Source organism: Pseudorca crassidens, chromosome X, assembly GCF_039906515.1.
Source record: "Pseudorca crassidens isolate mPseCra1 chromosome X, mPseCra1.hap1, whole genome shotgun sequence".
In the NCBI taxonomy this organism is placed as follows: domain Eukaryota; kingdom Metazoa; phylum Chordata; class Mammalia; order Artiodactyla; family Delphinidae; genus Pseudorca; species Pseudorca crassidens.
In genome coordinates this window covers 63,908,439-63,980,527 of record NC_090317.1, presented here as the reverse complement: position 1 = coordinate 63,980,527, position 72,089 = coordinate 63,908,439, and the positions used below count along the sequence as shown (strand labels likewise).

The 72,089-nt window shown below is 36.1% G+C and overlaps 1 protein-coding gene across 1 annotated transcript; it reads left to right on the top strand.

Moving 5' to 3' along the window:
* Positions 1-34,678: 34,678 nt before the first annotated feature.
* On the top strand, positions 34,679-61,086 carry LOC137217255 (sodium/hydrogen exchanger 2-like). Its single transcript, XM_067723919.1, is given in 5 exon segments — positions 34,679-34,853; positions 37,912-38,375; positions 38,896-39,150; positions 58,054-58,140; positions 61,012-61,086. Coding segments are annotated over 5 exon segments (1,056 nt in total).
* The last annotated feature ends 11,003 nt before the right edge of the window (positions 61,087-72,089 follow it).

The following is a 72,089-nucleotide window of genomic DNA, read 5'->3' as shown; positions in this document are numbered from 1 at the left end:
TTATGTAGTGTCCTTCCTTGCTTCTTGTCATAGTCTTTATTTTAAAATCTATTTTGTCTGATATGAGTATTGCTGCTCCAGCTTTATTTTGATTTCCATTTACATGGAACATCTTTTTCCATCCCCTCACTTTCAGTCCATATGTGTCACTGGGTCTGAAGTGAGTCTCTTGTAGACAGCATATATATGTGTGTTGTTTTTGTGTCCATTCAGCCAGTCTGTATCTTTTGGTTGGAGCATTTAATCCTTTTATATTTAAGGTAATTTTCAATATGTATGTTACTATTACCATTTTCTTAATTGTTTTGGGTTTGTTTTGTAAGTCGTTTTCTTTTCCTGTGTTTCCCACTTAGAGAAGTTCCTTTAACATTTGTTGTAGAGCTGATTTGGTGGTGCTGAATTCTCTTAGCTTTTGCTTGTCTGCAAAACTTTTGATTTCTCTGTTGAATCTTAATGAGATCCTTGCTGAGTAGAGTAATCTTGGTTGTAGGTTTTTCCCTTTCATGACTTTAAGTATATCATGCCACTCCCTTCTGGCCTGCAGAGTGTCTGCTGAGAAATCAGCTGATAATCTTATGAGAATCCCTTGGATGTTATTTGTTGCTTTTCCCTTGCTGAATTTAATATTTTTTCTTTGAATTTATTATTTTTCTTATTAATATGTGTTTTGGCATGTTTCTCCTTTTGTTTATCCTGTATGGGACTCTGTGCACTTCCTGGAATTGGGTGACTATTTCCTTTCCCATGTTAAGGAAGTTTTTGAATATAATCTCTTCAAATATTTTCCCAGACCCTTTCCCTTTCTCTTCTTCTTCTGGGACCCCTGTAATTCGAATGTTGGTGAGTTTAATGTTGTCCCAGAAGTTTCTGATACTGTCTTAATTTCTTTTCATTTTTTTTTTCTTTATTCTGTTCCTTGGCAGTTATTTCCACCTTTATATCTTCCATCTCACTTATTCTTTCTTCTGCCTCAGTTATTCTGCTATTATATCCTTCTACTGTATATTTCATTTGAGTTATTGTGTTGTCTATTACTCTTTATTCTTTAGTTTTTCTAGGTCCTTTTTAAACATTTCATGTATCTTCTGGATCCATGCCTCCATTCTATTTCTGAGATCTTGCATCATGTTTTTTGTTGTTGTTGTTGTTTTGTTTTGTTTTTTGCAGTATGAGGGCCTCTCACTGCTGTGGCCTCTCCCGTTGTGGAGCACAGGCTCCGGACGCGCAGGCTCAGCAGCCACAGCTCACGGGCCCAGCCACTCTGCAGCATGTGGGATCCTCCCAGACCGGGGCACGAACCCACGTCCCCTGCATCAGCAGGCAGACTCTCAACCACTGCGCCACCAGGGAAACCCTTGCATCATGTTTGCTATCATTACTGTGAAGTCTTTTTCAGGTAGATTACCTATTTTCTCTTCATTTATTTGGTCTTGTGTAAAAACCTTGCTCCTTTGTCTGCAACATACTTCTCTGTCATCTCATTTTGTTTAACTTACTCTCTTTGTGGTCTCCTTTCCACAGGTTGCAGGGTTGTAGTTCCTCTTACTTTTGGTGTCTTCCCCCTGGTTGGTGAGGTTGGTCCTGGGCCTTGTTTAGGCTTCCTGGTGGGAGAGACTCGTGCCTGTGCTCTGATGATTGGAACTTAGTCTTGTCCTTCGAATGGACAGGGCTGCATCACGGGGTGTGTTTTGGGGTGTCTGTGAGCTTAGTATGACTTTAGGGAGCCTGTCTGCTGATGGCTTCATTTGTGTTCCTGTCTTGCTTGTTGTTTGTTGTGAAGTGTCCAGCACTGGAGCCTGCAGGCAGTTGGGTGGAACCAGGTCTTGGTGTTGAGATGGAGAACTCTGGGAGAGCTCATGACGATTAATATTCCCTGAGCCCAGGAATTCTCTGGTGGTTCACTGTCCTGGACTGGAGGAGTCCCACCTGAGGCTCAGTCCCAACCTCTGGCTGGGGAACCAAGACCCCAGAAGCTGTGCAGCACAAAAAAAGAAGAAAAAAAAAGGTAAAGAAAACTGACAAAAATGTCAAGACAAATAAAAATTATAAAAACAAACAAACAAACAGCAGAGACAAAAAAAATGAAAAGAAAACAAACAGACAAACAAAACTCAAGACAAATGATAAAACACAACCAAAAACATACCAAAAAAGATAATAACAAAACAAAACATGGGGCTTCCCTGGTGGCACAGTGGTTGAGAGTCCACCTGCCAATGCAGGGGACACGGGTTCGTGCCCCAGTCCAGGAAGATCCCACATGCCGCGGAGTGGCGGGGCCCGTGAGCCATGGCCACTGAGCCTGTGTGTCCGGAGCCTGTTCTCCGCAACGGGAGTGGCCACAACAGTGAGAGGCCCGAGTACCGCAAAAACAATCAAACAAACAATACAAAACAAAACAAAACATATCAAAGAACAGAAACAAAAACAATACAAAACAGTAGAAAAGTAGAGTAAAAATAGAAAAATAAAAAATATATTAAAAATTATAAATAGAAAAAATAAATTTAAAAAAAAAATAGAAAATAAAGCCACAACACAACAAAACAAAGCAAAAATAATAGTTATTGCAACACTTCCTGGGGCCTCTGTTATCAGTGTGCTTACCCCCACAGTGAGCCACAGCCAATCCCTGTGTCCCCAGGAGGCCCTCCAATACCTCTAGGTAGGTCTCTGGACCTGCTATGGGCACTGTGGTTGCAGCTTAGACTCTTATCTGGCCCAACTCCCATGTGTACTTGCCTCCAAATTCCACAGCTGCTAAAGCTAGACCAGTCTCAGTTGTTGGAGCACTCATCCATTCAGATATTCCGCAGATACAGGGTCTACCAAGCTGATCACGGAGATTTAATTTATGTCTCATGCCGCTGCACAGAGAGATTTTCATTCCTCTTCCATAGTCATAACCCCTGTGGCTCAGCTTTTGTTTTCAACCCACCTCTACATGTGGGCCACCCACAGGCATCTGTTCCCCACCCAGGCGAGAGCGAGTCAAAGCAGCAGCTGATTGGTGTACACTTACTCGTTCAGGTTGAGGAGGTTTAAGATGGCCACAACTGGGGCATGTGCAAAGTGCCTGTGGTGGCAAGACTGGCAGGAATTTGCAACAGACTGGGGTGTGCTCACTCTGGTGGGAATCCCTCCCAGTGTCCATGGGCACAGAAGTTGGCATGTGGGGAGAGAGTCGTGATGGCAGCCCCACCCATTACATGACACTCAACAATGCTGCTTCTTTTCCAAGGCAGACCATGACTCCTCTAGGAGCATTCCTGGCCATGGAGCCCCTCACTCCCATCTCCTCAGGTTGTCTCCACACAGCCAACAGCAGTCCTCTCCCTGGATCTACTCTCCCAACCCCATGCTTTAGCACTCAGCCCTTGCCAGCATTGACAGATTCCTGTCTCGGCTGGAGCACCCAGGGTTGATTCCCAAGGAGGCTTTGGCATGGGTGGTGCACACAGGCCCACCGGGGTCTGCATGGCCAAAGGAGGCTTTGGTGGTGGTGGTCCTCATGACACTGGAGCCTGCGTGGGTTGAGGAAGGTTTGGCTTGAAGGGTGGGCAAGCTTGCTCAGATGGGTGCTCCTCCCAGGGCCTGTGGAAACAGGAGCCAGCGGATGGGGAAGGGAGTTGCAAAGGCAGCTCCACCCCTTGTGCACTACTCAACAATGACACCTTGCTTCTATGGTGTCCCAGGCTTCTTCCACAAACATTCCTGGTTGCGGAGCTCCTTACTCCTGTTCCTTCAGGCTGTCTCTTCACAGCCAATAGCTGTCCCCTCACTGGGTTGGCTCTCCAAATCCCACTTTCCAGCAGCCAGCCCCCCTTCTCACCAGGAGACACAGGACTCAGGCTGGGGTGCACAGGGCTGCGGCACAGACCATGGGTGCAGTTCTTACTTTGTCCTGCCTTCCACAGACTGGATGCTGTGTTCCCCTCCAATCCCCTGAAGGTCCCTTTCTGCCCCACCTGAGTTCCCTGCTGTGAGGGGGCATTTCTGAGTGCAGGAACCACTCCTCACTTTCAGGTCCCCACCAGGGGTGCTGGTTCCTTCCGGTTTCCTCTTTTCTTTTTTTCCTTTCTTTCATCCTACCCAGTTTCGTGGGGATTTTTCTTGTTCTTTTAGGTGTCTGAAGTCTTCCACTAGTGTTCAGCTCTGAGAATTGTTCCATTTGTAGATGTATGCTTGATGTACTTGTGAGGAGAGGCAAATTCTGCATCTTCCTATTCTGCAATCTTGACTCCTCTCCTTCAATCTCATTTTCAAGTGTTCTTTGTATGTTTCAGATAACAATCTTTCGTGAGAGATGTCTTTTGCAAATATTTTATCCCAGTCTCCCACTTGTCTTATTCTCTTGACAATGTCTTTTGCATAGCAGATGTTCTTAAATTTACTTAAGTTCAGTTTATAAATCTTTTTCTTTCATGGACTGTGTCTTTGGTGTTATATCTAAAACGTCATCACCATAACCAAAATTGTCCAGATTTTATCCTATGTTAGCCTCTAGAAGTTTTATAGCTTTTCATTTTACATTTAGGTCTATGATCAATCTTGAGTTGATTTTTGTGAAGAGTTTAAGGTCTGCATCTAGATTCTTCTCTTTTTTTTGTCATGAGTGTCCTGTTTTCCCAATACCTTTTGTTGAAAAATTTATCTTTTCCCCATTGTATTGCCTTCGCTCCTTTGTCAAAAGATCAGTTGGCTATATTTATGTGGGTCTATATCTGGGCTCTCTATTCTGTTTCAGTGATCTCTTTGTCTATCCTTTCACCAATACCACAGTGTCTTGATTGCCATAGCTTTGTATTAAGTCTAGAAGTCAAGTAGTGTCAGTCTTCCAACTTTACTCTCCTTCAATATTGTATTAACTATTCTGTATCTTTTGTCTCCATATAAACATTGGAATCAATTTCTGATATCAAAAAACTTGCTGGAATTTTGGTTGGAATTGCTTTGAATCTATCAACCAGATTGGGAAGAGCTTGCAGATTGACAACATTGAGTCTCCCCTATCTATGAACATGAACTATATCTCCATTTATTTGGTTATTCTATGATATCTTTCAACAGACTTTTGTAGTTTTCCTCATATAAAACTTATACATAATTTGTTATATTTATATGTATCTTTTTTCATTTTTTAGGAAAATGGTATTGTGTTTTTAATTTCAAATTCTACTAATTCATTGCTAGAGTAGGAAAGAGATTGTTTTTTGTATATTAATCTTGTATCCTGCAACCTTGCTATGATCACTCATAGTTCCAGGAGTTTTTTCATCAATTCTTTTAGATTTTCTACACAGACAATTATGGCATCTGTGAACTGAAACAGTTTTATTTCTTCTTTCTCAATCTGTATACCTTTTATTTCCTCTTCTTGTCATATTGCATTAGATAGAAGTTCCAATAGAGTGTTGAAGAAAAGTGATGAGAGGGATATGCTTGCTTTGCTCCTGATCTTAGTGGGAAAGAGTTGAGTTTCTCATGATTAAGTAGGATGTTAACTAGGTTTTTTGTAGATATTCTTTATTAAGTTAGGAAAGTTGCCCTCTATTCCTAGATTTCTGAGAGTTTTTATCATGAATGGGTGTTGGATTTGGCCAAATGAATTCTCCACATCTGCATTTTGTCAAATGATCATATCATTTGATTTTTCTTCTATTACCTGTTGACATGATGGATTACAGGCATACCTTGGAGATATGGTAAGTTTGGTTCCAGACCAGCACAATAAAGTAAATACTGCAATAAAGTGAGTCACATGAATTTTTTGGTTTCCTAGTGCATAAAAAATTATGATTATACTATACTGTAGTCTATTAAGTGTGCAATAGCATTATGTAGAAAAACAATGTACATCTCAATTAAAACCTACTTTATTGCTTAAAAAGCTAACCATCATATGAGCTTTTAGTGAGTCATAATCCTTTTGCTGGTGGAGGATTTGCCTTGATGTTGATGGCTACTGACTGATTAGAGTGATGGTTGCTAAAGATTGGGGTGGCTGTGGCAATTTCTTAAAATAAGACAATAAATTTTGCTTCATTGATTGACTCTTCCTTTCATGAATGATTCCTCTGTAGCATGCAATGCTGTTTGGTACAATTTCACCCACAGTAGAATTTCTTTCAAAACTGTAGTCAATCCTCTCAAAACCTGCTGCTGCTTTATTAAATAACTTTATGTAATATTCTAAATCCTTTGCTGTAATTTCAACAATCTTCACAGTATCTTCACCAGGAGTAAATTCCATCTCAAGAAGCCAACTTCTTTGCTCGTCCAAAAGAAGCACCTCCTCATCCACTAAAATTTTATCATGAGATTGCAGCAGTTCAGTCACATCTTCAAGCTCCACTTCTAATTCTAGTTCTCTTGCTATTTCCACTATATCTGCAGTTATTTCCTCCATTGAAGTCTTGAACCCTTCAAAGTCATCCATGAGGTTTGGAATCAACTTCTTCTAAACTCTGGTTAATGTTGACATTTTGACCACTTCCCATGAATTATGAATGTTCTTAATGACATCTAGAATAGTGAATCCTTTCCAGAAAGTTTTGAACTTGCTTCTCCCAGGTGCCTCAGAGGAATTACTTTATGGCAGCTATAGCCTTATGAAATGTATTTCTTAAAGAATAAGACTTAAAAGTCAAAATTATTCCTGGATCCATGGACTACGGAATGGAAGTTGTGTTTGCAGGGAGGAAAACAACATTAATCTCATTGTACATCTCCATCAGAGCTCTGGGGTGACTAGGTGCATTGTCGATGAATAGTAATATTTTGAGAGGATTTTCTTTTCTGAGCAGTAGGTCTCAATAATGGGCTTAAAATATTCAGTAAATAAACCATGTTGTAAACAGATGTGCTGCCATCCAGGCTTTGTTGTTCCATTTATAGAACACAGGCAGAGTAGATATAGCATAATTCTTAAGGGCCTCAGGGTTTTTAATAATGGTAAATGAGCATTGGCTTCAACTTAAAGTTCCCAGTTGCATTAGCCCATAGTAAGCGAGTCAGCCTGTGCTCTGAGGCTTTGAAAGCCAGACATTTCCTTCTCTCTAGCTAAGAAAGTCCTAGATGGCATCTTCTTCCAATATAAGTTTGTTTCATCTGCATTTAAAATTTATCTTTGAGAGTAGCCACTTTCAGTAATTATCTTAGCTAGATCTGCTGGATACTTGCTACAGCTTCTACATCTGCACTTGCTGCTTCACCTTGCAATTTTATGTTATGGAGATGGGTTATTTCCTTAAACCACATGAACGAACCTCTGTTATCTTCAAACTTTTTTCTGCATCTTCCTCACTTCTCTTAGCCTTCATAGAATTGAAAGAGTTAGGGCTTTTTAATTTTCTTCAAGAAATTTTTCTTGGCATTCACAACTTGGCTGTTTGTCACAAGAAGCCTAGCTTTCAGCATACCTCAGCTTTTTTTTTAAAAACATCTTTATTGCAGTATAATTGTTTCACAATGGTGTGTTAGTTTCTGCTTTATAATAAAGTGAATCAGTTATACATATACATATGTTTCCATATCTCTTCCCTCTTGTGTTTCCCTCCCTCCCGCCCTCCCTATCCCACCCCTGTAGTTGGTCACAAGCCACCGAGCTGATCTCCCTGTGCTATGTGGCTGCTTCCCACTAGCTATCTACCTTACGTTTGTTAGTGTATATATGTCCATGCCACTCTCTCACTTTGTCCCAGCTTACCATTCCCCCTCCCCATATCCTCAAGTCCGTTCTCTATTAGGTCTGTGTCTTTATTCCCATCTTGCCCATAGGTTCTTCATGACCATTTCTCCAAAGAAGATATACAGATTGCCAAAAAAACACATGAAAGAATGCTCAACATCATTAATCATTAGAGAAATGCAAATCAAAACTATGAGATAACATCTTACACCAGTCAGAATGGCCATCATCAAAAAATCTACAAACAATAAATGCTGGAGAGGGTGTGGAGAAAAGGGAACCCTCTTGCACTGTTGGTGGGAATGTAAATTGATACAGCCACTATGGAGAACAGTATGGAGGTTCCTTAAAAAACTAAAAATAGAACTACCATATGACCCAGCAATCCTACTACTGGACATATACCCTGAGAAAACCATAATTCAAAAAGAGTCATGTACCAAAACGTTCATTGCAGCTCTATTTACAGTAGCCAGGACATGGAAGCAACCTAAGTGCTCATCAACAGATGAATGGATAAAGAAGATGTGCCACTTATATACAATGGAATATTACTCAGCCATAAAAAGAAATGAAATTGAGTTATTTGTAGTGAGGTGGATGGACCTAGAGTCTGTCATACAGAGTGATGTAAGTCAGAAAGAGAAAAACAAATACCGTATGCTAACACATATATATGGAATCTGAAAAAGAAAACAAAAAAACCAGCTTTTGACATACTTTCCTCACTAAGCTTAATAATTTCTAGCTTTAGATTTAAAGTGAGAGATGTGTGACTCTTCCTTTCACTTGAACACTTAGAGGCCATGGTAGCATTATTAATTGGCTTAATTTCAATATTGTTGTGTCTCAGGGAATGGGGAGGCCTGAGGATAGGAAAAGAGATGGGGGAAAGACTGATCGGTGGAGCAGTCAGAACGCACACCCCATTTATTATGTTTGTCAGCTTATATGGGCATGGTTCATGACACCCCCAAATAACTAAAGTAGTAACTTCAAAGATTACTGATCACAAATCACCATAACAAATATAAAAATAATGCAAAACTTTGAAATATTTTAAAATTTACCAAAACGTGACATAGAGATACAAAGTGAGCAAATATGTTGGAAAAATGGTATCAATAGACTTGCTTGAAATAGGGCTGCCACATATCTGCAAACACAGTAAAGTGAACACAATAAAAAGTGGTATGCCTGTACATTAACTGATTTTCCAGTGCTGAACAAGGCTTGAGTATCTGGAAAAAATCTTGATATTTTGTGCTGTATATTTTTTAATACATTTTTGATTCAATTTGCAAATATTTTATGGAAGATTTTTGCACCTGTGTTTATGATATGTTGATCACCAGTTTTGTTTTATTACAATGTCTTTTTCTGGTTTTGACATTAAGGTAATACTGGCTTCACAGCATGAATTAGGAGATATTCCCTCTGCTTCTATCCTCTAGAAGAGATTATAGAGAACTGGATATAGTTCCTTCTTTAAATATTTGGTAAAATTTACCTGTGAAGACAATTGGGCCTGGTGGTCTCTGTTTTGAAATCTTATTAATTATTGATTAAATTTATTTATAAATATAGACTTATTCAGATTGTCTCTCTCTTCTTGCATAAATTTTGGCATATTGTGTCTTTCAAGGAACTGGTCCATTTCAACTAGCTTATCAAATCTGTGGTCATAGAGTTGTTCATGTTATTCCATTATTATCCTATCCATAGGATCTGTAATGATGTATTGGCTTTCATTTCTATTATTAGTAAGTTGTGTCTTTATTTTTTTTCTTAGTCTTTCTGGAGGCTTTTTCAATTTAATAATATTTTCAAAGTACCAGGTTTTTTTAAATTTACTATATTGATTTAGTTTTTTCCAATTTCATTGGCTTCTACTCCAACATTTAAAATTTATATATATATATATATATATATATATATATATATATATATAACTTTGAATTTAATTTGCTCTTTTATTTCTAGTTTTCTAAGGTAGAAGCTTAGGTTATTGATTTTAGAGCTTTCTAATTTTCTAATATATGCATTTGATGATATGATTTTTTCTCTAAGCACTGCCTTCACTGCATCCCACAAATTTTGGTAAGCTTATTTTCATAGTTATTTATTTCAAAAAATTTTAAAAAATTGCTCTTCAGAGTTCTTCTTTGACTCACATGTCCTTTCTTTCTTCCTTCCTTCCTTCCTTCCTTCCTTCCTTCCTTCCTTTCTTTCTTTCTTTCCTTCTCTTTCTTTTTATTGGGATATAGTTTCTTTACAATGTCATGTTAGTTTCTGCTGTACAGTGAAGTGAATTAGCTATATGTGTACATATATCCCCTCATTTTTGGATTTCCTTCCAATTTAGGTCAGCACAGAGCACAGAGTAGAGTTCCCTGTGCTATACAGCAGTTTTTCATTAGTTATCTACTTTATACATACTAGTGTACATTTAGTCCCAATCTCCCAATTCATCCCAACACCTACTTCCCCACTTGGTACCCATATGTTTGTTCTCTAAATCGGTGTCTGTATTTCTGCTTTGCAAACAGGTTCATCCATACCATTTTTCTAGATTCCACATATATGTGGTAATATACAATATTTGTTTTTCTCCTTCTGACTTACTTCACTCTGTATGACAGTCTCTAGCTCTACCCATGTCTCTACAAATGACCCAATTTTGTTCCTTTTTATCGCTGAGTAATATTCCATTGCATGTATGTACCACATCTTCTTTATCCATTCATCTGTCAACAGATATTCAGATTGCTTCCATGACCTGGTTATTGTAAATAGTGCTGCAATAAACATTAGGGTTCATGTGTCTTTTTAAATTATGGTTTTCTCTGAGTGGATGCCCAGGAGTGGGATTGCAGGATCATAGGGTAACTCTAATTTTAGTTTTCTAAGGAAACTTCATGCTCTTCTACATAGTGGCTATATCAGTTTACATTCCCAGCAGCAGAGTAAGAGGTTTCCCTTTTCTCCACACCCTCTCTAGCATTTATTGTTCATAGATTTTTTGATCATGGCCACTCTGATGGGTGTGAGGTGATACCTCTTTGCAGTTTCGATTTGCATTTCTCTAATAATTAGTTATGTTCAGTATTTTTTCATGTGTTTGTGGGCCAGCTGTATGTCTTCTTTGTAGAAATATCTATTTAAGACTTCTGCCAATTTATTAATGGTATTTTTTGATAGTGAGCTGCATGAGCATTTTGTATATACTTGGAGGTTAATCCCTTGTCAGTTGCTTCATTTGAAATTATTTTCTCCCATTCTGAGGGTTGTCTTTTCATCTTGTTTATGGTTTCCTTTGCTGTGCAAAATATTTTAAGGTTAATTATGTCCCATTTGTTTATTTTGTTTACATTTCCATTACTCTAGGGGATGGGTTAAAAATGATCTTGCTGCAATTTTTGTCAAAGTGTTCTGCCTACATTTTCCTCTAAGAGTTTTATAATGTCCGACCTTACATTTAGGTCTTTAATCCATTTTGAGTTTCTTTTTGTGTATGGTATTATGGAGTCTTCTAATTTCATTCTTTTATATGTAGCTGTCCAATTTTCCCAGTACCACCTATTGAAAAGGCTGTGTTTTCTCCATTGTACTTTCCTGCCTCTTCTTTCATAGATTAGATGACTATATGTGCATGGGTTTATCTCTGGGGTTTCTCTCCTTTTCCATTGATCTATATTTCTGCTTTTGTGCCAGTACCATACTGCCTTGATGACTGTAGCTTTATAGCATAGTCTGAAGTTAGGGAGCCTGATTCCTTCTGCTCCTTTTTCTTTCTCAAGATTACTTTGGATATTCGGGGTCTTTAAATTTTTTGTTCTTATTCTGTGAAAAATTCCCTTGGTAATTTGATAGGGATTGCATTGAATCTGTACATTGCTTTGGGTGGTATAGTCATTTTCACAATATTTATTCTTCTGATCCAAGAACATGGTATATCTCTCCATCTGTTAGTGTCAACTTTGATTTCTTTTATCAGTATGTTATAGTTTTCTGAGTACAGGTCTTTGGTCTCCTTTGGTAGGTTTATTCCTAAGTATTTTATTCTTTTGGTTGCAATGGTAAATGGGATTGATTCTTTAACTTCTCTTTCTGATTTTTTATTGTTAGTATGTAGGAATGCAAGAGATTTCTGTGCATTAATTTCGTATCCTGAAACTTTACCAAATTCATTGAGGAGCTCTAGTAGTTTTCTGGTGATATCTCTAGGATTTTCTATGGATAGTATTATGTCATCTGGAAAGAGTGATGGTTTTGCTTCTTCTTTGCCATGTTGGATTACTTTTATTTCTTACTTTTTTTTTGATAGCCTTGGCTAGGGCTTCCAAAACTATGTTGAATTATAGTGGTAACAGTGGATATCCTTCTCTGGTTCCTGATCTTAGAGGAAATGCTTTCGGATTTTCACCATTCAGTATGATGTTTACTGTGGGTTTTGTCATACATGGCCTTTATTATGTTGAAGTAGATTCCCTCCATACCCATTTTCTGGAGAGTTTTTATAATAAATGCGTGTTGAAATTTGTCAAAAGCTTTCCTGCATCTATTGACATAATCATATGGTTTTATTTTTCCATTTTTTAATATGGTGTATCACATTGACTGATTTGCATATATTGAAAAATCCTTGCCTCCCTGGGATAAATCTCACTTGATAATGGTGTATGATCTTTTTAATGTGTTAATGGATTCTGTTTGCTAGTACATTTTTGAGGACTTTTGCGCCTATGTTCATCAGTGATACTGGTCTATAATTTCATTTTTTTGTGATATATTTGTCTGGTTTTGTTGTCAGGGTGATGGTGGCCTCATGATAAGCTTGGGAGTGTTCCTCCATCTGCAATTTTTTGGAAGAATTTGAGAAGGATAGGTGTTAGTGCTTCTCTAAATGTTTGATAGAATTTGCCTGTGAAGTCATCTTGTCCTGGACTTTTGTATTTTGTAAGATTTTTAAAAAGTTTTTATTGGAGCATAGTTGTATTACAATATTGTGTTAGTTTCTACTGTACAGCAAAGTGAATCAGCTATACATATACATATATCCCATTTTTTGGATTTCCTTCCCATTTAGGCCACCACAGATCATTTTGTAGAGTTCCCTGAGCTATACAGTAGGTTTCAATTAGTTATCTATTTTATACATAGTATCAATAGTGAATTGGGAGATTGGGATTGACATATACACACTAATATGTATAAAATAGGTAACTAATAAGAACCTGCTGTATAAAAAATATAATAAAATAAAATTCAAAAAAGAAATAGTGTATACATGTCAATTCCAATCTCCCAATTCATTCTACACCCCCCCTTCATCCTTGGTATCCATATGTTTGTTGTCTATGTCTGTGTCTCTATTTCTGCTTTGTAAATAACAATGTCTATACAATTTTTTTCAGATTCCACATATGTGAATTAATATATGATATTAGTTTTTCTTTTCTGACTAACTTCACTCTGTATGACAGTCTCTAGGTCCATCCATGTCTCTACAAATGACCCAATTTTGTTCAGTTTAATGGCTGAGTAATATTCCATTGTATATATATATATACCACATCTTCTTTATCCATTCATCTGTCAATGAACATTTAGGTGGCTTCCATGTGCTGGCTATTGTAAGTAGTGCTTCTATGAACATTGGAGTGTATGTATCATTTTGAGTTATGAGTATATGCCCAGCAGTGTGATCATTGGGTCATATGATAGTTCTATTTTTAGTATTTTAAGGAACCTCCATAGTTTTCCCCATAGTGGCTCTATCAATTTACATTTCCAAAAACAGTGTAAAAGTGTTCCCTTTTCTCCACACCCTCTACAGCATTTATTTTTGGTAGAAATTTCTATGATGGTCATTTTGATGGGTATGAGGTGATACCTCATTTTAGTTTTGATTTTCATTTCTTTAATAATTAGTGTTGTTGAGCAGCTTTTCAGTTTGTTGGCCAACTGTATGTCTTCTTTGGAGAAACGTCTGTTTAGGTCTTCTGCCCATTGCTTGATTGGATCACTTCTTTTTTTTTTTGATATTGAGCTGCATGAGCTGTTTGTACATTTTGGAGAGTAAACCTCAGTTAGTTGTTTCATTTGAAAATATTTTCTCCCATTCTGAGGGTTGTCTTTTCATCAGATTTATGGTCTCCATTGTTGTACAAAAGCTTTTAAGTTTAATTAGGTCCCATTTTTATTTTTTGTTTTTATTTTCATTACTCTAGGATGTGTGTCAAAAAGGATCTTGCTGTGATTTATATCAAAGTATGTTCTGCCTATGTTTTCCTCTAAGTGTTATAGTTTCTGGCCTTACATTTTGGTTTAATCCATTTTGAGTTTATTTTTGTGTACGGTACTGGGAAGTATTCTAATTTCATTCTTTTATATGTAGCTGTCCAGTTTTCCCAGCACCACTCATTGAAGAGGTTCTCTTTTATCCATTGTATATTCTTCCCTCCTTTATCAAAGATAAGGTGACCATATGTACGTGAGTTTATCTCTGGGCTTTGTATCCTGTTCCATTGATCTATATTTCTGTTTTGGTGCCAATACCTTACTGTCTTGATGACTGTAGCTTTGTAGTATAGTCTGACGTCTGAGAGCCTGATTCCTCCAGCTCCGTTTTTCTTTCTCAAGATTGCTTTGGCTATTTGGGGTCTTTTGTGTTTCCACACAAATTCTGAAAATTTTTGCTCTGGTTCTGTGAAAAATGCCATTAGTAATTTGATGGGAATTGCATTGTGTCTGTAGAATGCTTTGGGTAGTAGAGTCTTTTTCACATTACTGATTCTTCCAATCCAGGAACATGATATATCTCTCCACCTGTTGGTGTTCTCTTTGATTTCTTTCATCAGTATCTTTTAGTTTCCTGTGTGCTGATCTTTTGTCTCCTTAGGTAGGTTTATTCCTAAGTAATTTATTCTTTTTGCTGCAATGGTAAATTGGATTGTTTCCTTAATTTCTGTTTCTGATTGTTCATTGTTAGTCTATAAGAATGCAAGAGATTTCTCTGTATTAATTTCGTATCCTGTGACTTTACCAAATTCACTGATTAGCAGTAGTAGTTTTCTGTTGGCACCTTTAGGATTTTCTATGTAGAGTATCATATCATCTGCAAACAGTGACAGTTTTGAAGATTTTTAATCACAGTTTTAATTTCATTACTTGTGATTGGTCTCTTCATATTTTCTATTTCTTCCTGGTTCAGTCTTGGAAGGTTTTGACTTTCTAAGAATTTGGCCATTTCTTACAAGTTGTCCATTTTATTGACATATAATTACTTGTAGTAGTCTCTTATGATTCTTTGTATTTCTTCAGTGTCTGTTATAATTTCTCCTTTTCATTTCTAATTTTATGATTTGAGTCCTCTCCTTTTTTTTTCCTTGCTGAGTGTGGCTAAATGCTTATCAATCTTGCTTAACTTCTCAAGGAAACAAGTTTTAGTTTCATTGATTTTTTTGCTGTTTTTTTCTTTATTTCTATTTTATTTACTTCTGCTCTGAATTTCACAGTCTTATTCCTTCTACTAACTTTGGGTTTTGTTTGTTCTTCTTTCTCTTGTTGCTTTAGGTGTACTGATAGGTGATTTATTTGAGATTTTTCTTGTTTCTTGAGGTAGGATTGTATTGCTATAAACTTCCATCTTACAACTGCTTTTGCTGCATCCTGTAGGTTTTGGATCGTCGTGTTTTCATTGTCATTTGTATCCATGAACTTTTTTGATTTCTTCTTTGATTTTTCCAGTGAACTTTTGGTTATTTAGTAACATATTGTTTAACCTCCATTTGTTTGTGTTTTTTACAGTTTTTTGCCTATAAATATTTTATAATCTCATAGCTTTCTGGTCAGAAAAGATGCTTGATACAATTTCAATTTTCTTAAATTTACTGAGGCTTGATTTGTGACTCAAGATGTGTTCTATCTTGGAGAATGTTCTGAGTGCACTTGAGAAGAAAGCATAGTCTGCTGCTTTTGGCTGGAATGTCTTAGATATATCAATTAAGTCTATCTGGTCTATTGTGTCATTTAAAGCTTTTGTTTCCATATTAATTTTCTGTCTGTCTGATCTGTCCTTTGGTGTAATTGGGATGTTAAATTCCCACATTATTATTTTGTTACTGTCAATTTCCCCTTTTATGGCTGTTAGCATGTGCCTTAGGTATTCAGGTGTTCATAAATTGGGTGCATAAATATTTGCAATTGTTATCTATTTTTCTTAGATTGATCCCTTGACCATTATGTAGTGTCCTTCTTTGTCTTTTGTAACAGTTTTTATTTTAAAGTATATTTTATCTGATATGAGTATTGCTACACCAGTTTTATTCTGATTTACATTTGCATGGAAAATTTTTCCATTTCCTCACTTTCAGACTGTATGTGTCCCTGGGTCTGAAGTAGGTCTCTTGTAGACAGCTTATATATGTGTCTTGTTTTCGTATCCATTCAGCCAGTCTGTGTCTTTTGGTTGGAGAATTTAATCCATTTACATTCAAGGTAATTATCAATATTTGTGTTCTTTTTTTTAACATCTTTATTGGAGTATAATTGCTTTACAATATGTGTGTTCTTATTACCATTTTCTTAATTGTTTTGGGTTTGTTTTTGTAGGTCTTTTTCTTCTCTTGTGTTTCCTGTCTAGAGAAGTTCCTTAGCATTTGTTGTAAAGCTAGTTTGGTGGTGCTGAATTCTCTTAGCTTTTGTTTGTCTGTAAAGTTTTGATTTCTGTCGAATCTGAATGAGATACTTGTTGGGTAGAGTAATCTTGGTTGTAGGTTTTTCCCTTGCATGACTTTAAATATATCATGCCACTCCCTTCTGGCCTTCAGAGTTTCTGCTGAAAAATCAGCTGATACCCTTATGGAAATCCTCTTGTATGTTATTTGTTGCTTTTCCCTTGCTGCATTTAATTTTTATTTTATTATTAATATGTGTTTCAGCATGTTTCTCCTTGGGTTTATCCTTTACGGGACTCTCTGTGCTTCCTGGACTTGGGACATTATTTCCTTTCCCATGTTAGGGAAGTTTTCAAATATCATCCTTCACATATTTTCTCAGATCCTGTCTCTGTCTCTTCTTCTTTTGGGACCCATATAATTCGAATGTTAATGCTTTTAATGTTGTCCCAGAAGTTTCTGAGACTGTCTTCTTTTCTTTTCATTCTTTTTTCTTTGTTCAGCTCCTTGGCAGTTATTTCCACCTTTCTATCTCCCATCTCACTTAATTCTTTCTTCTGCCTAAGTTATTCTGCTATTGATTCCTTCTAGTGTATTTTTCATTAGAGGTATTGTGTTGTTTATCACTGTTTGTTCTTTAGTTTTTCTAGGTCTTTGTTAAATATTTCTTTTATCTTCTGGATCCATACCTCCATTCTATTTCTGAGATCTTGGATCATTTTTACTATCATTACTGTGAATTTTTTTCAGGTAGGTTGCCTATTTCCTCTTCATTTATTTGGTCTCATAGGTTCTTACCTTGCTCCTTTGTCTGTAACATAGTTTTTTGTTGTCTCATTTTTTTTGATGGGTGGGGCCCTGTTCTTGTCTTGCTGGGATTTTTCCCTGTGGCATCCAGCACTGCAGTTTGCAGGCAGTTGGGTGGAGCCGGGTCTTGGTGCCGAGATGAGGACCTATGGGAGAGCTCAGGCCTATTAATATTCCCTGGGGCCTGAAGTCTCTGTTAGTCCAACAGCTTGGACTCAGCGCTCCCACCACAGGAACTCAGGCCTGACCCCCCAGGGGTCAGGGGGGCTTTTAAAGAGCATAAAATTAACAAAGAATAACAAATAAAATAAATTGGAAAAATAAAAAAATATATTTGAAAAATAATGAAAATTAAATAACAACAACAAAACAAGACAGAACCACAGTAGCAAGAAAATAAAAAATAAAATTAAAAGGTAAGAATAAAAAAATAAAAATTTCCCTGGTGTCTCCAATATCAGTTTCCTTGCCTCTGTGGTGATCCAATGCCAATCCCCACCTCCCCAGTATGTCCTCCAAGAACTCTAGGTAGGTCTCTGGACCCGCTGTGTCAACCCCACCTCTGTGCTTGCTCCTCTCACCAGCGTCTGCTCCTGAAGGTGGCCTGGAGCACATGTGACTGTGCAGGCTAGCTGGGGCACATTCCTCCATAGGGATGCCTTCAGGGGCTGGTGTAGCCTGAGGAGGTCTCGGAGGGGGGAAGCACTCTACCCATCTGGCCCTGTGTGGCAGATGAGGCCCTGTCAGGGGCAGCCTTAGGCTGCCCGGACCCGTGCAGCCAGAGCAAGATTTGGCAGATGCAGGGCTCAGGCCCCAGACCTGTGTAGCCCTTGGAGGCATTGGCAGGTTTGGGTTTCATGCCCAGGACCCACGTGGCCAACAGAGGCTTTGGCAGGGCTGGGGCTTAGGTCCAGGAGCTGCAGAGCTAGAGGAGGGCTTGGGGTGGTGGCTCAGTCCCAGGACCTTCATGGCTGGAAGAGATGTTGGCAGGGCCCAGGTTCAGGCCCAGGACCTGGGCGGCCAGAGGGGGCATTGGGGGTTTGGCAGGCTTAGGACCTGTGCGGCTGGAAGAGGCCATGGTGGGGGCAGAGCTCAGGCCTGGGGTCTTAGGCCCAGGACCCTAGCAGCCTCGCCAGAGCCCAAGTGGGCAGGGGAGACCCCAGCCATATTCCCTCTGATCCCCTGAAGGCTCCTCTTCATCCCTGCTGATCCCCCCTGCCATGAGTGGGCCCTTCTGAGTGTGGGAAAACCTCTTCTGCCCCAGCCAGCCCTGAGGGTCACCAGTCCCATCCTGCTTCCACTTTTCACCCCCCACCTTCCCTCCCATGTCTTACCTGGTCACACAGGGATTCCTCTAGTCCCCTTAGGTGTCTGAGGTACCCCACAAGTGTCCAGTAGGTGTCCTGTGAGAATTGCTCTGATGCATTCTTGTTGTACTTGTGTGGAGACGTGAACTCCATGTCTTCCTACTCTGCCATCTTGACTCTGCCCCTGACTTGTGTTATTTAGAAGTGTGTTTTTGAAATTCCAATTATTTGAGGATTTTCCACCTGTCTTTCTGTTATTGATTTCTAGTTTAACTCCACTGTGATTAAAAGCAGACATTGTATTATGTATATTATTTTAAAATATTTAAGGTATGTTTTATGGCTCAGAATGTGGTTTATATTGATTAATGTCCCATATGAGTTTGAGATGAATGTGTATTTTGCTGTTGTTGGATGAAGTAGTCTATAGATGTCAATTATATTCAGTTGATTGATGGTGCTGTGGAGTTCAATTATGTCCCTACTGATTTTCAGCCTCCTGGATCAGTTCATTTCTGATAGAGGGGCGCTGAAGTCTTTAACTATAATAGTGAATTTTGCTATTTCTCCTTTCAGTTCTATCATTTTTTTTCTTGCATATTCTGATGCTCTGTTTGGTGCATATATCTGGATCTTCATTTTGGTCCACTCTCATAACCTCTATCTTTTATTTGGTGTGTTAGACCATTAACATTAAAATGATTATTGATATATCTGTATTAATATTTACCATATTTAATATTGTTGTCTATTTATTGTCTTTGTTCTTTATTCTTATTTTTGTCTTTCACTCTTTACTCTTTTTCTGCCTTTTGTGGGTTTTAATTGAAAATTTTGTATGATTCCATTTACTTTCCTTTCTTAACATATTAATTATACTTCCTTTTTCACTTAAAAACATTCCTAATTCCTCCCTCTCATTTTTTGCATCATTGCTATTATTCATTTTACTTATACATAAAATACATAGGTATATAAATATACATAAGCATACAAAATTGAATACATTGTTGTTATTATTATTTTGAACAAACTCTTACCCATTAGATCCATTAAGAATACGAAAAAAGGTTTTCTTTTATTCCTTCTCCAGTTTTCTTTCTTTCTTTATATAGATATGAGTTTCTGACATATATCATTTTATTCTCTCTGAAGAATGTCTTTTAACATTTCTTGCAAGACAGGTGTACTGGCAACAGTTTCTCTCAATTTTTATTTGTGTTAGAAATTATTTCTTCTTCAAATTTCAAGAATAATGTTGCTGGATACAGAATTTTAAGTTTGTGTGTGTGGTTGTTTTTTTATTCCTCTCAACACAATATTTTGCTCCACTCTCTTCTTGCTTGCATGTTTTCTGAGGAGAAGTAAGATGTAATACTCCTGTTATTTCTTTGCTCCTATATAGTTAAGATGTTTTATTCCTTTGGCTTCTTCCCAGATTTTTTCTTTACCTTTGATTTTATGCAGTTTGAATATTCTATGCCTAGGTTTAGGTTTTGGGCATGTATTCTCCTTTGTATTCCCTGTGCTTCATGGATCTATTGAATTAATGTGTGATATTAATTCTTCATTATTCTTATTTATTCATTATTCATTCTTCTTCTTCATTATTGTTTCAAAAATTCTTATGTTATTTTCTCTATTCTCCTTTTATTCCTGTTATGGATATGATACATTTTTTTTGTATCTGTCTTACAGTTCTTGGATATACTGTTCCATTTATTTCAGTTTTTGTACTTTTGCTTTTCAGTTTTGGAAGTTTCTATTGAGGTCATATCAGCAAGCTCGGAGATTCTTTCCTCAGCTGTGCTCATTCTACTAATTAGCCCATTAAATGCATCCTTCATTTCTGTTTTTTATCTCTATCATTTCTTTTTGATTGTTTCTTTTAATTTTTATCTCTTTGCTTATACTGTCTAACTCTTCTTGCATGTTGTCTACTTTTTTCTTTAACCCCCTTAGCAAAATAATAATAGTTGTTTTCAATTCTCAGTCTGATAATTCCAGCATCCCTGCCACATCTGAGTTAGGATCTAATGTTTGCTCTGTCTCTTCAAACTGTGTTTTTGGCCTTTTAGTATGTCTTTTAATGTTTTTGAAAGCCAGACATGATATACTATGGTTAACACATTGTGGTAAATAGGTTTTTGGTGGTACAGTGGTAAGGTATTGGGGGAGGGAAGCAGTCTATAGTTCTATGATTAGGTTTCAGTCTTTCAGTGAGTGTGTGTCTCTGGGCTATGCACCTCACAAGTACTTATCAGTTTCTTCTCCTTCTTACATGGGACAGGATAACTAGCATGGGCAGAAGTTGGGTATTTCTCTTCCCCCTTGAGGAAGACTAGAGAGGACTCGAGTTTCCCCAGGTCAGTTAGTCTCCTAATAGCTTAGGCTTTGGTAAAATAGTTTCTCCTAAGGACAGGCTTTGTTTAAAAGAACAGAATGTTCTGGTGTATTTCAAAATGATTATTTTTCCCTTTCCCCCTGCAGGTAGCACAGGGGGATTTTTCTCTTCTTCCATATTCACTGTGAGAACCTTGTAGATTTTCTGGAGTTAAATCATGGGAACCCCTTTATAACTCCCCCCCAACAAGAGTTTTAAAATTTTAAACATATCCACACTGATCCTCTAGGAATTTGTCAATTGAAGTTTAAAATTTCCTACCCTGGTATTTGCCCCAGGAAAGTTTTCTGCTTGTGAATTTTTACTCCAGAATCTTGTGATACTCTGTATTCCAAGTCTAGAATACAGAAAGTAGTTTATCAAGAGTAGAGTACAGTGTATATTGAAAGTGATGGTACAGCATAAGTCTGGAGAAGTAGGTCACTTAACTATTTAGTTCAGTAAATATTGATAAACACTCCTATGTGCCAGGCACAATGCTAAGAACAAGAGATCTATAAATTAATAAGTTATTGCCCTGAAGGTGCTCGCAGTATAGTGTAAGGGACAGTAGAGAATAAAAATAATTTCAACATAGCAAATAAAATACAGTGATAGAGGCATGGTGTCATATGGGACATTGAGGTGGGGTACTTAATACAATTTAATTTCCTGGAGAAAATGACATCTGAATTACATCTTGAAGGAGGAATAAAAAATATCCAGAGAAGAAAGGTAGGAATGGCTTTCTGGAAACAAATAACCATATGACCACAGCACAGAGGTGAGGAATACCATATTCTATGAAAGCAACCACAAATATTTTGGTGTCATTAAAGCATGAAATTAGAGAAAGAAATTGGTAGCAAATGAGAGTGGATAGTTGTGTATGAGTGAAGTAATGACCAATATTTTTCATATGTTTGAATTTTATTCTTTTCATTGTTGGGAGTCAGTGATGTGTTTTAGACAGGGATTGACATTATCAATTTGATATTTTAGAAAGATAATTTTGGCAAACAATATATTGAATGGTTTGGATGATGATGAGACCAGATATAGGAAGAGCTGTTAAGAGGCCATTACACTGGTCCTGGGAGAGATGTTGAGGTCACAAACTGATACAGTGAAAATAGAGAAGAAGATAAAGATATGAGAAACGGATAGGAAATGAAATTAACAGGATTTGTAATAGGTTAGATATATAAGGTAAGGGAGAAATAGGTTAGATATATAAGGTAAGGGAGAAATGTAAAGAATAACTCTCAGGTTTCTAGCATGTTTGACATGGTGGTACTGCTAGCTGATATAGGGAATACAGGAAGAAAATCTGGGTTAGAGTAAGAAAATATGAGGTAATATATCCAATTCTGAACAGGTTGAGTTGGAGGGTGGAGTTTATAAACATTGTAGCATGTTTTAAGAAATGAGTATTTTTTTAAGTGATATAGCTCTCTGGATATAAATGTTTCCATTTCAGTCTTGATACTTTTTAAGGGGAACATTTGAATGCATTTAGACTTCTTTTTGGTCCATGTGGAAGGTTGGGACAGATGGGGTGTGTGTGTGTGTGTACAGAAGCATGTTCACATGTTTGTAGAAACAGCATATATAAAGAAGGCCTAAGCCCTGCACTGAGCTAGGAGAGATATATAGTTGTGTGAAATTGCAAATACAGTCTTGGGCATGCCATAAATGTCACACTACTTACTTTAAAAAGTCAAACTAAAGTTGATTTTTGAGGACACATACTAATCAACTGGTGTTTCAATCTCAGTCACTGTGTTTTGCATATATGAATGTGTGTGTGTGTGTGTGTGTGTGTGTGTGTGTGTGTGTGTGTGTGTTTGAGGACCTTTCCCCTTCTTTAGAATCTCAGAAAATTCTGGAGGTTATATATGGTTCCTGGAAATCTTGTCTTTGCTGCAATGTTGATGTTATTGACTTGTTCATCATCTGAATCTACATGATACCTTGAAGACCTGTTGCATTTGTGTCAAGATTTGGCCTGACTTTATTTGACAAGTTTGGAAGCTGTCCTGTCTAGGATACAGCTTCCCTAGATTGTTCTATCACACCGCTACTCCCAAGAAGTCATGGCATCTTTCTAAGGCATCAGATTCAGGGCATAAGTCCTCTGCTGCTTATAGAACTCCAAACCATAATTTCTTTCTGGTCTTGAGAAATTTTATTCTCTTTCACTGCTTATGCTTCTCTCTCCTCAAATTTATACATTTTATTTTTTGTTTCCAAGCCTACTTACCTCAGGTTACTTAGGCTTCTGGAAAACAAAAACTATGAATGTTATAATTTCTGAAAGCAACTTCTGTGTTTAACACTGAATTCCAACACTTCCCTGAGACTAGAAGGACCAAGAAAGGGAAAAATACAGCAAGAACGAAATACATATGCCTTATCCTGGGTTACCTTGAAAGCTGAGCCTGATTCAAAAGCTTTTTCATGCAGATAGTTTGTTTGGGAAGTGATTCTGGGCAGTGATAATGAGGAACCAGAGAGAGTAAAACAGGGAAGGAGAAAAATCTAATTATGTGGAATCAAGTTGGTTACTACTGTGGATAGTTGATATTCAATCTAGATAGACCATCCTGAGGAGATATATAGAACGTACCTCAGAATGACCACCTGTCTAAGGGGTATCGTCTTTCCATTGACTCCTGGTCCTAATTTAGTTGAGGATTATGCTATTGAGATGAGGTATTGTCAGCATGAAGTGGGATCAAAGCTTGCAAAACACTTTTTGTCAGTATGTGGCTGGAATCAGACCTGAGGGTGAGATTCTGTGACATAGTGCTCAAGATGTGTCCTATAGAGTCCACCCTTTGCATTCTCTGTCTCTCCCTTAAGTTTTTAATGCAGTGGCCAACTGCATTCTCTAAAAGTGACAATACATGGGGGAGATTAATGGAACATGCTACTACTGTCCATGCCATTACAACTGGTCCCAAGTCCGTATTGATATTTATTGTCTCACTCCTCCACCTGCAGTCTATTTTCCCCTCACTCTCAGTCAGTATTTTAGTTGGGATAGGTTGCTTGTCTGGTGAGATTATCCAAACTTTCAATCTTAAGAGGTCTGAATCCTTAGTTGACTTGCCCTTGCCTGGTTATAATAACTGTAATTGTCTATTAAGCATTATTATGAGGTGTGGAAACACAAAGAGACACCCTAGTAAAATTCCCTGGGTTCTAGAAATTTCTCCCTACCTCACTCATATAAGAGTAACCTTAGCTCTTCATAGTAATATGGTCAATTTCCACCATTAATGTTAAATTCTTCCTTTGCCTGCTGGTCTACTTTTATCAGAAGTCCTAACTGACTAGGTGGGGGTTGTAGTTTCATGTTCAGTGGCACCCTACACTCTCCTCTTTTTTAGAAGCATTGTTTCCCAGTTGAAACAAGGGTTTTGAACCTGGCAGAGCCTAAGAATTTAAGAATAGAAAGTCAGCCCACAAGGGTTGGAGAGAGGAGCCAATCCCATTATTCACTGGACCAATTTATTCTAGTATTGAGGATAAGAACCATATATCAGCTATTTGTTCAAGGAATATGCTTTATACTAGAGGATTGTGCCACAACCTTGTGTGGTGTAGTTTCCAAATGGAACATTCATTGAACACCTACTAGGCTTTTTAATTAGGCTGACTGATCTCAGATGATGTGACATACGGTAGAACTAGTAGACCTCAGATGGAAGAAGAATTATGTCATTAACCAACAACAGTGGCTGGCTGGTCTCTTTGAAGGGATCATACTATATCAAGAGTTCAATATCAGTCTCTGCTGCTGGTAGATTGGTTATTCAGAAGTAGAGGTAGCTATATCAGCCTTAGTTAAGAAAAGTCTTTGCTTAGCTCTCAGTGCTACTATTGTAGCCAATTTATTCATGGTTCCATTACAAGAGCACTGGGATAGCCTAGAAGAGAGGTTGGCTGATAGCTATAGGGTGAATTATCCAATTCACTTAAATGTTGAGGACATCCTCAACATTAATGTGTGTTACAAACTTTTTCATGTTTTGCCCATTCCTATGTGTCATTCACATACCTCTACCCTAGACTTCCTTGTCTCCAATATTTTAATCTTGCTATTTCCAGGCCTCTGACCAGCTGGCCAAGCCGTTATCACTGCCCAGAAGGCCATGGATATCCACATTTCCATCTAGTTCTCCTTCCACATTGTATCAGTTAGCTATTGTTACATAATAAATCACCCCCAAATTCAACTGTTTAAAACAATAGACATATATTTTTGCTCATGAGATTTTGGTCAGCTGGATGATTCTGTTTTTCTAGATCATGCTTTGTTGATCTCAGCTGGGCTTGTTCATGCATCTGTGGTCAACTACTACATCAGCTGGGAGATGGCTGGTCTAAAAGGGCTTTTCTCACATGTATGGTAATTTGTTGCCTATTGGCTAGGATAATTGGGGGCCACATGCAACTCATCATCCAGCAAACTATCCTGGACTTGTTCATATAGTCATATAAGGGTTTTGAGAGAGAGGGGAAGCATAGAAAGCCTCTTGAGTACTAGGCCCTGAATTGTTACTTAATGCTTCATGCAACGGGCCAGACAAATCACAAGGCCAGCCCATTCTCAAGGGATGGAGAAATAGACTTTACCTCTTAATGGGAGGAGTTGAAAAGTCAGGAAGAACAGGGTAAAGAATTGCAGACATTTTTATAATTAATGTATTATACACATCAAATTGATAACCAGGTATACTATATAAAATTTTGCCAAGTTGGAGGATTTTCATTTATTTCTCCCCTTTAAGGACATCTATATATGTGGCTGATAGATGCAGTAACAGGCTACTTTTGGTTTACAACAGTATACTGAGCCTACCATATGTGAACCAGGCCCTGGAATATTCTCTCTCTCTCTCTCTGTCTTTTTTTTTTACAGCTGGTCATAGGGTACCCTAGGCAAGGGAGAGACATCAGTGCAACAGAGATAAGTGACAAGAAGTCTAGGCCTTCTGTTTGTGCAACTTATTTTGAGACCAGTCTATTGAATGATGGATTGCTATTGACTTGGTGGATCTGATAATAACCAGCTCACGATGGTCAGCTCTAGTGGTAGTCACTGATATCCCTTAGTCATGTGTTTAGTCTCTACTAGGGTTTAGTAGCACATCTAGGTCTTCTTTTCAAACATCAAGGAGTTATCTGCTGCAGAAGGCACGACCTTGTTCCATAACCCCTGGAGTCTGTGTTATAACTCTCTAATTGGGGCTATAGAGTGCACACAGCATCCCATCCACTACAGATACCTCTCACACCATCAAATCTGCTAGATCATATGACCTGAGAAAAGGGCTGCTTTCACCTGGATCTTTTTCATAGCTTCTGTGATATAAAGTCTAAAATTAAGGCCCAATATTATATGCTGCCTTGATATCTGAAACCAGAAAGCCCCCTTTGGCTTAAATGCAAAGTTCCCCTCTGTATTCTGCCTTGTGGATAAGGTCTCCTAGTTAGTCCACCCTCCTTATCAAGGGTGCCAGGCACAATTCCTGCTTATCCCTGGGTAGTGGGTTTCAGTTCTTCTCCAGCCTATAGAATTATTCAAACAAGCCAATTTCATCTTCTGACAGGAACTAGGCAGCACCTCACTCTCTTGATACTATAAAGCCTGTTTTCCACAGCCCTTTCTTGTTCACGCCATTCCAGATTGCAACACTCAGGTAGTCTTGTGTGGCATATGGTGTCCTCCTCCCCTGGGCTGTGAGTATATATGACTCTTAAACTGCTGTTGATTTCATCTGTCCAGTGTTGGTTGTTGTATTTTTGGTCATTGCCATAACTCTAAGGTGTTTATCACTAATGGGGTGAATGGGAAACAAAACACCCTCTCTTACTGCTCAGAGCCCTACTCAAAACTGCGCCTTTTAAATCTCTTGATAAATGGGTAAGGACAATATTTCTAAGTGTGATATACTACTGTATCCAACGTTCGGTGAGGACCACCAATCACTGCATTGCTTTTATATTGGAAGGGGATCCAATATAAGATTTCTGCCAAATGTTGAATATCCCAACCCAATTATTACCCAGGGACTGGAGAAATAACAACAACGTAGGTCCATAGAACATTTGGACCCGTTTTCAGATGGACTTAGGCCAGTACTCCACATATCATCCTGTTCTCCTTAAGCTCCTGTCTTATTCAGAGAACAATGACAGTATTTCATGTCTTTCAATATCAGTGTCATCTCCAACTTTATATCAAATAGTTTTTTCCTTTAATCTCTTTTGTGAGATATTAATATTGCTATATTTCATTTTTAAAGCAATTTGCTTTGTATATTTTTTCTATCTTTTTCTTTGCAACTTTTATTTGAGGTTTATCTCTTGCTAACAACATATAGCTGGATTTAGCAACTCCAATCTGAGAGCATCTGCCATTTAATAATGAGTTTATCCCACTTACATTGCCTATCATTATGATTATATTTAGACCTATTCCTATATGTTATTTTGTGTCTTCCTATTTGCAGTTTCTAGAGTTTTTTCCTATCTTTTTTGATCTTTGTTATGTTGACAATCTTCATTAGGTTGACTGAGTTTTCTTTGCTCTATTTTTCTTCCTCTATTTTATTATCCTTATTACTTTTTAACTAAGCTCTGTAGAATATCCATATTCTGCTTATGGTTTATATCTTGGGCATATCTCATTGCTTTACTGGTCACTTTCAGGGATCAACAGTCTAATTTTAAGTATGACAAACATCAATCTAGTCTATTACTATATTTTTAATCTCTCTCTCTCTCTTCCTGTATTTGGGTCTGACTCATGATTGGAAGCCTGCAGTGAGAAGTGGTGGTAGAGAGGAGGTTATGTGTGGGTGGCTTCTTTCCTATTCCTTTAAATTCCTTTTTATGCCTTTCTTCCCTGCTTGTTTGGCTGCCTCTAGCTCATGCAGGAGGGTTGGTGTTTGAAGGGGAGTTGAGGGGAAGAAAATATATCTTACTGGAATGCTCCAGTGTATTTTGGCACCAAATGCCCTCATGGTGTGTCATATGTACAAATGCAAACTTTTTCTCCATGGTTATTCCCCTTTGTGACTTCTTGGGAAAGCTCATCTGCTTTAGGGATATTCCAGTGCCTGTACATTCCTATGTCTGGGATATGCCCCTGTGGGTGACTACTTATCAATTTCCTCTTCTTTTCTATTTCTGTCAGTAATAGATGCTCCATCTTATTTTCTTAGAAAAGAGTCATTTCTCCAGGCAGGAATATCTCTTGGTATAACAAAAGGACTCTGAAAAAGTACAGGCAGGGATTTTCTGATACGGACCTCTTTAATAATGTGGATGTTATCAACAAAAAAGTGTAGTGATTCTGAGTGTGTGTGCGCGTGCACGTGTGTGTGTAAGAGCATTCATCAAAGCTGGGGAGGCACTTCAAACTACACATAACCTCTGGAATACCTAATATTTCCATCTCCACTCCCTTGTTTGCAAATCACTACTCTGCTGAGCCACACATTTTGATGGGATGTGTCATATTCTTAACTGATTGGGTGTAGAAATAAAGATTTCAGTCTATGTGTGGGTACACTCAGGCCTCTCCTATTCAAAGAAGTGAAGAGATTGAAAGCTTTCACTTCTTGTGTGTTTGCTCTTTTTTTTGATGTCTTCTCTTCTTTTGTCTCCTTCTTTTTCTCACATGCAGCTGGGATAGTATTAGTATTTGTATTTGTATTTGTATTTGTATTAGTATATAGTAATTAAAACTGTGTGCCAGTCTTGGACCTGTTTGCTCTCAGATCCATTCCTTGACATTTGCTTGCTTTGCTCTGTTTGCAGAGTGGCAGACTCCTCTAGGTTGTGTTTCTCAGGCTCCTGTGTCAGCTGGCTTCCTGGTGGACTCGTACAATTGTAGGTAGTGATGGGAATTTGGAGAGAGAGAAGAGAGAGGCCAGAGTATTTCTCTCTCTCTCTTATTTTCCTTGGGGAGGTCTCTGGCAGCAACTGTTCATGACTCTAGCTCTCGCTGAACATTACTGCTAATGTTTTAGCTTCTGCCAGGTTATTCTGGCCTCTGTGATAAGTTTCCATCTCCTCTCTTTGTCTCTTCAGCCTAGGGGTAGTAGCAGCTTCTTGTTGCTGCTAATCTTTCTAATCTGTTAACTTTATGTTTTCATTGTTGTGTCTCTATTTCAGGTTACTGTCATCTCCTAATCGGTCTCAAAGTCTTTATTCATGCCACTCAATTAAGATGCAGTCACACAATTTTTTTTTCATTCCTGGAATTTGCCATGATCTTTCTCTGGTTGTTTATGTCTCTATTTTGCTTTGCTAGTGAAACACATCCCTTTTTGTCAGACTATCTCCAACTTTTTTTCCTTTGAGTCTCAGTTCAGATTTTTTCCAGAACGTTTTCTCTGTCTTCTTTCTTCTTTTAGTCTGGGTTAAGAACCTTGATTCTGTGCTCCCATGTGTTGTGTATTCCCCCAGTATCTAGTTGTACTACATTAGGATTGGATTTTTAATTTGTATCTCCCATTAGTCTGTACCACAAAGGCCAAACCTATATTGGAAGTATTTAGCATCATATGCCAAATACCTAGCAGGAAATACAAGGTATACACTCAATAGATACCTATTGGTTATATTCTTATTGTTGAATGAATCTCACTTATTATATTCTAATGACCTTTCAGGTCGATGTGTCTATTTCTCCCACTAACTCATAAGCTCCTTGATTGCAGGGAATCAGTGTTACCCCTCATGTCTACAGCATCTAGTTCTATCCCCACATAGCATAATAGGTGCATAGAAGATACAAATGATTTAGAACACTAAACCTTATTTTTGAAGACGAGTGAATAGAAGTTCACAAAGGTTAAGTAAACTGTCTAAGGTCATAGAACTGAGGTAGGAGATAGATGGGCTCCAGGCTAGGCATTTACAACTGGCCTCCTATTTACATTGACTGGGGTGATAAAAAGATGGATTTCAGGCCAGGCACTTACAACTAACCTCCTGTTTGCATTTCCTGAGACAGGAGATAGGTGGGTTCCAGGTTAGGCATTTACAATCAGCCTCCTGTTTGCTCTCTAAAATGGAAGTATCAACAGAAACAGAGTAAATAGCCAGCCTTTGTCTCCTGTGGACACCTTAAGATAACAGTCATGGCAGGGACAGAGAGGGGCTAAACCCCGTTTGAGTAAAGATCAAGAGGTTATATATTTCCCTTCCTTGAGATAAGAGAGACACTGCACATGTGCAGAAGGGGTCCTTGGGGGTCAAAAGTCTGGGGACACTGCCAGGCCATAGTGAGTCTTGATTCTCCCAGACCCTTTCACGTCAAGATCCGTCTTGGCTGAGAGGTGCGTGCGCACCTAAGGGGAGGGTCCTGAGACAAATTAGCCAAGGGGGACAAAACAAGATGATTGGCCAGATGGGAGACAAAAACCCAGCAAACCACCCCTTTATAAAGAATTTAAACTTCCCAAAGGGGCGACTCTCTCTCTCTGAGTTTGCCCGTGTGTCTTTCCACATGTACTCTACTTTTCCAATAAACTTTTAACTTTTCTCTTTACCTTCTGTCTCCTCGCCCAAATTCTTTCCTGACAAGGCAGGCAAGAACTGGGGGATCCAGGAGCTAGCCACTGGCCTCTGTGGTCTAGCCGTTAGGACTCCTGGCCCGGGAACTAGGATCTTGCTTCCAGCTACTACTCACTGCTGCTTGCTGCAAGCTGCTGCTTCCTGCTGCGTGCGTCCGAAATCAGAACTAGCACCTAATGGTGGCACTAGAATCGAGGTCTTCTAATTCATAGTTTATTGCACTTTTATATTTACCAAGTCCTCTGAGATCAGTCATCTATCTCATACTATGAATTTTTTTAATTAATTAATTAATTAATTAGTTTTTGGCTGCATTGGATCTTCATTGCTGTGCACCGGCTTTCCCTAGTTGTGGCAAGCAGAGGCTATTCTTCATTGTGGTGTTGGGGCTTCTCATTGTGGTGGCGTCTCTGGTTGCAGAGCATGGGTTCAACCATGTGGACTTCAGTAGTTGTGGCTCACGGGCTCTAGAGTTCAGGCTCAGTAGTTGTGGTGCATGGGTTTATATGCTCCACGGCATGTGGGATCTTCCTGGACCAGGGCTTGAACCCATGTCCCCTGCATTGGCAGACAGATTCTTAACCACTGCGCAACCAGGAAAGTCCACATATTATGAATTTAAGTTAATAATTATGTTCTTTACAGATTTACATTATATGTCTTAATAACAATGGGTTATAGAATTAAATATTTGTCTTGTATTTTTTAAAAGGAGGGAAATACCTATCAATTACATGCATAAACAATTACCCAAAATATATAAAAACATGTGTTTACACAAAGCTTGTTCAATAATATTCATAGCAGCCTTTTTCACAGTCGCCAAAACTAGTAACAACACAAATGTCCATCAACATAAGAATGGATAAACAAATTGTGGGATATTTGTACAATGGAACAGCACTTGACAGTAAAAAGGATTGAACAACTGATACATATAACAATGTGGATAATTACCACAGATACTATGATGATCAAAAGAAGCCAGACACAAGAGAGTAGATATTTTATGATTCAATTCATATGGAGTTCAATAATAGGTAAAAACTAATCTATTGAAAAAAAATCAGAACAGTGGTTGTCTGTGTGTTAAGGTGGGGATAAGCTGAAAAGGAGCATGAGACAAAGGTTCAATATCTTTCTTTGGGTAGTAGTTATGCAGGTGTATATAAATTGCCAAAACATCAAGTTGAACACTTAAGAACTGTGCATTTTATTAAATATAAATTATAATCAATAAAAAGAGAAAAGAATGGAGAGGTGTTTTTCTTTTCATGGAATAACCTTCCATAGATCCTAAAATCACATTATATGCCTCTTATATAAAAATCTAGACCTAGATAATGATGGACACCAATGTTGAATATTCCACACCTGATATGATTACTCTAGAACTTGGTCTAACATAAACCTGGAAAATAATTACTGAGAATAGTGGTTAGTGTCAAATTTGCAGTCTCTGATCTAAAAACAAAGTAAATAGCTAAATGCTGTGTACAGGATCATGGTAAATGAAATTGCAAATGGAGAAATTTACAGGGAAATTAAATTTTAAGTTGTCAGATTTTTAACTTATACCCCACTTTAAAAAATTAGATTTATTTTCAAGAAGACTGCTTGTTGACATATCAAAGGCTTATGCATTGGTGAGTTTGTGTCTCCAAATTATTCCTTTTTGTTGAAAAATGGGTCACTGATTTATCATTAGCTGTTAGGATAGATGGTGTTTAAGCAACTAAGAAAAAAATTGGGTCATCGATTTATTTAATAGCCTAGGGCTCCCGTATTTTAATTACTTGTGTTCTCTGTGAATAGTCAAATATGATAGCAGTCCTACATCCTGTTTTGTGAAGTACTTATTTACTTATTTTGGCCTTCCTTAGTTTCTTCCTTCCTCCCTTTCTATGTGTGTATATGTATATATAGTTTTTGCTTTCTGTCAGAAAGGGAAGGATGATTATTATTAAAAAGAAGAATTTACCAGGAAAATACTTTTCTACTTTTACTGTGTAATTTTGCAGTATTTTGAGCACAAAGAAAACAAGAAAAAATAATTTTCCTTGGTATCACAAATATTTATATTTGCTATAATACTCAAAGTGTACATCATTTTAAAATAGACTTATCACCTTCCCCCATGAAATATTTTTATTGAGTAGCTGTTGCAAGCTTTGTTATATAAACATATGTCTTTATATAAGCAATGTCTATAACGTAATGTCTTTACCCTGAGAAAATGGGGATCTATTCTGGTCTATTTAATTTCACAGGCTGAAAGTACAAAATATTTATAATTAAGAAACAATACTAATAAAGGATTTTATAATAATACAGAACAAATACAAAGATGTAGTTAAAAATGCAATAGTAGAGAAAATTCACCATCTTTATCAACTTGTCACAGGATTCATATGTATATTATTCATACTAACAGTTAGTTATATGGACAATGTGATGTGGATGCTTAGCATTGAAAGTTCAGGGAAAGAAATCACATGGAAATTTCAGAAAACTTTTTCTTTTTTTAGATTGGCTCTATTCTTTCTCTGAAACTAATAACACAATATATTTGTTGATGAAAATAATCAATAAGCAATTTATAATAGAAATTGAAAAGAGTTTTATTTGAGCCAAACAGAGGACTATAGCCCGGAAGACAGCCTCTCAGATAACTCTGAGGAAATGCTCCAGAGAAGCATGGTTTTCAGTACAATTTTATATCTTTTCAGAACAAAGAACATTAAACAAGTCAGGGATACATTCCTTCAAAGTTTCACAAAAGCAGATTTACACGTACACAGTGAGTCACTATGGCTTTGGCACCTGGGTAGGGAGTCTTATCATCAAAGGAGTACCAGCATTAGTGTTCAGGAAAGGAGGCTAATGTTTATTTCTAACATGGACATTCTTTACTTCTGGTTAATGTGCCCTTTTCTTTAATAATTAAAGCAGATGTACAATGTATGTTTGATAGGCCACAAACAGCCTATTTTAATTAGCATAAAATTCAAGTTTACTTATGTATAAGACAGAATGACTTCCCCATACCTCAATATGTGAAAATTTATTTCATCACATTTCACATTTAATTACATTTTTCCCCAATTGCCACAAACAAAATAAATATGTAAATATTAAATTTTTGATGCTATTCTATTTGGTAATCTATGTAACAAGATGTCCTCTAAAGAGTTTGACAAAGGACAGCAACAGAAAAGAAGACACCAGGTTTAAAATTATGCCTAATTTGAGGATAATAAAAATGAAAAGGGCACAATGATACAAAAGGATATGTAACTATTCTGGAGATTGGCCTCTCTAGTGAAATCTCACTGAGTTTATAAGTAATCAATACATATTTTTCATGGTGAAACCTGAGAAAATTGATTAACAAGTAAAGTAGGCATAATTTACATGGAGTGGAAGTTGGAGTAGAAGGTGCTTGTCCTTTTTCAGAAGTTCTATTGAAAGATATCACATGGAAGATAGGAATTATGGTAAAAAAATAAAAATAGTATTTCTATTCCCCTCTTAAGTACTAGGCCATTTATTCATAAAAAAGAAAAGACTTTTCTCCTAGAATTTCCAGGAGCAGCTGATTTAATTTTGTTGACCCCTTCGCCTCTCTCTGTGGAAATAAGGAGCTCTACCTCTAGAGTTTTCCCCAAAAGACAGCTTGAATTTGGCATACTAGTTAGGATTCTCGTATGCAGAAGTCTTGATAGTCTCTGGAGATTTAGGAATTATTCTTGAATAGTTTTCCATATCCATTCTGAATTGGAGTTATCGTTAGTAAGAAAATAGATTGCTAAGTGGCCAGAATCCAGTTCCCAGTGAATTTCTTCCCTTGAGAGTTAGGACTGGGGGTAAAATCCTATTCCATGTCAATCAATGAATTTGTCCCAGCTTCCTCCCTTTGCTGGCTCTGGCTCTAATTTCATTCCAGGGCATAACAGCCCAGCATTTCTCTTCTAGGACTCCATGGAGCTGCTGGAATTTTCACTGATCCATTAAATGCTAGACAGCAGGACTAAGGGTCAGGGACAGCAAACTGCATTTGTGAGCAACTGCAGCTGCGGGGTGGGGGGGAGATTAAGTACTTTAGCAAGCACAGCTGGCAGAGCTGGTGGTGGCCCATGGGCTGGGCCTCCTCTTACCTCTGCTACTGGGGCAGCTCTGCTCCCAGCTTCTGGGCACCTCTGGGGGTAACATGCTGCACTACTGGGACCAGACGGCAAAAAATAGCAGCTGGGGACCCAAAAGAACACAGGAAAATGCTTCGATGGTGTCTGCTCACACACTCCTCTTTTCCCTGTATTACCAGCATGTGCAAATTCCTTTCGAGATCACACTCTGGATTATGTTAGCCTCTCTGGCAAAGATAGGTAAGTGAGTGGGCTTCCCTGGTGGCACAGTGGTTGAGAGTCCTCCTGCCGATGCAGGGGACACGGGTTCGTGCCCCGGTCCGACAAGATCCCACATGCCACGGAGAAGCTAGGCCCGTGAGCCATGGCTGCTGAGCCTGCGCATCTGGAGCCTGTGCTCTGCAACGGGAGAGGCCACAACAGTGAGAGCCCGCATACCGCAAAAAAAAAAAAAAAAAAAAAAAAAAGATAATTGAGAAACTTCCCAAGGCTCTCCTAGGGAGTTGCCTAATGGAGGAGGGGACTTTCAGGGCCTTTCCAGATGTTAAGAAAGGCACCTTTTCCTTAATAGACCAGAGAAAGGCAAAGTGGAATATTTGCCTCCTGAGCTCTGTCACAAGGATCTTTATCTTCATACCTCAAACCCTCTTGCAGTGATTATGTTCAAACGTTGGTGGTCTCCCAGCAGAAGGAGGTGGAATTAATGGGCTCAGCACAGGAACTTAGACTGCAAAGGGTCCCAGCTGTTCAAGGGTTGAGAAGATGAGGCATAACTTTAAAAGGGAGAACAGAGAAATCTTAATAGAATGATTCTAGCTGATCTGAGTCTTTAGGCAACCTTTTTTCCTCACAGGATGCTCATTATAGTTGCCAGGTAGTGAGAAAGTGGAACAAGTCCATTTCCTATTTTTTAAAAGATAGGCCTTTTTGTCACCACTCAGAATTTAAGTGGAAACACAAAGACTAAATCCAGCAAGAAAAGAAGAGCTGCTATGTTTTAACTATTTCACCTTTATGAACACCCTGATTTACTAGTGTTGTGATTCTCCTAAGGAGATTTATTATCAGTTATTCCTCTTATGTTCTTTAATAATTTATCAGACCTTTGCCTTGGTGGTATTAAAATTATGAGAGTCCTTTAACAGTTCAAAGTATTTATGATGAAGTTAACATTTTTAAGTAGGTTGAGAACCAAAAACAATGCCAGGAAAACATAAAAGACTGTAGAATTTTGTCATTTTAAAATGAATTTATTCTAAAATAAATCATGTTCAGCATTTCAAAGTGTTATTTAAGTGACTTTATAGACACCAAAGCTTTATCATTCATGAAATGTAATATTTAATGATGACACAGAAAATCCATAGATTCATAGCACGATAGATTGTCAGAGCTGGAAAAACCCTAGAAATCATTCTTATCCAGAGGCCCAGGGAGAGAAGATGCTTTGTGAAGTTCAACAAACCAGAACTAGAATGCTAGTCTCATGCTTCCTTGATTAGAAATACATGCTGTTTTGGGTGATAGTAATTAGCACTTGTGGATTCTTTTAAATTATTAGGGTTAATAATTAAGGTTATTAGGGTTAGGTTTCTTTTAAATTATTTTTTCAGTACTAGATATATTGATTGTAATAAATAGTCTAATTAAATGTTAATTTCAGGATAACAGGGCAAAGGGACTTCCCAGTAGGTCTTCCATCCCAATGTGTTTAAGTAGGACTTTATTTAGCCATCACTGACAGATAATATTTTGCTGTGACCTTGTAAGAGAATGTAAATTAAAAAAAAATTCCTTGTTAGCATTCATTCAACAAATATTTTTGAGCACATTTTATGTGTGGAGCATTATATTGGGCCCATGGGCTACAGAGATGAATAAGACCCCATCTTTCCCATGAGGAGTTTTCAAATTATTTCAATGCCTAGAGGAAATAAGTGGTTCTGTAGAGGATAAAGAGAGACCTAGCATGGTTTAGTGGAAAGATAAGACTACTTTGAGCTATTTAATATTTGCTCAAATTTAGGAGCCAGTGCCTGGCACATAGGCAATCAGTATGTGTTAGATGATTGAAGTACTTCTTTGGCCTCATATTTATCATTTCTAATATGGGGATAACAGTATTTACATCGCTGTGTTGGTATGATGAGAAAATCAAATAGAAGAGTATACGTGAAAGCACTTTTGAAACTATTTAAAGTCTAGCTTAGGAACCAACTGACTTTCTTTTCTAAAAATATATTTATTATTTATTTGATAAGTATCTTTTGAGCTATTTCTATGTGCTATCAGTGTGCTAGGGGATTAATGTAAAAACTAGCTTCAATCCTTGAGAAAGTTGTAGTCAAATTAATTAGCAAATATTTTAGAAAGGGATCTCAGCAGTGTATTAGTGGTGACTGGGGCAGAGAGGAAGGGGATGGATTAGCTCAGATGACCATTAAGGTCCTTTCTATAGCAGAGAGGATTGATGACAATTAGAGTCGTTATTTATAGGCTTCATGTAAGCTAGAGCATGATGATGTGGCATATAATGTGGGCAAAGGTAAAAGAATACAGGATAAAACAGAGAACTGCTGCTATGTGGGTTGCTAGATATGGCTGCATTTCCCTCGTGGGATGAAAGACTCATATCATTGTATGAGAAAAAACTAACTTTATAGTTGGGATTGTATTTTGATAATTCAGTAGTATGCATTAGTGTTAAGACCATATCTGTCAATCAGACCAAGTGACAGTTTGGGGTAATTATAGGAACACTAAGCTAAAAGTCAGGAGACCTGGCTGGGTTGTCACCTCAGTTCTGCCACATAATTACCATTTAGCCATGAAAAGTCACTTTACTTCTTTGGCCTCAATTTCCTTATAAGTAGTTGTGATTCCTCATCAATGAAGAGTTAGTTATTATTACTAAAGCCCTTTTCAACTCTTATTATTCAAAGCAGACATTTGAATTATGGTTGTCATTTCTATATTTTTAAGTTTCTGATGTCTTTGACTATGATCATGAGAAGAGCAGAAGAATATTGCCAGCTGATAAATGCATTGTTTCCATTTTAAAACATGTACTCACATTTGAAAATGATTCAGTGGACACTGAAAAAAAATATTTTCCATTATAAAGAAAATTGTCTCCACTCATGCATCTGCATCTTTATCAAGTCATTATTAAAATGTAAAATGCAAAATGACTGAGAAGCAATTTTCCTGAAATCATGAGGCTTGAGAAGAAGGCTGACATATAGAGATGACTGATAATAAAGATGTTATAATAGTCTATCTTTTTTCTCTCTTCTAGGATTTCACCTCTATAATAAGTTACCTGCAGTTGTACCTGAAAGCTGCCTCTTGATATTTGTAGGTCTCATCATGGGAGGACTAATTTACAGTTTAAATGACAAATCCCCACCAGTCATAAACAGTGATATATTTTTCTTGTATTTACTTCCACCAATAGTCCTTGATGCAGGATATTTTATGCCTAGTTGGCCATTTTTTGAAAACATAGGGACCATTCTGTCATATGCTGTAGTTGGAACCATGTGGAATGCATTTGGGATAGGCCTTTTCCTCTATGGCATATGTCAGGTGAAGTACTTCAAACTTCAAGATGTGTCATTGCTCCATAACTTTTGGTTTGGTAGTTTGATTGCTGCAGTAGATCCTGTGGCTGTACTCTCTGTATTTGAAGAAATTCATGTGAATGGAAAGCTTCATATTTTGGTGTTTGGAGAATCCCTCCTTAATGATGCTGTTACTGTTGTAAGTATCCGAAGCATGAGCTTTCATGGTAATTAATTAGGTTCTCTTATGGTCACCCTTGGAATTTAAATAAGAATTGAATTCTGGTTTAGACCATGATTGAGCAATTTAGTCTTAGGAATAAGTATATGAATTGAGAGAATATGATTTACTGGTCATTAATATGTTTTCAAAAATAACCATGCTTTTTTGATACTATACTAATCTTGTATCAGTTTATTAAACTAGGATAAAACTTCTGGAGGCCACAGTCTTTCTAGTCATGTCAAATAAGAATATTTTAGCCATGAAGCATATATTCACAGCCCATCAGACAATTTTCAAACAGAATCATACATAATTTGATATTGACTTGTAGAAATATCTTTTGATGTAGGGAAGATTTCTAGGAACTCATGTTGGGAAGGAAATGGGGAGTTGGAGGACTTCAAAGTTGAGAAACCTCAAAATAGAAGGATACATAGGGCATAAGTTGAGACTTTTCTGATTGGTAAATTCACTCTAATCTTTTTTTATGAAGGTGCTCTATAAGTTGTTCAAATCTTTCTCTGAAATGCCATCTATCAAACCATTGGATATTTTGGCTGGGATAGGGAAATATTTTTTGGTTGGAATAGGAGGCATTTTCACTGGGCTCCTGTTTGGCATGGTTGCTGCCTTTACCACACACTTTACTAAGACCAGCTGGGTCATCAAACTTCTCTTTATCTTCTTATATAGCTATCTCTCCTACCTGACAGCTGAAATGTTCCATCTCTCAGGGATTGTGGCATAAGTATCTGGAAAAGTCTTTGATTTATTGAATTTCTTTTAGGAATTGAGTCTGATTTCCCACTAGAAATCTAGGAAATTGCATTACCTAGATATGGGAGAAGGACCCTCCCTTTATGTTCTTCTAGGGTTTCCTGTTATCTCTAATAGTCACTTAGTCATAGCTCTGCAAGTGTTATTGTGGTCAAGTTCATGGGCTCCCTGTAGAGACTAAATGACTACATCCCAACTACCTTGCCTATTTTGGGGCGGGGGTCAGTATGACTCTTCCATTGTATAACAAAAATGCTGAGAATTTGGCATGGGACTACCTAGGGCAGTTCTCTATCTTTGCAGGGGAGAATCATTTCTCCTAATGGATTAGTTATCTGAGCCCAGTAGCATTCCAGTGGTAAGTAATTAGATGGCCCAGCATATAAATAAGCTTGGCATTAGTCCTTGTATAGATGAACTTTCTGCCATAACAATTAAGTAATTTTATTACTTCTTTTGTAAACCATATGGCATGTTATTTTTTTTTTTTTCGTATCCATCACTGGCATTTAACCAATGATGATAGTACCTCATATCTAGTAATTAGCTTGTAAGGCTAAATGCCCACATGGTAAGTATTAACACCAAAATGCTTTTGTACTAGGGTTCAGACAGACCATCCCGCTCTGTGTTTTTAAAAGGAATAGAATGCTTTTTTTTTTCAAATGTTGCATGTTTTCTGAAAGCTTAAAACGAAAAAGAGAAAAGATTGATTTTTTTTTTTTTTTTTTTTTTTTTTTGCAGTACGCGGACCACTCACTGTTGTGGCCTCTCCCGCTGCGGAGCACAGGCTCCGGACGCGCAGGCTCAGCGGCCATGGCTCACAGGCCTAGCTTCTCCGCAGCATGTGGGATCTTTCCCGACCGGGGCACGAACCCGTGTCCCCTGCACCGGCAGGCGGACTCTCAACCACTGCGCCACCAGGGAAGCCCGAAAAGATTGATTTTTAAATTAAGTTCTATAGAACTAATGCCATTTGATTTTAGGTTGCTCTAAGTTCTAAATGGAATTACTGTACATGATAAATGTCACAGTATAGTGCTTGAAATTAGTCTGTTTTAAATAAAATGTTCTAGGTTGAAAGCAAGGATTCTATCTAGGGTCTGGGTGATTGTATTTTAACTTGTTGTAGTTTGTGCTTAAATTGTCTTTGATTTTTATTGTTTGCATTACCTATTAATGAAAGACATGTTAAAAAAATCCAATAAAGGAATTGGATTAGGAAATTTAAATTTAATTCTTCTAATCCAGGGCATTTTCCAAAGCTTTGAATACAGTATCTTTTAAGTGGCTTCCTTCTTTTGAGCACCCTGGTCTTTTAAAGAACTTTGCAACGTGGAGAGTATTGCCATGTCTGTGTTGAGTCCTGAAAGAAACAGGGGGTCTCTCAGGTTAAAATGAATCCCAGTCAATCTTTTTCCATTGTCCCTGAGAGACACTTTAATTAAAAAAACAGACAAGGGGCTTCCCTGGTGGCACAGTGGTTGAGAGTCCGCCTGCCGATGCAGGGGATGCGGGTTCCTGCCCCGGTCCGGGAGGATCCCACGTGCCGCGGAGTGGCTGGGCCCGTGAGCCATGGCCGCTGGGCCTGCGTGTCCGGAGCCTGTGCTCTGCAACGCGAGAGGTCACAGCAGTGAGAGGCCTGCATACCGCAAAAACAAACAAACAAACAACAAAAAAAAACAGACAAGTATTTATGAGCTCCTGTATGTTTAGTGCTATTCTCATTGTTAGGAGTGATAAAAGTTACTTTTTAAAAAAATTAAATTCTTGCTTTCAGAGATCTTATAATCTACTTAATGATGAAAAACATACACATGAAATAATAGGTTGACAAGAAAGAAAGATGGGAAATACTCAAATGTACGGTAACAATGAAGAGCACTTATCTGCTGTCATGCCTGGGCCTGGGCCAGAGTTCCTTGTGGAGAAGGGAAGGTCTGAGACCTAGGGGAAAAGCAAGAGTTGGGGGCGGGTGTAGAAAAGGGAGAAGAGGAGGCTGGCTTCATGGCTCTCTCAACACTGAAGACCTAGAGGCTATAGAATTTTCTGCCTGCTTCCTCCTTTTGCCTTCCATAATAACTTCTTTTAATCTTTAGTGCCATTAAATATTGCACAGTTTTTGATTCATATTAACTGCCTTAAGTGTGAGGACAATTTGTAACCAGCTACTCATTAAATCTTCCAGAAAGTGGCCACAAGGTACTTAGTTATTTTTACCTTATGCATATGTGAGCATGTTTTATCCATCGCCACCCCCAAAGATTGTGAGCTCCTGTAAGATAGTGACAATATCCTCTGTACTTTTCTGTTTTAACTAATTAACTAGCATACCATAGATGCTAAATATTTATTGAAGATAAGTTTTATTAATTTATTTATTTAGTAGTATTATTACTTTACTTTTGTGTGCCTCCTAGAGAAAAGTTAGACTGGTAAAATGCTTTGGGGACTGGTAAAAATATTGTTATTTTGTTACCAAACTCAAGTTCAGCTGCTTGCCTCTTGAAAGCTGATACTGGAGACACAAGTGTTGGTTGGAAAAGGAAAAGTTGCTTTATTCAGGAGGCTGGCAACCTGGGGAGAAGGTGGACCAAGAACCAATTCCACAGATTCTGCTCAGCCATGAAAGTTTTTAAAGGGGAAAGGGGAAGCTAGTTGCAATTAATTATTTGGGGAGGGCGTCAGAATCTTGGTCATCTTTCACTGTGTGCAGACTTACTGACTCCTTGTGATCTTTCTTTAGATGCTATCTTGTTCATGCAGTTTGCTCGTGAGGTTACTGAAGGGGAAAATAGGGAAAAGATCTAGTCATCGGTTAATTACTTATTCTTCATTCCTACTACTTCAGTCTAAGAAAAAAAAATCAACAGGTTAGACAAGGCATTATGTGATCAAAATATTTGAGAAATATGCTTGGGCCAGAGATTAGTGAAGCATGGGGGCACCTGGTGTAAGGTTAAGTTAAAATACAGCTGCTAAAGTGATGGGACAAAGGGCCTCCTGCAAAGAGCTGCTTCCTGCAAAAATCTGTTTCCTGCAAAGAGCTGCTTACAATTTGATAGGTGTATTAAATACCTAGTAGCCCATGTAACAGTGCTAGGTGCTACATACAAAATTTGTATACAGAGATACAACCCCTTTTTTAATTATTAGAGCTTGCTGTTACTTCAACACTTTATATAGTAAGGGTGAAAGCAAATAAGTGTTTGAAATTGATAGTCTAAGTGGTCTAAAAAGAAAGCTGTTCTCACCTTAAAATCCTTGTTATAATATTTTTTTTAAAAAAAAACTAGTATTAGAATTTGATTCCTAAGTGGCTGTACTTCAAAACAATACTATTTGTCTCCCCTTTTTTAAATGTTTTGCTGAATTAAAACTTTGGATTTGTACAGTGAAAAGAGAAAGAAATGAAAAGGAAAAAATGGGTGACCAAAAGTCTGTTGGGTGACAGCTGATAGTGAAGGGAAAAGAAATAAAAGAAGTAGGGACAGGAAACCTTATAAAGTAGGTGAGAATTATTGCCAAATTAGCACATGGGGTGTGCCAGACTATCAATATAAGAACACAAATTTAACTTATGTAGGCAGGCTTGATTTGTTTTGCATGGAGAGCTACAGGAACCATATTTGATTATTACTGGTAAAGGTCTCACATGGATCTTTTTTGACAGGTGTTCTAAACTGTAAATTTTAGTCCTAGCCATTACCCAAAAAGGTGAATAGTTACAACTTAATTTTATAGTAATTTACTATTGCACCATATACAGTTTGTTATGTAAAGAGAAATCATAAGGTATGCAGAGTTATGAAGTAAAAAATACCTGAAAATTTTTGAGTTTAGTACAGGCATATCTCACTTTATTGTGCTTCATTTTATTACACTTCACAGTTATTGCATGTTTTACAAACTGAAGATTTGTGGCAACCCTGCATTGAGCAAGACTATCGGTGCCATTTATCCAATAGCATTTGCTCACTTCCTGTCTCTGTGTCACATTTTGATAATTCTTGCAATATTTTAAACCCTCTACCAGCAGAAAGATTACAACTCACTGAAGGTTCAGTTGATGGTTAGCATTTTTAGCAATAAAGACTTTTAAAATTAAGGTATATCCATTGATTTTCAGACATAATGCTATTGTACATGTAATAGATTACAGTACAGAATAAACATAATTTTATGTGCACTGGGAAAACAAAAACTTCATGTGACTTGCTTTATTGCAATATTCACTTTATTAGAGTGATCTGGTACAGAACCTGCAATATCACTGAGGTATGCCTATATTCCACCTAGATTTTGTTGTGTTTTAGATCTTTGGCTTTTCTTCCTTATAAAGCACAGTCTTGGGGTGCTTACAGTAACTTTTTTTTGTATGAGAAGGATATTAATAACATTTTACTATATGAAAAATAAGTGATCTATGCAGGATAATTTTTTCTATTTTAACATGGTGTGGCATTGGGTGATAGAAAGGCCATAAGTACTGGAATTAGTCAGAGTTGGGTTCAAATATATGCTCTGCAACTTACTAGTTGTTTAACATTGGGCCAGTTAGTTAACTTATTTACATTTTGTGTATTTTGTGAGTTTATGAAGATTAAATGGAATAATTCATGAAATGTGAGTATCATGTATTAGCAGTATCAATATTAGCAGTTCTAAACATTTTATTAGGAATGTGTTATATTTAATAGTTAATAAATGAAAATGTATTTTAATCCTGCTTTATCCCCAAATTTTACTTAAATAGCTTTTCCTTTACCTGATATTGCCACCTTCATTAGCTCTTCTTACCCTAGCTAAAAGAAATGACCAAATTATAGTTCTGGTTTTGCATAATTGATCTTTCACTCTCACCTCTCTTTATACCTTCTTTTTGGTGTCATTTCTAAAAAAGAATTAGAAATGACCTAAGTGTTGTGGAGGGGTATTTTAAAACCACAGCTACTTCATTCATCTTTTATCTGGTTATTGTCTTTCTTTATGAGATGTATGAAGGTATGTTTTTCTATAGTTAGAAAACAGAATAGAAAGAAAAATTACAATCAATCTTTGAAAATAATCAGTTTATATGCAAATTGTATTTCTAGCTTAATGTATATACTGTCAGAGTGACTTCATGTTACCTATGATCATAAAGTGATTAAGAGTAGGAACCATGTCTAAAAATAGAATTACCATATGACCCAGCAATCCCACTACTCCGCCTATACCCAGAGAAAAGCATAAATCTAAAAGACACATGTACCCCAGTGTTCATTGCAGCACTATTTACAATAGCCAGGTCAGGTCATGGAAGCAACCTAAATATCCACTGACAGATGAATGGATAAAGAAGATGTGGTACATATATACAATGGCATATTACTCAACCATAAAAAGAAGAAAATTAGGTCATTTGTAGAGACGTGAATGGACCTCGGGACTGTCATACAGACTGAAGTAAGTCAGAAAGAGAAAAACAAATATTGTGTATTAACACATATATGTGGAGTCTAGAAAAATGTTACAGATGAAGGGGTTTGCAAGGCAGAAATAGAGACACACATGTAGAGAACATACATATGGGCACCAAACGGGGGAAGTGGGGTGGTGGTGGTAGTGGGATGAATTGGGAGACTAGGATTGACATATATACACTAATATGTATAAAATAGATAACCAATAATAACCTGCTGTATAAAAAAATAAATAAAATTCAATTAAAAAAAGAGTAGGAACTATGTATGGGGGAGAAATCACACAATGCACCATACTGATCAGAAAATATTGAGCAGTATCAACTGGGAATTGCCTTAGATGTGGTCATAGTGCATGTCTGGTGGCAATAATATATTCTGGGTAATATTTTAATTAGTTACCACCTCTAAGATCCTCTAAGATGCAAATGTAGAACTCTCTTGTGCTGAAAGACACCAGACAGCATGTAGTATTTCAGGAATTTCAGCAGATGATCTATGTGAATCTTACTCCCTGAGGATTTCATTACTCCATTTCTCTCAAACAATCTCAAATTGACCCAAGAGAATGGACATTTGTGGTTATAGAGCTGCTTTTTTTTTTTTTTTTTTTTTTTTTTACAGAATAAAACCTTCATGTAACAGGTTGGAAAACAAATTTATGATAATTATTAAGTAACCAAATGCTATTTATTGGAAGAAATTATTAAACATAGTGAAAATAAAAAGGAAATATATTCTCTGGAGATTAATTAGCACTTGAGAGTTCACTTAAGGCTTTTGATGCCCAATTATTTTTAGATGTTTTTTAAAATGAATTTTTATTGGAGAATAGTAGCGTTACAATGTTGTGTTAGTTTCTGCTGTACAGCAAAGTGAATGAGCTATATGTATACATATATCCCCTCATTTTTGGATTTCTTTCCCATTTAGGTCACCACGGAGCACTGAGTAGAGTTCCCTGTGCTATACAGCAGATTCTCATTAGTTATCTATTTCATATATAGTAGTGTATATATGTCAATCCCAATCTCCCAATTAATCCCACCCCCCTTATCCTCCTTGGTATCCATAAGTTTGTTCTCTATGTCTGAGTCTCTATTTCTGCTTTGCAAATAGATCACTTATACCATTTTTCTAGATTCCACATATATGTGTTAATATACGTTATTTGTTTTACTCTTTCTGACTTACTTTGCTCTGTATGACAGTCTCTATGTCCATCCATGTCTCTGCAAATGACACACTTTTGTTCCTTTTTATGGCTGAGTAATATTCCATTATAAATATATACCACATCTTTATCCATTCATCTGTTGATGGGCATTTAGGTTGCTTCCATGTCATGGCTATTGTAAATACTGTTGCAATGAACGCTGGGGTGCATGTATATTTTTGAACTATGGTTGTCTCAGGGTATATGCCCAGGAGCAGGATTGCTGGATAGTATGGTAACTCTATTTTTAGTTTTTTAAAGAACCCCCATACTGTTCTCCATAGTGGCTGTATCAATTTACATTCCCACCAACAGTGTAAGAGGGTTCCCTTATCTCCACACCCACTCCAGCATTTATTGTTTGTAGATTTTTTGATGATGGCCATTGTGATTGGTGTGAGGGTAATACTGCATTGCAGTTTTGATTTGCATTTCTCTAGTAATTAGTGATGTTGAGCATCTTTACATGTGTTTGTTGGCCATCTGCATATCTTCTTTGGAGAAATGTCTATTTAAGTCTTCTGCCCATTTTAGGATTGGGTTGTTTGTTTTTATGATATTGACCTGCAAAAGCTGCTTGTAAATTTTGGAGATTAATCCTTTGACAGTTGCTTCATTTGCAAATATTTTCTCCCATTCTGAGGGTTGTCTTTTGGTCTTGTTTATGGTTTCCTTTGCTGTGTAAAAGCTTTTAAGTTTCACTAGGTCCCATTTGTTTATTTTTGTTTTTATTTCCATTTCTCTAGGAGGTGGGTCAAAAAGGGTCTTACTGTGAGTCATGTCATAGAGTGCTTGTTTTCCTCTAAGAGTCTTAGTGTCTGGCCTTACATTTAGGTCTTTCATCCATCTTGAGTTTATTTTTTGTCTATGGTATTAGGGAGTGTTCTCATTTCATTCTTTTACATGTAGTTGTCTAGTTTTCCCAGCACCACTTATTGAAGAGGCTGTCTTTTTTCCATTGTATATTCTTGCCTCCTTTATCAGAAATCAGGTGACCATACATGTGTGGGTTTATCTCTGGGCTTTCTATCCTGTTCCATTGATCTATATTTCTGTTTTTGTGCCGGTACCATACTGTCTTGACTTCTGTAGCTTTGTAGTACAGTCTGAAGTCTGGAAGCCTGATTCTTCCAGCTCTGTTTTTCTTTCTCAAGAATGCTTTGGCTCTTTGGGGTCTTTTGTGTTTCCATACAAATTGTGAAATTTTTTGTCCTAGTTCTGTTATAAATGCCATTGGTAGTTTGATAAGGATTGCGTTGAATCTGCAGATTGTTTTGGGTAGTATAGTCATTTTCACAATGTTATTATTCCAATCTAAGAACATGATCTATCTCTCCATCTGTTTGTATCATCTTTAATTTCCTTCATCAGTGTCTTATAGTAGTCTGCATACAGGTCTTTTGACTCCTTAGGCACAACTGAGGAGTGTGCACTTGCTCCAATGATATCCCCCTCTACTTTCTCCAGCAGCAATATGGATTGGTTTAGAGATTATCATACTAAGTTTAGTAAGTCATAAAGAGAAAGACAAATATCATATGATATCATTTATATGTATCATCTAAAATATGATACAAATGATCTTATTTACAAAATATACTCATGGACATAGAAAACAAACTTACGGTTACCAAAGGCGAAAAGGGATAGTGGAGGGATTGGGATTAGCAGATACAAGCTACTGTATATAGACTAGATAAACAAGAAGGTCCTACTGTATAGTACAGGGAACTATATTCAATATCCTGTAATAAACCATAATGGAAAAAGATATGAAAAACAATATATATGTATACATATAACTGAATCACTTTGCTGTATACCAGAAACTAACACAACACTGTAAGTCAACTATACTTCAATTGAAAAAAAGAAAGAGTAGTAATATGTTAAGACCTAGCAAGAGCAAATGTTAAAGATGAATGCAAGGATTTCTGTAGATTTGTATGTATAGTTTCGTGTGAAAATTCATGAGATGAAACAAATCCTCTTTCCAATACCATTTTATTTCTAAATTATAATGTGTAGATAACCACTACATCTGGTATGGGAAAAGGAAAAAGATCCTTATCATAAAATAGTCAATGAGGTATCTGTACCTCTTTTAAGCCTGGCATCACAATTTAGTTTAATTTTGTGCCTAGATATACATAGGAAAGATGAGCTGAATACAGACCATATGAGGCTAGGAATTTTTTCCCTTTGGATTTTAGCCATATTAAATGATATATTTATTTGCAATTCTGTTAAATTAGATTTCTGTAGAATATTCTCATTCTTTTGATTTGGGGACCCACTTAGGATAAGTAATAAACAAAACTGAAAAGTCAGCATTCTGGCAATATGTCAATATTGCTGAAGCAATACACCTAAGCTGGCCAAAATGCAGTTTGACTCAAAGTATTCTGGATGAATTTCCATTTAGCCAAATGGTAATTTGGCCTCAAATGAATATCCTGTCACTAACTTTGAGTTCTGGTAATTTTAATACAGCATAAGAATGATTAGAAATTTGATTATACATCTTTAAGCAGTATTGGAACAACTTAAATGTTCAACAGTGGGGAAGTAGTTATTATTAGAAAAATAATAATATAAAGTCATGTGTGGCTTTGGAAGGTTTTGTTCCAAAGTGTTAGCAATAATTTTCTCTCTGGATGGGTGGGATTATGGGTGTTATATGCTTCCTTTGCATATTTGTATTTTTCTCTAAGAGCTTCCATTGCTTTTGTAGTAATAAGAAAGAAAATTAAAAGGGTAAAGAAACTTAGTTTTTAAAAGAAAATTAAAAGCTCTAAAATTTTCAGTGGATTTAGCTCTCAATTATTTTAATCATACTGCTCTAATAGTTTGACTAAGTTTTCATTTTCTGGCACTGTGTAAAATATTTAAATTGAATTAAAATGTTTTTAAAAACAGTAATATGGACCAAAATTCTTAGTCATATACAGAGGCTGTCAGACTACTCCCACGGCCTCCAAATTGCCATATATATATATTTTCCAAACAAATCAATTTTGGCTAAATTATCTGTTAGCCAACTTATTTCAGCTCAAATTTTGTGTAAGAATCCCCACTTTCAGCCCATCTGTCAAGTAACCTTGCATTCTCTTTCTGGTCTTGAAGTAAATTATCTGATAAACTCATTCACAATAAGATGTTCGAAACATAATCACTGGGAGTAAGATCTATGGGACAAAGGTTTAACTGGTGCCCTTCAAATAGTACTTGTACCTGAGCAAGCACTTCTCTCGTGGTTAAGGCTCATTTTTGAGACTACAGACAAATGTGAGGAATAAAAAGCTTTGGCTGAGGCTTGAGTCTCAGAACTCTAGACTCTGGGTGACAGGAGTAAAAAGAAACCTTTTTTCAAAGCCTTGAAGAACATGGAATCCTGGCTCATCAAAGATTAAAACCAACACAGGTCACATTACTTAACTTTTAGTTCACCAGCTTGGGTCACCTCACTAGTATTTATAAGACTGAAGAGAAGTTACATTCTGTTTGTAGAGACTATTTTTGCAGAATGCCCCAGATTAGTCCACATGGGCCTAAGGAAGGGAATTGCACTGCTTTCATCCTAAAAAACAGAAAAATCAAAGGAAAAACCAAAGCACAACCAAAATAAAATGTAACTATTTAAAGAAATCTCTCTGAGGAAATAAACCTTTAAATAGTTTAGTTAGTTTAGGCTTTTAAACTATTCATCACAAATCCTTAGAATTCCAATCTAGTTTAACACTAATTTATTATAACATGTTTGTAGCATTTTCCTTCTGTTGATTACTCAAGTATTCTACTTATTGGAAAATTTAGGAGTTCTTGTGCTGATTTTCTTCGTGAACAAATGTCATGTGAATACAGTCACCAGAAAGGACCAATTTATTATAGCCTATGGAGGACTGAGGGGAGCAATCTGTTTCTCCCTTGATTTTCTGCTCCCAGAGTTTTCCAGAAAGAAGCTCTTCATTGCAGCAACCACAGTTGTTATCCTCTTTACCGTTATTGTTCAGGTAAACAAAACAAAGTAGTGCAATTTGAATTAGATGGATATGAATGGGCCAACATTCTCCTTCAGAAACTTGAAATGAGTGTATATTTAGGAGAGACAATTATAGCATGTGAAATAGTCTCTACCATAACTCAAACAGAACATTTGCAAAACTTGAGATGAGATTTATTTTTAAATCAATAGGGGAATGGAAGAATTGCCATTTATTCAAGTGGTTGACACCAATAGCTTTACAGCAAAGACTGCATTTTAGCTACTTAAAAAGGTAAGGTTGAGGGCTTCCCTGGTGGCGCAGTGGTTAAGAGTCTGCCTGCCGATGCAGGGGACACGGGTTCGTGCCCCGGTCTGGGAAGATCCCACATGCCGCGGAGCGGCTAGGCCCGTGAGCCATGGCCGCTGAGCCTGTGCGCCCGGAGCCTGTGCTCCGCAACGGGAGAGGCCACAAAAGTGAGAGGCCCAGTTACCGCAAAAAAAAAAAAAAAAAAAGGTAAGGTTGAGGTTGAGAACAGAAGAGGAAATAAATATAATGCTTTAGGAGTTTCATTCTAAGGCAGCTTTTCTCTTGAATTATCTCTTTATACTCTCCATATCACCATTTCCCTCTAATTGCCATTTCACTTCAGTTTTATAAAGCTGGGCAAAAGAATATTGAAATAATGTCTAAAAACCTATTCAGCAACTTAATGAGATAGTATTTCAAATTTTGGCTAAAATGTTTTAACGAGCATAATGATGGTGGATATTTGTGTGTGTGTGTGTGTGTGTGTGTGTGTGTGTGTGTGTGTGTGTGTGTGGTGGAATAAGACAAGTCAGAAGATGTGAATCTGGCAGGCTTCCCTTAAACAAAATAATTATTTCTCTAGAATGGGTGAGATCATTCCTTAGGCTTTGAATTTTTTGTTTTGTTTTATTTTGTTTGTAAATGACTGATTAAGGTTGAACATTTATTTTCTTCTCATTTAAAACTTAATGAATTGTATTAAACCAGTCCCAAATCAAATTGTGTTTTTATCTAAGCACTAACTAATTTTCACTTTAATATGTGTCATGTAGCGCAATGTTACTTCGAAATGCAAAGTCATTTTAAAGAATTAACTTTCAATTCCTATATCTTTTAGAATTCTTAATGTCTCTGATAATTTATCAGTAACACTCATGTTCTCCTTTAATTTTGCATTTCTTCCAGGTGTTCAAATGCATCTTACTCCTAGAGACTTCATCATTTGATATTTACATTTTCCCATTGATTAATACTGTAATCCATTTAAGACCCTGATTGGGGAGTTTAGGTGTTTGGGGGAGGTGTTGTTGGATGATTGCAATTGTAGACAGATTGTACAATGACATCTCATGTTATTCTAACACCATCTAGTGGTTAAAATATTTTCAGAAATTTAAAGTTTATTTAAGAATTAAGACCCATTGGGGGAAAAAAAAACCTCAAAGTACAATGTTATATTTTACTTATTGGAGATTGATAAAATTGCCATGATGTGCTTCATGCAAATGAGTACCTGGTCCACCATCAGTAGAACATGTCTTTCAAATTTTTTCTGTGATACACTGGACATGCTCTGTAGTGATCTGGCCATTTTTACCCCTTTATTCTTCTTGAGGGGAAAAGAGGACTAGAGTTAAAATCAGAAGACCTGGGTGCTATTCACAACTTTATTCCAGATGAGCTTTCTATCTTGGACGTTTTACTGATTACTCAGTATCTCTTTTTTTGTAGAAAGAGGATACAGGACCTATCTTTCAGGGTTGTTTGTTATAAAGATCAAATAGTAATATAAGTTTAAAAGCATTTTGTGTTTATAAGGTATTATTTTTATTATTACTATGACTGAGCACACTCAAGAAATTTATCTTCACATGCTGTGTCAGCTTGTCAGTTTCACTTAACTACAATTTGGATTCTGCCCTCACTGTTCCACCAAAATTATTCTTGCCAAAATGTCTCTGCTGGCCTCCTTAGTGGCAAGTTAGGACACATTCTTTTGTCCTAAAATTATGAAACTTGTCAGCACAGTTTTATACAGTGGGCTACTTCTTTCTTGAAATGCTTTTTTTTTTTTTTGCTTTTTTTGACATCATACCCTGCTAGTGTTTCTGTCTTTCTGGGCATTTCATAGACATCTTTGCAGGCTGATCCTTTTCTATTGGGTCTGTAAATGTAAGGGTTCTCCAGTATTAGGTCCTGAATATTCTGTTCTCCCTATACTTTTTCATTAGGTGTTTATATTCATTTTCATGGCTTCAAGCATAATATAAATTCTGATGACTTCTCTTTACCTGTAGTCCAGCTATCTACTCTGAGATCTAGATGTTTACATTCAACTGTTACTTCATACTTACACTTGGATGTCTCACAAAAATATCACAGCTGTTAACTGAAAAAAAAAGCACAACCTAAAAGTTGTGAGTTATGTTTTATTTGGGCACCTTACTGAGGACTATAGCCTGGGAACAGCCTCTCAGATAACTCTGAGGAACTATTTCAAAGAGGTAAGAGAGGAGCCAGGATATATAGGAGTTTTTGCTGAAAAAAAATGTAGTCAAACATCAAAACATTACTGCTAATCACAAAAAGCAGACATCCCAAGTTAATGATTTTAGTGCTTTTCTATGTATGGGAAGATGCAAGGGTCTGAGCTCATTGAAATTATTCCTTAGACATGCATCTTAACTTTCTAGGGCCACTGTACTCTTTTTCTCCATCCTGAATTCCTCTCAGGGCATACCTTTGGGGGTAGCTGCAGTGGCTGATGGCTTGATGGCAGGCAACATTCATTGTCTATGGGAATGGCAGGCAACATTTGTTTTCGTCCACACAGGCAATATATCTACAGAGGATAAATCTGATCCTCATCTGTTTTGCTTCTGTCTTAGTAAATGGCTCTGATATCCATCCATTTACTAAGGCTAGAAATGTAGAATACATCTTTGATTACTTCCTTTTACTTATCCTTCACGTCAAACCCTGTGGTTTCTAACTCCAAAATAGATCTTCAGTATATGTATTTAACTTTTAAAAAGTTTCTAGATATACAAAATTGTATTAATAATATATTTTGATTTATGACACACTAGAATCATTGGCCCATACATGGCATTTATTTATTTATTCATTCATTCTTTCATTCTTTCAGTTAATACTTCTAACAGTTGTGAGCCCAGTACTAAATTTGAGAAAGTTAACAATAACCCGTGCAATGCATTCCTATTCTGTTTTCTTTCATCTCTCTCTCTCTCTCACAGGTAACTGATATCCTGAATGAATCATTTACTAATCTCTTGTCTTTTAAAAAATAGTTTTTGAAATCACATATTACACACATAGACACACATAAACAATATATTGATCAGTTTAAATTGTATTCTAACTTTATAAAAGTGTGTATGTGGGGGGGGGTGTATGTGTATGTTTTGCATGTAGCCTTCTGGAATTTTTTGGTCTATTAACATTTTATTACTAATACTTATTCACATAGTTGTGAGTAGTTGTAGCTCATTCATTTTCAGTGTTCTACAATACTGCATTTTATGATTATACACCAATTTATTTATTCATTGTCCTTTCAATTGATATTTTTTCTTTTTTGCTTTTACAAATGGTGTTGTCTAAAATATTCTTGTATCTGTCTCCTTGTAGAATCTCTATGCTATTCTCCATTACTATTGCCATTATCTTAGTCCAAGCTACTATCATCTGTTTCCTGAACTGCCTTAAAATTTTCCATTTTCCTTTCCCCTTTCAATCTGTTATCCCCACAGAATCAAAAGCAATATTTTTAAAACACAAATTTTATTACTTTCCAAAATTCTTCTATTGGTTCTTTTTGAACTTTTAATAAATTCCAAAACACTTAACATGACTATAAGCTGTGACAAATATGGCTCATGTCTACCTTTGAAGCCTCACATATTTGGGCCATTCTCCCTCTTGATCACTGTGTTTTAAAAGACTCTTTAACTGCTTCAAATTGACAAACTTTTTCTCAATTTGGGGTTTTCCAAAAGGTCATTCCTTCTCCCTAAAACACTATCTCCTAAGTTCCTTGCATATCTGTCTTCCTTTTATCCTTTAATCCTCAGCTATATACGACCTCCTCAGAGAAGCCTTCCCAGACCTTCTATGTAAGTGCGTTTGATTTTATTTCTGGGAGAGCCGAAACTGTAATTAAACTATGTCTTGTTTTGATGGTTTAGGGCTTAGTATAAGCATCTCCATTTTGGGCCTATTGTTTTGAACACTTTCATAGAATGTATCACTATATGTATGTATGTATGTATGTATGTATCTATCTATCTACCTATCAATCTTTTAGTTATTTTCTTCTCCACTTGGGTGATGTCTGTCTCCTCTACTAGGCTGAGTTCCATGAATGCAGAAAACATATATGATTTATTCTCCACTATATACTCAGAGTCTACTAGTGTGGGCTCCAATGAAATGTGCAATAAATATCTGTGAAATAAATGGATAAATAGTAAATAAAAGTTAATTTGGAGTATGAATATAAATTATGAACATATATAGTAGAGCTTTGAACTTGAGACCATTTTTTTAAAAAAACATGATTTTTATTGATTTACTCAAGACTTCATTTAACCAGCTATGCTACAGAGATTCAAAATGTGGAATAAAATTTTGTCTCTCACCTATATTTTACATCTTCAAAAGACCAGAATATAATAGTACAAAATACATAAAATGGGTTATAAGAGGATATGTCACTGGGTCAGGTTGGTTTGACATCTTTATTTTAAAAGCATTAATTTTGATCTATCCATGGTAGACTGAATGAAATGAATTAAAGTAAGTGAAGATGGAGAGTTGCATGGATGGGTTTAAAAATGCAAATATGGAGTCAACCTTTCAAAATGCCAGGTCATTAGACAGACCTGCTCACACTAGGAAGCTTTTTGCCTGTGATAAACACTGTTAAAGATGTAGTTCTATCCCATGAAAGCATTGTATGATGATTTTTCAAATGTCAGAATGAATTTAGTGGAATCGCACAACTCAAATGTCATCTAAAAAGTGGGAATTACACAAAATTACTTATGAAAACCATATGAATAGGACGATCTCCTGACTTTGGGCAATTCAGGTGCATTTGCAAAAAATTACAGCGTTCCAAATTGTAAAGGAAGCTTTTGGGGTGACATGCTCATTTGGTGTGTTAAAGAAACCAGGGCCTAAGTAAGACATTTTTGTCATTTAACAGTGCTGAAGAGCTGATGAAGAGCTAGGACACCCTGAGTTTCTTTTAAGTTTCAACCTTAACATTAATGGGAATTATTACCTGCTTCTTTCCACATCTCTGAAATAAGGTGAAAATAGAAACTTTATGGGGATGCATTTTCAAAGTGTTTTGAAAATGACTAAGTAGTGTGGAAGTTCATTGAAAGCAATAGATTTTGTTGTTTATTTGCAGCCAGTTTTTTTCCATATTCCACCTCATGTTTTATACTTCAGTTGACAGCTTTCTTTCTTAAAGTCCTTGTTCCCACGTGTAAATGTTAGAGCAAATCTCAACTTCTCTTACTTTTCATTCAAGCATACTTTTGTTTAAAAAGACAAAACAAAACTAAGAAAAGAGAACTCTGCAAAGAGCAACTTGTTTTATAGTAGTCATCCATGGAAGCTCCTTCAACATCCCAACATAACTGCATCTGCTCCTAGCCTTTTCTTTCTTCTTATTACAGAGCTGGGGTCTCCTATCTCAAGCTATGCTCTGTAATCTATTCCTTTCTTGTCTTACATTTTCAATCATTCATTTTGTCTCATGTATATTCACACTCTTCTTTTCAACTAGATCCTTCCCATCAACTTTAAACAGGCTCAAGTTACTCCTATTTAAAACACAACACAGGGCTTCCCTGGTGGTGCAGTGGTTGAGAGTCTGCCTGCTGATGCAGGGGACACGGGTTCGTGCCCCGGTCTGGGAAGATCCCACATGCTGTGGAGCAGCTGGGCCCGTGAGCCATGGCCGCTGGGCCTGTGTGTCCGGAGCCTGTGCTCCCCAACAGGAGAGGCCACAACAGTGAAAGGCCCGCGTACCACAATAAAAAAAAAAAAACACAACTACAAATCTAAAGTAATTCTCTCTTTTGACCTCATAAATCTTTGTTGCTCCCATCTCTTTTATTAAGGTTACTAATGGCATGTGCAATCCTCATTTCACTTGAGCCTTCACAGGGATTCCACATGAGTCAAACTTCCACCTTCTTGAAATATTGTCTTTTTTGTGTTTTGTGACAACTCACTTTCTGATTTTCCTCTTACCTCTCTGGTTCCTCTTTCTCTGTCTCTTTTGCAAGCTTATTCTTATTGTTATATCACTAAATATCAGAGTTCCTCAAAGATTGCTGTAGAGCCTTTCCTCTTCTCACTCTTTACTCTTTCCCTAATGATTTCATCCATACCCACATAACGTCTTCATTTACTCACTGTATACATACGACTTATGAATTTATATCTCCAGCCTAAATATCTGAGTTCTAGAACATACAGTTTTCTTGACATCCTCACTTGGCCATCTCACAGGGATCTTAAGTTTTGTATGTTTAAAATTAAACTTTTGATTTTCCCTGTCAATCTAGTTCCTATCTTTAGTCGTCCTCATTTAGATTAGTGTTGCCATCCTCTACCCCTTTTGCTCAAGCATGGAATCTTAGTGTCATCCTTTCTGTCATACTGTCCTTTTTTATGTCTATTTGGTCACTAAGTCAGTTTCTTTGTATCTGCTCCGCCATCATCTTTGTCTAAGCTATCACCGTCTCTAACATGGAATACAAAAAACGGTCTCCTAAACCATCTCCTCATATCCATTATGGCTCATTTTCAACACATTTTCCACACTGCAGCTAGTTATCTTTTTAAAGCACAAATCTGGTCAAGCCATTTCAATTTTCAATTAGTCTTAGAATTTTTAAAAAATGGTTAACACAGCCTGGAAAGCTTTGCATTGTCTAACCCCAGCCTCTCTCTCCAGTCTTAATAATAATATGATCTCCCTTGTACTCTACAACCCAACTACACAAGGTTTTCATTTTCTCTAATATGCCATGCCAAGGAGTGTTATCAGTGTTATTATTCCCTGAGCCAGGAATGGTTCTTTCCCCTTCATATAGCTAAAGTCTGCTCATCCTTTAGGTTTTAGCTTAGGAAAAACTTATCCTTCAATTTAAACTATGTTACTCTGTCATAAACCAGATTCATTTCCTTCAGAACACTTATCTCAAGTTGTAGTTGTTCATTCATTAATGCAATTATTAAACTAATGGCTCTCTCCTTGAGACATACTACACTGTAACCTCCATAAGACTATGGGCCCTTTCGACTTTACTTTCCCATTGTAACTCCAGTGCCTAATATAGAATTTGGCAATAATACATGTTCAATAAATATTGTGACACAACTCGATGAATATTTATTAATATAGAATGTTTGCTTCTTTTATTATCCCTCTTAAGAAAAATTTAAAGTAACATGTGGAGAGGACTGTAATCCCATATATAATGGATGATGAATAATAAAGACAAAATGGTATATCTGAGGTATTTGGCAATAATTGAAATGAAAATCTCTTACAGCACTTTGGCTCTGTGATTTGACTACTTCTTTCTGTTTTTGAAATATAGTGGTAGATTTTTTGTGTGTGTGGTACGGGGGCCTCTCACTGTTGTGGCCTCTCCTGTTGTGGAGCACAGACTCCAGATGTGCAGGCTCAGCGGCCATGGCTCACGGGCCCAGCCGCTCTGCAGCATGTGGGATCCTCTCGGACCGGGTCACGAACCCGTGTCCCCTGCATCGGCAGACAGACTCTCAACCACTGCGCCACCAGGGAAGCCCCAGATTTTTTTTTTAGGATTCATTAAATGACCCACATATTTGTAAACAATACATATATATATATATATATTCCCCATTGATCTTTGTGAGAGAAAACCACAGCATGTCTCTCTGGTGTTAGACCAATGTTGCCTCTGAATTTTAAGAGAATATTCTAAATTCCTATCATGGCCAGATTAAGAGAGATGTGCATATGCACTCACACATAGACACACAGACATGCAGAGAGACACACACACACAGACACACACACACCAGGGAAATATTCAAGCACTAATTTCATATGAAAGAAATTCAGCTTTCTGTTTTTCATTTTGTAGGGGATGGCCATTCATCCTCTTGTTGACTTATTAGATGTGACTAGAAGAGAGACTTCTCCAACTGTGAGCAAACAAATTCTCATTTGGGTAAGATGTCTATACATCACGTAGGTCATTTTGTCGACTGGAACTAACCCTTGTATATTAGGTCCTTACATGTTAGGTCTTCTTATACTTGAATTTCTCTAATAAAAGGAGACGTGATTTTATGAATTCTGAACAGGTATTTGTTATACTGTGACAATCTGTAATTTGAAAATCAATAAGTCAGTTCTTCTGGTAAGAGGTAAGAACAATGGAAGTCTGAATTCTAGCATTTGCTCTGTTACTATCCAACTTCCCTCATTATCTTAGAAAAGTCTTTTAACTTTTTGTGACCTTGGTTTCATAATCAGTAAATTTAAATGGCTGTTTAAATGATCTCTGAAGTCCTATCCAGGTTGAATAATCTATGAATTATGAGTTATTTTACTTCAAATTATAACTGTTTTTGGTTTAACATATTAATTCTTAATACTAGACTAAATTATCCAGTAACTTAGTTAATTCTCTATTTGATATCATAAAGCAATTGCTTATAAGATGACCTATGTAATCCTTATGTAGTTGGAAAATTTTTCTTGGGGTAGTTTAGTCTTTGGTGGAGTTTTTTTTGTACCATCGAGTATTGAGGAAGTTAAAATTTCCATATTCAAATTTCAAAATATACTCTTTGAAATAGGGTTTCAAAATTACACAGAGTTTAGAAGAAAATGACTCATTTCTACGTTAGAAGTAAGGAGAAGTTCAGAGAAATTTAAAGATGTGACCTCTATATCACTTGGTTTTATCTTCTTATAGAAATAGAATTTGAATTGTTGCTTATCCCAATTGGGCTTTTATAAAATATAACAATAGTAGTATTGAAATATAGAGAATGTTAAGAATGATTTCAAGATACCCTTAGATTTATTAATGTGGAAAAAGCTCTGGAAATTTTAGTCAAATAGGAGAAGAGCTAGCTTGTCTACCTTGCTTCTAACTTCAATGTGGCCCAGTTCATAATTTTCTGAGATACATTTTCAGCACATGTAATGGCTTTCTATACATAAAACACTTAAGTTTTATTAATAACTATGTGCCTAAGAATGTGTACAGATAAGTGTGACTAATTCAACATTTTATGTTATTTTCTTCAAATTTTAATACTTGATTGCCCAATTTGTAAAAAAAAAAAATATGTTGGGGTTTTTATTATAATGGAATTACATTTTTAGGCTATTTTGGGGAGAAATCATATTTTTTACTGTATTATGTCTACCATATGGATGACTTTTAATGACTGTATAATATATATTATATTGATAAGACATAATTTAATTTATTTAACCAATTTATAGGACAGAGTCAAACTTTATTTTCTTTTTTCCAACTTTTTATTTTAAAAATGTCAAGCATACAGATTTCAAAGATAGTTCAATGAATATGTATATACCCTCTACCTGGATTCAGTGTAACCTTTGCCATCTTTGCTTTACCACTCTGTCTATATATGTATATATTATTATTGTCATTTGCTGAATCATTTGAGATTAAGTTGTAGACAGCTGACTATTCACTGCTAAATATTTCAGCATGTATTAATATTTCCTAAGTAAAAGGACGCTCTAGTACATAATCACAATTTTTAAATCAAATTCAGAGTTTAAAACTGAAACAATAGTGTAATCTAATATAACTCCATATTCAAAATTTTTCCAAGTGTCCCAATAATGTTTTTATAGTAGTTTTCTCCTGATCTAGGATCATACATTGTATTTAGTTGTCATATCTTTTTAGTTACCTTTAATCTAAAATTATTTTTCAGCGTTTTGTTGTTTGTTATGACACTGGCATTTTTGAAAAGTGCATGAAGTTACTTTGTAGAATATCACTCAAATTGGGTTTATTATTTCCTCATAAATATATTCAGGTTATTTTTTGTGATGTTATATCAAACTTTATTTTATTTATTTTTTTTATTGCGGTACACGGGCCTCTCACTGTTGTGGCCTCTCCCGTTGCAGAGCACAGGCTCCGGACGCGCAGGCTCAGAGGCCATGGCTCACGGGCCTAGCTGCTCCGTGGCATGTGGGATCTTCCCGGACCGGAGCACGAACCCGTGTCCCCTGCATCGGCAGGCAGACCCTCAACCACTGTGCCACCAGGAAAACCCCAAATTAAACTTTTAATCTTAGTATTTAAAGTCCTTTGTTAACTATTTTCTCTTCCCCACCCTTGACCTACATCTATCCAACCTTGTTTTTCTCATAAATCTCTTATATAGTTCCTTGTTTTCTCCCATACATTTTACTCACAATATTCCCATTACATAGAATGATTTATTTTTTCCATATGTAACCCCATTTCTTCAGGGCCAGCTCACAATGCACATTTTCATATAAGCCTTCTCTAACTCCATCTTTTTCTATTTCTTTCCTAAATTTTCCTTTTCTTGTTGCATTTATACATGTACACATGCCAAGTTTGAACTGTATTATCCTGTACATGCTTTGATCCCTGTCCACTTCTTTAAGTCTTGCCTCTTCAATTTGGTTCTATGTCCTTCAAAGGCAAGGGCCATGCCTTTTACTACTTTTGTTTCCTTCCCTTTACCAGACCCAGATTTCTGGTAGATGAATGAATCTATCATATGATACTGATTGATACGTGCATTTTCAATTTTAAATGGAGTGTCTCCAATGCTTATACTAGAATTACTGCAGATATTCTTACATATATATATATATATATATATATATATATATAGATGCTTCTTTTTATGCTTACCCTGAAAAGAGCTTAAGATTAAAAAAATAAGCAAGTGGGATGAAATCAACAGTTTCGAAGACACTTTTGATGGATTCTTTTATTTGGTAGTAATTGACAAAGTTCCTCAAGCATACTGTATATTTAGCCATATGTTTTGTTCTATTGCAGTTATTTGATCATTTGCTGGCTGGCATAGAAGACATATCGGGACACTGGGGACAATATTACTGGAAAGACAAGTGAAAATTTGCCAAAAGTATGCTTATGTACATGTATAGAAAAGTGGAAGTGAGCCTGTATCTCTTTCTGTATGTTTCTCTTGGGTATAGTTGAGATTTATTCATCCACATGTTATAAAAAAGATGCAGCTAAAAAACAAAGACAAAGATCTTTCTTTTTCTTTTTATAATGAAGGACATGACTGATGCCAAGTCCAGACCCCAAAACTAAATTGTGTGCCATAAAATTCTCAGACCTCCCTTTTTTGGGGATAGGGAATATTATGTCCAGTTCCAGAGAAAGGGATTTTACAACAGATCATGTTACTATCCTAATCAAGGTTTCTATTATCTTGTCACTTAAAAAATATCCAAACTTTTTACCTCAGTTTACGAATCTGGCTACTGTTAGCTTTCCTTCCACATCTCATTCTGTTCTCTCTGCCACATACTACACTGTAGCCATGTTGTCCTTCCTAACACATTAAGTTCAGCACATTTCTAACTTAAAGCCTTTATGTAATGTTCCATCTGTCTGGCATGCTCTTCTATCTGATCTTTGCATGCCTAGTACCTTCGTGTCATTTAAGCCTTGGCTAAAATTTCATTTCCTCAAAGAGTTCTTCCCTTGCTACTCAATAATTCTCTATTATATCAATGTACTGTAATTATCTGAATAACATATAACTCTCTAATATTTTAATGTCTTATCTTGTTTATTAAATAAAATTTTATTTTAATTTGGAAAAATATAATTCTTATAAATATATCATTATTCTTATTGTATGTTTCTCTCCAACTAAAATGTAAGTGGCAAAAGGGCAGAGACCTTGTCTGCACTAAGTTCTGTAACTGCAGCACTTAGAAAAGTTCCTTCCACATAGTAAGTACCCAATAAATATTTTTGAATGAATGACTAAATGAATTATAAAAGGGATATTGTTAATGTTGATATTAAATCTAGTCCTAGATTTTAAATCCAAATGTTTAAACTATTCTAAATTATGATCTATTCCTAAGTGCCCTGGTAGCAACCTTTATTAAATCTGCTGCTTCAGTCTAAATTCCTTGAAGGAGCTGTGTAAAACAACAGATACTTTTTTTTAAAACATCTTTATTGGAGTATAATGGCTTTACAATGGTGTGTTAGTTTCTGCTTTATAACAAAGTGAATCAGTTATAGATATACACATGTTCCCATTTCTCTTCCCTCCTGCGTCTCCCTCCCTCCCTATCCCACCCCGCTAGGCGTTCACAAACCACCTAGCTGATCTACCTGTGCTACGCGGCTGTTTCCTACTAGCTATCCACTATACGCTTGGCAGATACGGTTTTAGCAGCAAACCCTTGGCACAAGCGGTAGAGTTGATACTTTGTCAACATCCTTTTATGCCACCATCCAGGAAAGATGTTTTCTAAGGTGAAGTTAATGTCAGAGAACCAAGATAAATTATAATAGTGGTCACCCCCAAAGCAACTTTATTTTAAACTCTGATAAAGAATAGATTAATTTACCCTTCTTATAAATGCAAAAGATCTAACAAAAATCGGTCTTTTCCACATGTTTGATTTGGATGTTTGTTTTTGATCACAGAGAAGGAATGTAAACCATGAATGGGACTATTTACACTTATTGTCTTGTACTTCCTGATAATTCAAATGGCCAAACAATTAAATATTTTTTACAGTAAACAGTTTGAGCTAATTACTTGGCTTTCTGTTTATGTTCCATGTGGTTTTATGCAGTGACTTTTGTCTGTGGAAGAGCTACACACACAGACTTTGAAAACTTCATGAATAACCTAGGGGAAAGACAGGAATAAAGACACAGACCTACTAGAGAATGGACTTGAGGCTATGGGGAGGGGGAAGGGTAAGCTGTGACAAAGTGAGAGAGTGGCATGGATATATATGCACTACCAAACGTAAAATAGATAGCTAGTGGGAAGCAGCTGCATAGCACAGGGAGATCAGCTCGGTGCTTTGTAACCACCTAGAGTGGTGGGATAAGGAGGCCAGGAGGGAGGGAGATGCAAGAGGGAAGAGATATGGGGATATATGTATATGTATACCTGATTCACTTTTTTATAAAGCAGAAACTAACACACCATTGTAAAACAATTATACTCCAATAAAGATGTTAAAAAAAAAAACTTCATGGTTACATAGATTTGGTCATCTCCTTTCCTTCTTCTTCCCTTTGCTCTCACCTATTCTCACAAATATCCTCTTCCTCTAAAATAGCATCTCTACCAAGCTCCATAAATTTCTGGGTCTGATTTTTTTCATTGATAAAAATTGCTATTTAACATTCTACAGTTTTTTTTTTTTGTTGTTTTTCTGATATTGCCAACTATTGTCTTCTTGAGCCAATTTCAGGTTGACAACTTGAGCATAGAGTCAAGGTGACCTTAAACTCCTGGAGCATCAGAAAGTGCCTTTTTTAAATGTAATACAGTTTATTTTTCCCTTTATAGAAATAAAATATGATTTGTTGTTTTAAATGTTAAAAATTCAGAAAAGTAGAAAATATCGTCTTATTTTTAAGTAACAGTCACTTGGTATACTTCCCAGTCTTTTTGCCTATGCTTATTTTATTATTATTATGCTCATGCCATATATATAATTTTGCTTTTCTTTTTCACTTAGAATAGTTATGCACATTTTGACAAATTCTTAAAACTCTTAATGAAAATCATTTTAAATGGTTTTAAAATATTTCCTGACATGAAGGAATTGTAGTGCACTTAATTAACCACTTTTTATTGTTAGGCATTATGAGTGTTTCCAATTTTTCTGTTTTTATAGAATAAGAGTGCAGAGAAAGTGCCTTTTAATATGTAAACATTTGAAAAAGAAGTAGACCTCAGGAAAGTATTCAAGATTATGGTGTATGTCTTTTTAAAATATCAACTTATTGACAATAAGTTTATATTTAGCTGAACATTTTCACTCAGGTGTTATGAAACTGTGGTTTAACATGATTTATTTTTCATTTTGTGAGTTTACTGTGTGAGTTTAAATTCAGATTCCCTAAACAAACATTTAACACAGTTGTTCTATTCCTTTTCCCATTCATTGACATGAACTATATAAGCCCTCTTCCTTCAATGGTCTTCTCTGAAATATAGACCCTACTTGGCCAATATTTCTGTCTTTGGTGCAAATGTTTTATCTTCATAGTCTGTGTTTCCCTTGGCTTGGTTGACATTAATGGGATAAACCTAAAATTTCAATTTCCTAATAAAGACGTATTTGAAATTAAGTAAAAATTTCTTATAAGTTATTTTCTCTTTACACCATAGATTATTTTTTTCCATTTAAACAAAGCACACTTGGAATAGGCAGTAGGTGAACCAGTTCTGGGACCTTCTAGCTAGAGTATAAAAGTACTGAAAAAAATGGCAGTAATTTTTTGGAATTTTTATTTTATATGCTTCTTGAACTGATTGGAGTATTTCAACAGCAAGTATCTGCAGAAGATATTGCTCAGATAATATGACCAGCCCAAATCAAGCATTGTGCTTCTTTATGAAAAGCTTGAAAGAAAACATGCCATTGAACTAGCAGAAACAGGCCAGTTAATATACACACCATCTAGTACATCTTTTCTGTAAGTGTGTGTGTGTGTGTATATGTGCACACCCATGTGTTTGTGCATGTTTGTGTGTCTTCATTTGTTTAATGAGATATCACAAAAAATTACAGAATTATTTAAAGTTCCTTCCCTTTCAAGCACAGTTGTCTTTCCTTGCATCACCTCCTGGGAAAATATTAAGAAGAGCTTAGATACAATGGAGAACATTTCTTTGAGTACCACAGGCTGCATTGTTTAGCATACAGTGGTGAACAAAGCTTAATGAAATAAACTCTGTCTGTGAAACTTAAATAAACTCTGTCTATGAAACTTTAGTTTCTAAAAGTTTAAAAAAGTTATCTATCTTCCAAGAAGTACATTTGTATTTTTATTTCATTTAAAGACTCATGTTAGGTAAAATAATTTATCATTAACTTTTGTTGATTAAGGACTGAACTGAGTATTAAAATGTATTTAGTTTTTTTATTATTATTTTGCTGGGGAAAGTCAATACACAAAAATATAATTTGGAGTTTTCCTTGATGTAGGTCTTCAGACAATTGTTAGGAGACAATTGTAGAGAGATCTTGGAAAGGGAAAATATAACAAAGGGAAAGTAATAAAGGAAGAAAAATTGTTACTATAAATAATTATTTACTGTATTTGGTGTTTGAGTAGGAATTGGTGTTTTCCTGCATCATGAGATTTTGAGGCAGGGAGGTTCTTTTTATTAAATTTTTATAGAATTTTAAAAATCCTTCCAGAATAATTTGTTTTAATGGGTAAGAGGTAACTGTAGTTGTGTATTTAGCCTAGGACAAAAAGATTAACTAACTTATGCTTGGACCCATCATTCTCAATCAGCAAGTGCTTGATTTGACAGGAATACATTTCACCAGTGGATAACTCATTTCTCTATTCTACATTCAGAAGTCAAGGCCTCAAAGTTTAGCCATTGTTTAATAGTAATTAGCTAGAACACTATTGCAGCCCTTAGATATATATGGTATGTGTTGACATGGAACTATATCCAGGACACAATGTTGGTTAGAATAAGAAGGTTGAAAAATAGAAAGTATAGCATGACCATTTTTTGTAGAAAATATAATTTATATACCTCCATCTGTATATGTGCATAAAAATTCTAAAAATGTATACACCAAGAGTTAATTGTAATTGTCTCTAAGTAATTACTTGAGTTTTGTATTATCTTTATATTTTTTGTATATGTATCTATTAATTTTATAACCAGAAAAAAAATGTAAAGGCATCCAGGAAAGGAAATTCAAAATCAAAAGCAAAACAGAACTTAAGGTAAAAAAAAAAAAAATCCCAAACTCCGCAGTTGAAGAATGCGAATCCTCTGGGTTCCAAACAATTGACTAAAGTTAAGGGATGCCTTTTCAAGAATAAGTTAGCAAATAAACACTGGAATAGGATATCAAAATATAGTACAAAATAATTTTGTTTTAAAAGATTATTAATTAGAGGTCTTCCCTGGTGGCACAGTGGTTGAGCGTCCGCCTGCTGATGCAGGGGACACGGGTTTGTGCCCCGGTCCGGGAAGATCCCACGTGCTGTGGAGCGGCTAGGCCCGTGAACCATGGCCGCTGAGCCTGCGCGTCCGGAGCCTGTGCTCCGCAACAGGAGAGGCCACAACAGTGAGAGGCCCGTGTACCAAAAAAAAAAAAAAAAAAAAAGGTTATTAATTAGAACATATTTTTTTTTATTGTTGAGTTTTTGACTTGACTTTTTAAAGTGAACTGCACCAGATGACCTCCTGAAGTATTTTCTGCTATAAAGTATTTCTGCTATTAGCTGGATCTTCTGTATCAGGTAAGGGTATACTGGCTACAGAGAAGGACAGATAGATGGGTAACAATTTTATGCTGTAAATCCTTGAATAGAGTAGGCTTTGGACCTATTAGGAAAGTTAGTAATTTTTTATTAAGCCAGGTATATGTAATCAAAACAAAGTTGAGAGCTAAGTATAAATTTGATATATTTGAGTTATATATATAGCAATTCTGATGAATTCAGGACCCTAAATGTGAATTTCATTTTATGTAGATCACACAAACTGGCTTTCATCATTGTCTGAAATGACCACAGAAATATTGACATTTCCCTTTGATGTAATAGTATAAATCTGGCATTAATATTAGGATAAGAAGTATACTAAATATTTAAGAATTTATAAGCCTTTATTAATGATAATATGTCAGAATTTAGATGGAGACTAATGTTTTAATTGCATAATTATCATAAAAATATTGTTGTAGGCTTGTATATATAGGAAAAGTCAATTCAATTATTAATAGATGGTAGCATACTTAAGAAAAATCTCAAGCCACTTTATGCCCATTAGGATGGCTATTTAAAAATAAATAAATAAATAAACAGAAAATAGCAAGTGTTGGCCAGATTGTGCTGAGATTGGAACACTTGTACATTCCTGTTGGGGATGTAAAATGGTGCAGCTGCTGTGGAAGATGATACAGTGATTCCTCAACAAAATTAAACATAGAATTACCATATGATCTAGCAATTCCACTTCTGGGTATTTACCCAAAAGATGTGAAAGCAGAGACTTGAACAGATGTTTGTACACCCTCATTCATAGCAGCATTATTTATAGTAGGCAAAATGTAGAAGTGACCTAAGTGGATATTGACGAATGGATAAACAAAATGTGATATATGCATACAATGGGATATTATTCAACCTTATAAAGGAAATAAATTTTAACAATGCTACAACATGGATGAACCTCAAAGACATTGTGCTAAGCGAAATAAGCCAGTTACAAAAAGATATATACTGTATGATTCCACTTATATGAGGTACCTAAAATAGGTAAATTCATAGACAGAAAGCAGAACGGTGGTTTCCAGGGCTAGGGGAAGGTGAGAATCTGGAGTTATAATTTAATGGGTACGATTTCAGTTGGGGAAGATGAAAAATTTCTAATGATGGATGGTGATGATGGTTGCAGAAAACTGTGAATATATTAAATGCTACTGACCTCTACCTTTAAAACTGCTTAAAATGAAAAAAGTAAAAGAAAAATCTCAAAAGCCATTTGAAATGCTAGCATGAAACAGCGTAATTCTGATGCCTGGTTTCAGTCATCATAAGTTAAACTGATTTACCATTTTCCTTGCATAATGATTGAATAAGTACTTTAACTTAAATTTCAACAGGTGTTCAATCTATATCTTTATTAAAGCCATTTTGAGGAAGTACTATCAATACTGTATAAATACTTATGTAGTTGTATATAGAGTAAACAGAGGTATGAATTATAAAAATTTTAGTACTCAAAAAGAGAACTGTCCTTTGAAATATTTTTAGCCCAATATTGAGATAAATGGACTTAAAATTAGAAATTCCCTGAATGTCTGAATTTGCTACCCTTAAAGTTCAGATTTCTTCTTTACAATGAGCCTTTCTACACTCTTCCTCTCCACTCCACCTTCAATTAGCCTTTCTGACCACCTTCATAATGCATCTATTGATAGTTTAGCTTTCATGAATTCATTTATGGAATTTCTATATTTATGTGTTGCATGCACATAATAAATCCAGGTACATTTTCTTGAAGCCACAGTCATGGAACAGCCAAGTCAGCCCCATCCCCAACACCTCTGGATCAAGATCTTATGGATAATATTCAAGAAATACTGACCATAAACCTTTATAAAATCAAGGAGTGGTAAGATCTTTTTCAGTACATACTACTTTATTTGTCACACAAATGGAATAAATCTATATTCTTTTCATTTTATAGTTCCAAATGAAACTTGCCCCCATATATGTCACAGAAATATTAGCAGGGTAAACGAAATGACAGGTCAGTGTTTAAGTCACATTCCAACTTGTTATTCATAGGAAAGTGCTTTAACATTTTCTATTTAATTGCCAGTGCAGTGCATTACATGATGTCCAAGAGTCTTGAGAGATGATGGCATTTTCTTAAGTATACTTTTTTTTTTTGACAGTAAACCCTATTCTATTTAGCATATTACAAAAATGGGGTATTTTAGTTAGCAAATTATTTTTCGTTACTAGAGAGCTGCCAAATTCCAAATTTTAAACAATTTAGACATGATAAAATAGACCTAATACATCTAGATTGAGAGTATGTAATATTCCTTGAATAATTCAGAAATCTGAAAATTTCTAAGCACATTAGAATCCTATCTTTTTTCCTTATTCAATGAAAAAAAATCTTGTCTGCAGATTAGTATGTGCAATCTCATTTTGAAATGTAAAAGTTGGCTTTTAGGTTAGAAACAGCCCAATTTAAACTTGTATATTTTTAAGTCATTGATGTTAAAACAATTTTTTGCCTGTGTGCATTTTGCAACCCTGTAAAAAGAAATGTAATGGAAATGCCAGTTAACATAAATGTCAAAAGCATTCTGTTTAGTAGTATGCTGGATAACAGAGTTACTGTGTGGTGGAGAGTCTTAGAGAATAAAGCTCAATAGATATGAAAAGCACTTTGAGCTCTTGAGGAAAAAGCTGGAAAATAATTAGAGCAATAAATGTCTAATAATAACAAATGAATATTACTCTTTTAACACAAGCTTGCACATGATCCAAATTATTTTCTCAAATTGGCATATCAATGTAATATCTTTGTTCCCTGGGTTTCTTATTTTTAAATACTACCTATTACATTAGAGTATGAAGTAATTATAACGTTCAATGTGTTGTAAACAAATTTGTCTATATTCTTCATTAAGTCAGACTCATTTTAAAGAATTGTGTATAGTTCTTTTTCCAGTTTTATTGAGGTATAATTGACATCCAGCACTGAATAAGTTTAAGCTGTACAACATAATGATTTGACATGTACATCATGAAATGATTAGTGCAATAAGTTTAATAATCCATTATCACACATAGATACTACATTAAAAATAGAAAAAATATTTTTCCTTGTGATGAGAACTCTTAGGATTTAGTCTCTCAGCAACTTTTCTTTATAAGGTACAGCAATATGTATGTATCATGTTGTACATTACATCCCTAGTACTTATTTACCTTACAACTGAAGTTCCTACTTTTTGACTGCCTTCATCCAATTCCCCCTCCTCCCACCTCCATCTCTGGTAACCACAGATCTGATCATTTTTTCTATAAGTTTGTTTGTTTCTGAAGTATAATTGACTTACATCACTATGTTAGTTCCTGATACACAAATTAGTGGTTTGATATGTGTATACATTTCAAAAAAAATTACCATTATAAGTCTAGTTACCATCTATCACCAAACAAAGATATTACATACTATTATCTATATTCCCCACACTGTATATTTCATACCTATGACATTTATTTTGTAACTGAAAGTGTGTACCTCTTAATCTCCCTCACCTATTTCTCTCCTCCCCCCATCTCCTTCCCCTCTGGCAACCACCACCTTGTTTTCTGTATCTATGACTCTGTTTCTGTTTGGTTATGTTTGTTCATTTGTTTTGTTTTTTAGATTCCACATATAAGTGAAATCATACACTGTTTGTCTTTCTTCATCTGTCTTATTTCTCTTAGCCTAATACACTCTAGGTTTGTCCATGTTGCCACAAATGACAAGATTTTATTCTTTTTAATGGCTGAGCAATATTCCATTATATATATATATATATATATATATATATATATTTATTATTGTATATAATGCTGCAATGAACATTGGTGTGCATATATCTTTTTGTATTCGTGTTTTATTTTTCAGATAAATACCCAGAAGTGGAATTTCTGGATCATATGGTTGTTCTATTTTTAATATTTTTTAGGAATCTCCATACTGTATTTCATAGTGGCTGCACCAATTTACAGTCCCACCATCAGTGCTAAAGGATTTCCTTTTCTCCATATCATCACCAACACTTGTTATTTGTTGTCTTTTTGATAATAGCCATTCTGACAGGTGTGAGGTGATATCTCATTGCAGTTTTGATTTAGATTTCCCTGATGATTAGTGATGTTGAGCACCTTTATCATGGGCCTATTGGCCATCTGTTTGTCTTTGGAAAAATGTCTATTCAGGTCCTCTGCCCATTTTTTTAATTGGGTTGTTTGTTTTTATGATGCTGACTTGCATGAGTTCTTTGCATATTTTGGATATTAACCCCTTGTCAGATATACCATTTTGTTTGGTATAGTCCAATTTATTTTGTTATAATCTTCTAGTTTTATTTCCTTGTTGTCAGAAAAGACACTTGAAAATGAATTCCATGTTCTTAAATTTGTTGACATGTTTTTTTTATCTAGCATGTGATCTATCCTTGAGAATATTTCATGGGCACTTGAAAAGAAGTTGTATTCTACTACTCTTGTGTGGGATGTTCTGTATATATTTGTTAGGGCCATTTGATCTATAGTATTTTTCAAGTCTGCTGTTTAGTTATTGATTTTCTGTCTCAGTGATCTGTCCATTATTGTAAGTATTGAATTGAAGTTTCCTACTTTTCTTGTATTGCTGTCACTCTCTCTCTTCAGGTGTGTCACTGTTTGCTATATATATATATGTGCTTTGATGTTGAGTACATATATATTTATAATTGTCATATCTTCTTGTTGAATTGACCCTTTTGTCACTATGTAATAAACTTCTTTGTATCTGTGACAGTTTTTTACTTAATGTCTATATTTGCTGATATAAGTAAAACCACCCCATATCTCTTTTGGTTAAGAGTTGCAATATATATTTCCATCCTTCCACTTTCAGCCTATATGTGTCCTTAAATCTATGGTGGGTCTTTTATAGACAACATATAGTTTGGTCTTTTTTTTACACATTGAGCCACTCTATGTCTTTTGATTGGTGAGTTTAACCCATTTACATTTAAAATAATTATTGATAGTTAAGGACTTACTATTGACATTTTGTTAATTATTTTCCATCTGCTTTGTAATTCTCTTATTCTTCTCTTCTTCTTTTGCTGTCTTTATTTGTGGTTTGACAATTTTTTGTAGTGATATGATTCTCTTCTCTTCTCTTTGTCTTTTGTGTATTTGTTATAGTATTTTTCTTCATTGTCACCATGAAACTTGCGCCAAACATCTTATAATTATAATAGACTATTTTACGCTCATAACAACTCACCTTCAATTACCATAGAAAGCTCTACACATTTGCTCTTGTCCCCACACTCCGTATTACTGATGTTAGAGTTTAATTATTTTTATATAGTGTATCCATTAACAAATTTTTGTGGTTATATTCTTAATACTCTTGTATTTTAATCTTATACTAGTAATAAAAGTGATTTACATACTGCCATTACAGTATTATGATATTCTCTGTTTGTCTGTGCTTTTACCTTTACCAGTGAAATTTATACTTTCATATGCTTTCATTTTGCTGCTTAGTGTCTCTTCATTTTAATTTGAAGAACTCCCTTTAGCATTTCTTTTAGGGCAGGTATGGTGGTGACAAA